We start from the raw sequence: 60948 nt of genomic DNA on the forward strand, positions 1-60948 counted from the left end.
TAAAAACCAAGAACAAGCAAACATGTGTGCTCACTCTGTGTGGACGAGGGTGGGCGAGGGTCACAGTCTGCAGGGGTGGTGACACACACCCGTGTGTTTTCTTTGCAGATCTCCAGCTGAAAGTCTCTAACTGTCACTGCTGATGCAAAGAAACAGGGAAACAGAGAAAGTCAATGAAAAAAAGAATAAAGATCATTAAAGATTTTAATGATTTTGGTGCCCTGGGTGTTTTTGTAAAGTGCGAAATGGAAAGTGAGACAATGTTTATTCACTAGACTCTGTGAATTCCAGCATGCAACCTGTGCAACACATCCATTTCCTCACTACTAAATATTCCACAGTCGACTCTAAGTGGTTATAACAAAGTGGAAATGATTTGACTAAAATTACAGAAGTTGACTGACTGTGTTGTGCAGTGTAAAGAGCATGGACAATTTCATGCTGTAAACTTTGTGGGAACAGTTTGGGGATGGCCCCTTCTTGTTTCAACATGACTGCACATAAGTGCACAAAGCAAGGTCAATAAAAACATGGATGAGCGAGTTTGGTGCGGAAAGAACTAGACTCGCTTTCAGAGTCCTGACCTCAACCTGCTAGACGCCTTTGGGATAAATGAGAGCAGAGACTGCGAGGCAGCCCTTCCTGTCTCAATATCAGTGTCTGACCTCACAAATGTGCTTTTGGAAGAATGGTTAAAAAAAATCTCATAAACATTCTTAAACTGTATGGAAAACCTTTCCAGATGCCAATATCATATTAAATCCATGAATTAAGAATCCGATCTCAATCGTGTTTATATGTGTATGTGAACGCAGACAAATGCTTTTTGCATTATAGTTTATAATTTCTCCACACCGATAGAAAGGTGAAAAAATGCCCGGCGTAATTCTGACGCACTGGTTCAATAAAATAAATTTGAAAAAAAGCTGTACTTCAATCAGAAAGTGTGTTCCCTTAAAAAAAAAGGAGAAAAAAAAGGAAAAAAACGTCAACAAGAGCTACAGTTCAAACACACACACAACTAACGGATCAATAAAAGACCTTGATCAGAAAAAAAAAAGTCCTGAAATTTTTTTCAGGAATTTAGCGAATTCAGTATGGATCCCTCACAAGCCAAACACTTCCGGTCCAGAAAACACTTTAGTAACATTAAAATGCAAAATCTGACTTTTAATCTGAAACATTTGTGGATAACTTACCATAAGAAAACACACCAATCAGGAGACTCATCACTGTCCAGGTACAGATGTGCACTTTAAGAATCCAAACATCCATCTTAACAGTAAAAATCTTTACACCATCCAAGGACATCCACACTTAATCTGTATGGTCTTTAAAAAAAGGTTCAAACCCCACAGACGTCTCTGGTGTGTGCGGGAGGAAGGAGGAAGACGCCTCTGCTCAGCTCTCAGCTCAAACAGAGCTTGCTCAGGATATTGCGACAAACTTGTAAAAGTATGTTTATGCTTCACTTGTATGTAGAGGATTATATGTCTATAAAGTTTAGTAGGATTACGGTAGCTTTCAGCGCACTCTGGTGGATAAACTGTGTACAGCTATTTGACTCATGTAGTGAGCTACCAATCATAAAAACAAAAGCGTTAGCTAAATATAGCAGATATACATTTGTACGTGTTGGTTAGCAGCCATAGGCTGTGAAATTTGTAATGTTATTTGTTCATCAAAACAGCCTGTTGAGCCAGTCTAATGAAAAACGAATTATTAAACTGTTAGAGGATAAACTGTCAGAGATATAGAAGAAAATATTGATAGTTTCAAGAATTTAAAGGAAACGGTACAAAAGAAACAAACTTGATGGACAGAATGACTACGCTGCTACTGTTAGCTAACGATATGTTATTGCTAGCTAACATTATTTTTAAATAATGGTAGCATAATGAATACATACAACAAATAAATAGGCGCTGTGTGTTTACAAAGTAGTGGCCAGAATTACTATAAAGAAGGAGAGGAAATGGGTTAAAAAAAAAAGAAGAAAAAAAAAAGGTCCAAGTGAATTTCAAACAAGTTTAAAAAATGTTATCATAAAAAGTGGTGTTGATGATGGGATTCAGAGCTGTGGGGGAACGTTAGCTGAAATCTGGTTGGGAATTATCAGCATCAGGACCCATTACTTGAGAGCCAGTAACACACCCGAACACAAAATGAAGCAATACCACACAGGAAATTAACAAGCCACAACTGTTCCTCATTTGTTTAATCGTTCCTCTTTTTTTTCCAAAGCAAAAACTTCAGCTTGTCTCTGGTTATTTTTTCTTTTTCTTATACAAATTGAAAACAAATCAAACAAAACGTCTTGTAGAAACATTTAAAAATGACTGACAGCGAAACCCCCCCGAAAAAAACAACAACAAAAAGAAATGAAACAAATAAGGAAGGAAGTTCTGTACAGATAAAAAAAAGAAGAAGAAAAGATAAAAAAAAATGGGTGGGGGGTGTTAAGTAAAAGGGATTCCTCTGTGCTGCTTACCACACTCAGAAGTGAAATGTAACACTAAACAAGCTTCCTGTGTGATCACACAGAGCAGGCAGAGGAGTGCATTAATGCTGCTGCAGACTAACAAAAGGCTAAACACACGTACTATTAAGGTAAATGAACTTCATTAATGTGTCACTGGGTTTCATGACCTTTGGGTCAAATGTCAAGTTAATGGATATCAGAAAACAATTTTCCCTCCTTAATCCTGAATTGAAAGCAGTGATTCTTGCACAGCAGCAGAGAAAAGTGAAGAGAAATCGAGAGAAATCTGAGCCTTTACCGGCTCTGGTTGTGTTTCTGAGTTCAGCTTATTTACAAACCAAGTGGGAAAAAAAAAAACACATATACAGAACATTTCACCGAGTCTGGTCTCCTGAAATGTCCACATGTTTCAAATATAAGACATAATTATCTGACAAATCCAGAACCATTTTTGGTGGAGTTCAGAAAAATAAAACCCTGCAGCTACTCTGGACATGCGAGTTAAGAGATTTTTTAACTGTGATTAGCCTCTTTCCATTTCCATCATTCTGAGCCCGCACACTGGTCACTTTTAGACTGAAGCGGGCCAGCAATGTTGCTCAGCTGGACAGAGGAAAAATTCATCACTGCAAAGTTTGAACAGATTACACATGACAGAAAACAAAACAAACAAAAAAAAAGCAGAACTTGTATGATAGCATGTGGCTTCATTATTACAGTTTTCTACATGAAAACATTCTTCTGTTGTCACAATTTGAAGATTCGAGAGAAGCTTTTTCGCTGTTGCCATCTTGGTGTTTTGAAACTGGGTGTGACGAGCAAAAACCAAACAACTGTGAAATCATAAGCGAAATTTACAAAATAATCTTGACGTTGACAAAGACCTGAAATGATTGACTGAGACCTTTAACTCACCAGCAAAGTTTTTACAGAGGTCAAGTATAAGGGCAGCTTTCCCAAAGGACTAGAACTCTTTATCGCCCTCTGGTGGCCAATATTAGACTTCAGGTTTAACGGCATACATCTTTTATACAGTCTGTGGGTTCGATTTGGAGATAATACCAAAAATACTTGTTACCACATGCGCGTCAAGACTTTTGCAACTATGACAAATTTCTTGCACATCACATCACTTTGCATTGTTTCACCGCTGTCAGTAAGTCTGTCTGACGCCACAGTTAAAGTGTAAAAGTGCCCTACGAATGACAGAGTGCCATTACTGTAACAGACTGGTAAGTCAGCCATGTTACCCATGTCTGAAAGGCCTACTGTTGGGTTAATTTAATATTGTGCCTTATGATTCATTCAGCCACCGTATAACACCGTGCAATGACTAAGACCGGCCTGAAAACAGAACCATTTTCTCAACACTCTAAAACGTGTGTTGTGTTGAGAAAACAGTTAAAAAAATAATGAAGAAATTTTGATTCCATAAGCTGATTCTTTCTCTCAACCTGTAACACTCGGCACTAACAGTTTACAAACAATGTCTAGCACCAAGAGCTTGTACCGATGTACAACTATTGCACATCTACCAGGGATTCCTGCAATGCCCTAAACCATCTGGTGCTTCGTTCATTTTTTAAGAACTTTATTTTGTCTGAATTTGTGTTTAAGATGATTTTAGTGCAGCCAGAGATTCTGAGATGTGATACTGGCTTAGCCTAATGATCAGTCATAGCGTCAGACGTTGTTTCCCAGTTGCACCCGATCCCATTCTCTGTAGGACGATGACTTTTTTAAAATCACCTTCGTCTAGATGCGCCAGCCCATCTCTGCAGAAGTGAAGGATTATCCTTTTACAAACAAAATCTATTTTAAACAGCTAAGAATGGAGCTACACTGTGGAGAGATTACAGAATGTAAAAGCTTATTCAGTGGAGGGAGGACCAAAGAATGGCGAATGCACCAATCGAAGGTGCAGACTCACAGATACCCTAGTTTAGTGCGTACATAAATTTCTGCTTAATGTTTGTGCACAAATTCTTTTTTCATTTTTCCAATTTTATTTCACAGACAACAATCCTGCATTTCAGTCATGGCCTTGCATTTTACCACCCTTTTTGCATTTTGGTATGAGAACTGCTGATTTTAAAGATAATGGTATACTCGGGAATACCAACCTGTTGATCCGTAGTCTGGATGCCCTTCATTTCCTTCACCTGGCAGATGCAGGTGAGAGACTATTTCTCACTAAATTGGCATCACTTTGGTGCAAGCATATTGCTCCTATAAATCTGTTCTAATTTACATTTCTCTTTACATTTTACCTCTGATCTCTCTCCAAGACCTCTGAGAATGATTCCATACAGCTGCTGATGCTGCACCTGACGACCGTTTCTATCACCATCTCCCTTGAGTTACCTTTTCTAGGTTCATGATTAGGAGGGCAGGAGGTGCATAGGTCAAAAAGATCACATTTAGAAGGAATAAAGACAGGAGAGGAGAATTGAAACTGAAAACCAGAAAAAAAAACTGTGTGGTGAACGACAGCACTGAAAAGTCCCAGCGCTCAAAAAGCTGAGGACCGGCTGATGTTAAAGTTCTCAGAAGACACCCAGCTCGTGCTTTTCAGGTCTGAGCCAGAGCAGCGTTTCAAGTTGAAGAAAGCAGTCGAAGTTTACCGGAGCTGAGCCGAGGCAAACCGAACTGTTTTAAGTCCGTGTGTGTTTGTGTCAGTTTCTGTCTGCGTAGCAGCGCGTGCTATTTGTTGCGCAGCAACTCCAGCTGATCCTGGTACTCAGTGAACAGTCTCTGGAATCGAAGGTTTTCACCGATGACGGGCAAGACCTCCCGCAGCAGCTCACGCTTACGTAGACCCTAAAAACACACAAGTCAAACAGTGAACATGTGAGTACGAAGCGACTCATCTTTTCCTCTTCGTGTGCAAAAAGAAGCAAAAATATGGGAGAAATCAGAGCTGTCATCTTGCAGAAGTGACATTGTTTACAGCGTGTGTGCAGTCGTTACAAAGTGTTCTTTAGTTCAGATCATTTCGGTTTATATCATCCAAGCATACTTACCAGTAACGTGTATCAGAGATTCTGGGAAATGAGTCAAAAACAAAGTAGCAATCTCAAAGACTAAAATAAAAAAAATACGAGCGGCTGCCAGTGTTACCCCTCAGCCTCCGAGCAGACACACCTATGGTATCAATTTCAAAATTCTACATTCGAAATCATTCACCAACTTGACAATGGGGTGGCGCAAGCTGCATAAACTGTCCAGGTGTAACACAGAGACACAGATAGACATCCTAAGTAGACAGCAAGACATAATATTAATGAGGCAGTCCATCAAAAAGGTTCAAAAGACACCAACAGCACAGACACAGTGAAGCAATACAGTCTAATGAGAGACAGCAGATACTGATCAGCTCCAGCTTCCACTGTCTGAACGTCTGCTGATCACCTCACTACCGTGTTTGTGCTGTAGGTCCCTTTTGTAGTATTTTCACTATTTTCAGTTTGACTCCACTAATACCAATCAAACCTCTGAAATTGTTTCTCACAATCAAAGATAAAATATTAGGCTGTCAGAAACAGATCCTGGTGCAGTTTATAAGTGCAAACTTTCAACTAATCTGAGATTAAGCCCACGTCCAATCTGCACCTCGGCTGACTTGTCTCAAACATCTAAATAAACCCTTTAAAGACAACTGAGCTGTTCTGTGCTTCACTTACTATTTGAAACAAATACTTTAGTAAAAGCTGTGTTTCATGTCACATTTTGTAGTGACTATACTAATAAAAGCTGTTAATATTCAGTGGACTTTGGATCATGTTAAAAAACAAAATCAAGAGGAGGAGACTGATTTTTGTTGTCGTACCAGTGTGGTGGGCTCCCAGGATGTAGCTGCTGATTTGTGGACGGGACCCAGGAGCTCCTTACAGAGTTCTCTGAGGCGATACTCTGAGCCTGGAAGGAAAAACAGAAAAATATATGAAATATAAGAGTTGTTTATATAAGGCTTGTGTACTACATATGACACTGTGCAAGCTAGCTTTTCTACAGTTGCCGCCTGTTCAATCAGACAATTGAGTCCAAATTTTCTGAAAGCACCTAGGCTGTTTTAGTTTCCACCATTTCTCATTTTCTATCAGAACACATCTGCAATACTCAAATCTGATGTTTTTCCCTTCAGCTGAAAGTTTGGTACCTTCATTGACGAGGAAACGGGCATAGATGAGCAGCCAGTAGCGATACTCCTGTGCTGACTGCAGAGTCAAAGCAGACGCCAGCTGATTCTCCAGGAAGGCCAGCGTCATGCTCTGCTGCAGGTGGTGAGGGGTGGAGGAGAGGCGGGAAGCCAGCCGACCGGCACTGCGGGGAGCACCGAGACTTTTTTATTGACTTTCTTTATTACGTTTTATATCACTGAAGATGAGAAGTGCAGATTAAAAATTAAAGACATACTTGAGGTTGCGTCCCTGCATGACAGCCAGAGGCCCAGAGGACACCGGTGTGTCGTGGCTAGGCAGGCAGCTCCTGAAGTCAGCACACTGAACCAGAGAGTCACTTTTATCTGCTATCAGAGTCCTGAGAGAGATGGTTTAATCACAGCTGTCAAATCCATTGCTTCCTTATTGATCTGCGAGTACATTGAGTACTTCTGCAGTGTTTCTCACCATGTCTCCAGAGAGGAGCTGAAGCAGTACGACTTCCCGTTGGACAGTCCAATGACTGGAACTCCCTGCTGAGTCAGCAGAGACTGGGACACTGTAGTGTCAGCACCTGAAGACACAAACAAAGTCGTTTTCATGGAGAAGAACACGGCTCGATTCACTTATTAATGATCACCTGAGTCATTATATACTGTAATCAAATCAAATCTGGCCTGGAGAGTGCAGTGAAGCAAGTTGGACATAACCACAAGTTCTCTCTGTTAGCCGGCGCTACAAACCCTAAAAACCACAGTGAGAGATAACAGGTAGGTCTGCCTCTGTCCCACAGCTTCATGGTGGTCATGGGGTAATACTTTCAGCTTTTGGTGAAACGCTACTGATTTTATATTCTCAGTGTAAAATGGCCTACGAATGAACTCATTTTTAATTACTTTTGTTCCACCAGCTGCAAGGCCAGCAGTGTAAAACAGAATTGGCAGCAGATTAGAATCAAGCATAATATTTGTTTTCCTCATAACCAACTGGGTGCATGCAAATTTCATCAGTAAGGCACAGCTCAACAGACTGCACATTTAAAATAAATATCAATGAAAGTATACATTTTAAACAAAACTCTGAATTAGGGCTTCCACGATTACGTCGACTATCAAAGTTGTCGACGACTGATTTATTAGTCGACGCGTCATTTGAAGCTTTGAAGATCACAAAAGACGCAGGAATAAGTAGTAGGATTTAAGAGTGTAATAACGGACTGAAACAGAAGATGGCAGCACTGCATGTACAAGGATGCCAGCTGCCGTTAAACCCCGAAGAAGAAGAAACTGTGTCCCAGAATTCATAGCGCAGCCCAGCTCAGTTTCCAACAATGGCGGCAGCTAGTTAGTTTTAATATTACTCTTATTATTCTTTCTGGGTCACAAAATAAACGTTTAACATATTTTCAGGCGAGAATGTAGCTGTGTAAACCTCAAATATCTGCTCAGTTTATCAAGACATCACATATTTTCAAAAGCGCTCCAACGTTTTCGGAGACGTCTGTTAGCCACTAACTCGATAGCTAGCCGGGGGCTAGGCTCACTAGAGCCGTGAGAACACCGGACTCCCGGCAAATCGTTTTCAAACCCACCGCCGTCTTTCGCTACTCAGGTTAAATATATATAAGTCACTTAGATAACTTCAAAATGTTATTGTTTGGCTTTTTTTAGTATTTTATTTGTTCCTGAGTAAATCGGTTTGGCTGAGATTAAAGTTATAGTTTTTACACAGCTGAATAAACCTCAAGAAGACAACTGATTATCAGAAGTGTGAGATGCTGGAGAATATACTCCGGTGTCCTGTTATATTTTAGATAGCAAGGAGTTTATTAAACTTCACCGAAACAATCTGCAAATTTCATTAAAATTTAATGAACTATCAACTTGTCTTTATTTTTAGTTAGCACATACCTTAAACACTTAAAGCTGTAAGCTAATGATAGTTATATAAGAGCAGATGCTGCTGGTGCAATAAGCTGTACTTTTATGTCCAATGGATGATGATCTGATTAGTCGACTAATCGCAAAAATGATCGGTGACTAGTCGACTATCAAAATAATGTTTGTGGCAGCCCTACTCTGAATATGATTTCTCTGGAGCAGGTTATGCATTAGCGTTAGTCAGTTTAGTGTTAGATAGGCAGCTTTAACTCTAAATATACCCATTAACACATTAGTCTCGCTACACAATGCACCTCACTACATCTCTCTGCTGTTTTATTGGTGAAGCTTGTTTTGATGTGAGCAGATATCAGCTGTAGCGATGACTCACCAGACAAAACAGTCAGCAGAGACTCGTTCTTGACCAGAACCTTCTGTTTCTGAACATCCCTGCAGAAACAAAAAATGAATTATTACAAAGAGCAAAGATTTTAGAATAAAGACAAATATTCTTTAAATACTACCAGCATAAATTAATGCACTTTCTAAATGTGTAGGCATCTCTGGAAAACTAGTTTTACCTCAGAGATCAAAGATAAAAAATGCAACAAAAGCTCCCAAGCAATTCAAATCAAACAGAGCAGCTGAACACTGACCACACGGACAAAGTCGCTCCAGCGGTCAGAACCATGACGTAGTGGGCAGAGCAGTGTAAGGCAGACGCAGGTGTGCCTAGCTGAATGGCAGGAAGGAGTCGCCGCCCACAGGAAGAGAAGACTGACAACATCCTGTCCTCACAGGCGACTGCAAGGATGTCACTGAGGGAGTGGAGGAGAATTAGGAAGACCAGATTTCGTGCTGTTAATTCATTTCTTTCACATTTTCTGTCTTCGGTAGACCTGCTGATGTTTTCATTTCAATAACCATGTGGCCTAAATTAAAATCAGTAGCACTGTGTGGGAACATCCTCCCCTTTTCAGTGATACCTCGAAGCCTTTCCCTCCTCCAACTGGGATTTTAGAGGATGACTGCACACATAAAAATATACTGCATGTAATTTAGACAATGAATCTGCATTACTTTACTTAAATGTCTATTTTATCTTTAGTCCCTGACCTTTTAAGTTCTGAAGCTACTAGTTTTTTTCCAAGTCACATCAAAAAGTGAAAGTAAATCAATTCAAGTATAAACAGAGATTCTATGTCTGTATGAAAACTCAGCAGCGCCTCCTACCTGCTGCCTGCAGCAACGACCACAGAGCTGGGCAGGAGCGTGTTCCAGTCACGTCCGTCTCTGGAGCATCGCAGCTGGCTGAGCTTCGAACCTGCAACCATGGACACCTCATTCTCCACCTCCAGGAACACTGAGGGCTCCATGCTCACCTGAATTGAATTTGAATTAAATCTTTATTTTGAACATGTTAAAAAAAGTACAACAACATAGAAATCAAAAGAGACAAAGGAAAACAAGCGACCATAAATACAAAAACAAAAAAACAACAACAACAACTTTCATGTTCAAAAACGAGCAGGAAGAAGCATGAGCTGCACAACAGACACTCTCGATAATGTATGGAGCATCGCCTTCATCAATTACAAACCCACCAAAGCTGATGTTTCAAGACAAGAGAGAAAACGACACTGCTCCAACAGAAAAGGCAGAATTTCTAACTGAAGAAACTGAAACGATAAGTGTCCAAGGAGGAAGCCAGAGAAGGCTTTCTAAAGTGCTGATGGCTGTTTATTAATAGATATAAACAAAACAAACAAACAGGCTTGAACTAAAATAATAATTTCTACCTCTGAGACGTGGGCTTAAGAAAAAAAAGCTACAAAATGAGTAGCCACACAGTGGAAAAACACTGAAAAGAAGAAAAAGACAAAAAAAAAGCAGGCAGAGAACAAGGACGACAAACTTAGCAAAGAAATAAAGAAAGACCCAAAGCCAAACCGTACAGCTTGTGAGAGATCAGACGGGGGATGCAAACAGATATAATTTGAGGTGAAAAACTGTCAATTAAGGTGGTTCTAAAAGTTCAATACATCTTCCAGCTGGATTAAACACACTAAACACTTAAAGTCCAAACCAAAGAGATGACAGACGGGGTGTTACCTGCAGACTGAAGGCCTTCTGTGTACTTGGTGTTGGTAGTTTGAGAACAGCGACAGGAGCTGGAGGAGCTACAACCCTGCTGGGCTCCCGTTCCACGGGAGGAGTTATCTGCTATGACGAGATAAGTAGAAAAGCACACTTGGTTAATCTATTTTAGCTGCACCCAAAGAGCTTAAAATAACAGATTTTCAGGCTTCAGATCCATCCACATGTCCCTCTACCTGAGTGAAAGGTTGGGCCATGGAAGCAGCCATCTTGTCTTTCCTGGGCCGGCCCTTCCTCCTCTTCTCCAACACCTCTCCTCCATCCAGCAGCAGCTCTGGTTTCCTCTTGCCAAATGTCAAGTTCTTGTTGATGGCAGCCATCTTATCCTCGCTGTCACTGCTGGTCTCTTCTTTGGTTTTTGCCTCCTTCTGGGCGGTGACGCCGTCTTTCGGCCTGCTGCTAGAACAGGACATCAGATATGTCTCTGTGTTCTGTTTTTGTGTTTGATGTTCTTCACTTGCACAGTTACTCACCTGTCTAACGGTGTGAGTCCAGCTGTGGACGAAATGGCGGCTGTCACGCCTGGTGTGGCCTTTGACCTCTCTGTAAACCTGGAGTCCAAAGCTTTCATTGGCTCGATCTTGGAGGCAGAGGTGAGCAGCAGACTGGACTTGACACTAGGAAGAAGATAATGAGAAAGACAAGTGAAGGCGGGAATGAGAAAACCAAGCGCCATGTAAGCGACTGAGAAGAGGAAGTGGGAGGTTTGGGAATTTAAAGTATAAAAAAGACAACACAGAGAGGGTAAAACGGAAAACAACAGCAAAAATTCCCTATCTGTGATCTCCATACCCATCATTGTTGTCCTCCATTGGCTTAGCAGTGTTGTTGGGAGGAGGTGAGGTAAGCATGGGGTCGTGTGTGGGCTTAAGGCCCATAGAAGAGGCCTGTCCTGGGCTGGAGTCGGAGCTGAGCTGGGGGGTGAGCTGGCTGGACATGGATGAGCCCGAGGGCAGGATGGGAACACTGTTGAACAAAGCCGGAGAGAAATCCCTGCAGAGAGAAAAGGGCCTGTGATCTTCTACTCTTCATCTGGTTAACATTATTATTACTTTTATACAACAACAACTAACTTTAACCATCACTTTTTCTACATTGCATTAGCTCTGTGGACCAGAATCATCTTCAGTTTGCACCACGTGGCTTCGATGTTGTTAAAACACGCAACAATAGCCCCCTGTTTCAACTGTTAATTCAATCTAGATCCAGTTCAGACTGAGAGGAGTCTTTGAGCTTGCGTGGATTCAAAACCAAAGATTTGACACTTCAAGCTCTTCTCTTATTGTGTTGCTGCAGCTTTGATGGCACAGAAGATACCTGTAATCGGTCCAGCCGCTATCTTTGGAGTCCAAACATGATCTACCAGCTATTTAGCTATAATTGTGAGATCAGCCATCTTGTTCACTGGAGTGCGTTTCACGCTTTCCTACCCCGTGTCCAGCTGAGCAATGCAGAGCGGTGTGATTCTTCTTCTGCCATCTGCTGTTCTCGTCTCCACCTGCTTCTTCAAAAGATTCTGCCAGATGAGAGAATAAAGCATCCAAGAAATTTAGGCTGCACAGATATAAAAAGGTTGTTTTGACAGCTTTGGAAAATTAAAAGTTTAAAACATTAATATATCTAAAATACACAAGTATTAGTATATTTTAAACTGAGTTGGACTTTGATTTCTAATGTCTATTGTCTCTACTCTAACAGTTTTCCAAAAACCCAACGGAAAATATAATTATCAGGTATCTGATATGCTTCCTGGAAGCACCTCCCAGAACTATGTAAGCATTTTTCCCTTAATTTCATTTATTATAGATGGCTGCTCCATCTACCTTCCTGATGTCCTCCAGAGACTCCCCGTTCATCACACTGTTAAGTTTGGGTGTTGAGGATTCAGGTGCAGCAGCACCTGGTCCTGAGTTGGCCTGGGCAGAGTTCTGCCGCTCCTGTTGGTATTTGAGCATCTCGGGGTTCTCGATGATGGTGGTGGAGAGCTGAGCCTCGGTGCTGGTTATAGCCAGACTCTTACCGTAGATGTTCTGATGGATACTGTTCTATTTGTCACAAGAAGGAAAAGAAAAGTTTTCTAGGAGGGAAGAAACCTTATTTAAGCAAGAACCACCAACAAAATTAAAAAGTCTGTTAAACTGCTTAGCAATAAAAACCTGGAATATAAAGATGTCGACCAATAATTATACATAAAGCAGAGTTTGGGCCTCATGTGGTTCATTTTTCATTCACTGATTACTTTTCTCTACTTCTAAGAATGAAAAACAAGATGAGAAGGGACAACTTTGTTATGTGGTTTAAATAAAACGTTGTACCTGCTAGCTGGTTTAGTTTATTATTAGCTAAATAAATAAAAGATGAGGGGAAGACTTTGACTTTAAATATATCTGCAGTACAAATTTTCAGCTCTACATTTTCATTGCTGCACTCTACTAGAGTAGATCTGTATGAGGCACAGTTCAAATAATCTTTATTTATCTTACTGGGCTCCTAAATTACCCCCCACAAGTAAAGAAAGACAGTACAGAAGGCAAGCTGCTCAGATGGTCAACACTCCTGGACACTTACTCAGGCTCCAAAATAATGTTCAAATTGGACCTAGTTTTTTCCAGCTCCATATATTTATTGTTATAGTCTACTGGAATAGCTTTGCATAGTCTGCACTTAAAATAATCCTTACAAATCTTATACAGGGCCTTGGTCTCTAACCCTCAGTTCATCTTCTGTTTGAAACAAGCCGTCTTAGCTCCTTATTCTCTAAACCTACTCTCTCCTGATTGGCTGCAACTCACAAACAAAGTTTAAACAGTAAGTGGGGCAGATTTGGGATATCCCCCATATGTCATAAAACACAGCCGAGAGCAGAAAACACCAACTGAAACCAAGCATTCAAAGCTTGAGACTTGACCTACATGATATCCTTGTACACAAGCTGACCTCATTATTTGAAACTCTAGCTATGTTTAACATGAGCATCTACCATTGTAGTAGAATATATATGACACAGGTTTAAAGTGTACACAGGACTAGTTGTAAACATACAGTCACAATTTCAGTGATGCCTTGATGCTTCTTACCTTCTCCTCTTCATTCAGCGGGTCTCCCAGTTCATCCAGGGAGAAGTCCAAATAGGCGACTGTGCCATCCATCGAACAAACCAACATCCCCAGACCCGTCAATGTCCTGATTCACACATACATATCAAACTCAGACATTTATCACCACCAGTAATGTTTAATAAGCCTACACAAAACACCTGTATGCAAACAGAGAAGGGTGCAGGTAAAAAAGCATCCACACGCTGAGAAATTAAAAATGATATCTGAAGTCAGATATCTGATGTCAGGGCGGTGGACTTAGAATAAGAGAGACTACAGAATGTGACAGCCCACAACGTCTTCACTCACCAGGAAATGTCCATAATGGATTTATCAAAAAGATCATGGATGACCACAAGAGGGCGCTTCAGTGAGGTGAGCTGGAGGAGAGAGCGAGAGAGACTTTATTTTTTATATCCTCCCAAACAGCTACTAAAACTGGGTTTGACGATTCCTGGTGAGAAACCACTGAACTGAAAAACTGCCCTCACTTGGGTGTTAATGTACATGTCATCACATCAATAAGCCATGAAAACTGCAGCTTGATTAAGGAATGAGAGTACTAACTTTTATGTTTTACTATCATTATTTTAAACTTTAAAACTGTGGGGTTTACTGACCCAGACGGAGAGCGATCGGTCTTTGCTGCCGACGGCGCAGCAGCAGTACGGACAGCTGGGCTTCGGAGAGCTGCCGTTCTTCTGCTTCTTCTTGAAAATCTTTGGGTTGAATTTCTGCAGGAACAGAAACCAGACGCATCAATAAGTAGCTTTTCTTTTGTTTAAATATAGATTTACTGGCTGAACATGTTGCTAGCACATCCTCACCACCACGGTGACAGCTTTACGGTGGCCCACAAAGTCCATATTAGTCTTCCAGCCATCTCTCTCCACAATCTGAGCGGTGGGGCCGGAGTTGTTCATTGCATGAGCCGACACAAGATACTGACCGTCTGGAGACCAGGACAGACGCAGGACGTGGGTCGTCCCACCGCACTGAGAGTGAGACAGAAAGAGAAAAATCCCTTAAACTGTGATGACAAAATAAAATCAAAACCTAAATCAATTAGTGGAAACACACAATGTATCCAATGGGTTCCAATCAAAGCGAGAGTGAGTGTTTCTGTACCTCACTGAAAGGTTTGGTGATGTTCGCCTCCATCTGCCAGTCCACTGTCCGCCACACTTTCAGGCTGTGGTCGTCAGCCTGGGACGCAATGTATTTCCCCACTGGATCCCATGTGAGGCCTTTCACCAAGCCAGTGTGTCCTCGCAGAGTAGTGACCATCTCTGAATAGATCATTAAGACAGTTGCAGAGTGTGCAGAAAGTGTTTTTTCCCTCTCAGTTAAAAACAAAAGACTTTTGTAAAGATGGGCATTTTCTATTTTCCGGAGGCTGAGCTGTGGTTAAACTTTACCTGGAAATTTGCGAGCGTTCCAGATCACAATGGTGTTATCCACACTGCAGGAGGCCAGCCACATGTCATGAGGAGACCACGCCACGTCCATCACATCTGCAAACACAGCACAATGATAACAAATGATGACAATGGTGTGACACTTTTCTTTTTTTGACATTAATATGTCAAAGGGGATTTAAAGAAAGAAATTTACCAAGTAATATACTGAATGTTGAAGGGGGAAAACATCTGGCTATTATCTGAAATATTTTACCACTTTATTTTTGTTTTTATTATTTATTCATCGTCTTGTTTCAGGAAATTCTTTTGTTTTTAAACATTTAAACACACAGCTGTTAGACCTCGAGAACACACACAATGAACAGAGGCTCTTTTACTAGCCAGGTTGGTGGATGTGTGCAGATGTTCAATATCTGTGAACATCTGCAACTTCTCTGTGCATTTTCTGAGTCTATTACCTCCAGTGTGGTTCCTCAGGATCGTGACACACCTCCACTGCTCCACATTGGCCAACTTGCTGCTTGACCCAAACACTGTGCTGGGACCGATGAACCTACAGGGAAAAGAAACACACAGACAGACATGATTAAAAAGCAGCAAATGTGAATGCTGACATAATTATCAACAATGGAGATTCACCAGAAAACATCAGTGAGAGGAAGTTAGCTTGAACTAGCAGGAAAAGGATAGCATGCATCCAGTCAGTTCATACACAGAGAAAGAACTGGGACATACTTTAAAGTAGCAAAGAAGAATAAATATAGACTTTGTTACAAAAATACTTGTGTAATAATCATCTTTTATGGCTTTTGGCAACAAGAGCACTTTGTGTAAGTAACATATACCAGCAACTGAATGAGGTATCAACCTACTGCAAGTTCTGGTTATTCTGGTTGTCCAGCTTGGAAGCAAATTTCCAGAGAAGAGCTACCAGCTGCAGTATAGGATGTCGAAGTCTGTTCAAACCCCCCCTCTGGCAGTCTTAGTTACACTCTGGTGTTATTTTTATTCATGCAGCAAAATAAATAAATAAAAGCTAAAATTAGGTCCAAAATATATTTAGATATATTTATGTGACCGTTCTGACCTCAGTGGCCCACCCAAGTAAAGTATATGTGTAGGAAACAGTGTGTCAAGATCCAAAAGCGACCAGTGGCATGCCTCTCCTGGAGCTGTGGAATACACCGATTATAGCTGTATACCATCCATCAGCAGCAGCACATCATCCAACAGTAGCTGACAGCTGTAGAATCTGCATATGGCCCATCTCCAGCAGTAGCATACCACTGGCAATCTTTGGATCATGATGCTGCAGAATTATTAAGGTTACAAAAATAGTAGATTTTTGTTTTTTGGCTTAATTAAACAGCCCTAGTTTATAACAGTGAGTCATATGATTGACCATTTAACAGCATGCTGGTGTTACTAGAACAAAAAAAATAGAATAGGATGAATAAATAATATTGATGCAAGTTTATTAAAGTGTAGATCGTTGTAATCGAATGCACTGTGGAAAGCCATAAAATTGCCGCCTATCACACACACACACAGTCTAGTGTGCGTTCACGCTGACACAAAAAGTTTCCCATTCTGCTTTCAGCTCAGTCACCATGGAAACGTCCTTGTTTGGCCGTCTTTCCAGACGTTTCTCGACAGATAGTGAATGCTGTTTATCATATTGAGCGGGTGACTGTGTGTATACATACGCGGCTCTCTTCCACACCATGACCAGCTTGTCGTCTCCTCCGGAGGCCAGACACAGCCCGTTGTTGGACCAGCGCACACAGTTCACACAGGCTGCAGAGACACACACACAAACACTTCTGCTCACTGAGGCTATAAATACAGTTTGTATGGATTTGTGCTGAGGAGGCTGTTAGGGCGGACAATAACAGCACCTGCAGATCAAGATGCTCTCATTATTAAATATGGCTGCTTGTTATTAGGTCACTGAACACAGCAGCAGTTTATGTCAGTGGCAGTTCATGGAAGGCGAAGTGATTTTAATTTCCTGCCGCTGTTATCTCCATCCATCCAAGGTCAACGTTCCCGAACGTTTTAGTCAGATGGGTTTATAGTTACAGATTTCCTTTCTTCCTTTTTTTATAGTGTAAAAGGTCTAATCATTTTTTTTAAATAGTTACTTTTCCTTAGTTCTTTTTTATTCAAATCACATTCTGAATACATCTTGAACTCTTTCAGACTTATCTTATAGTATTTAACTAACATTTTTACTCACTGACCCCCTTGTTGTGTTATATTCAGCTTTATACATCGGATTTGTTTTTGCTATAATCAACCTTTGATTTCAGCATGTTTTCAGTGATTTTCTACAGCAGTTTCTGTGTTATATTATTACAATTGTGTAAATTGTGTAACTGCATCTCAATGTATTTATTACTATTTAACAAGAAAAAAACAAACTGAAAGTAACCCTTTTTTTTTTACATTTTTACTTAATGAGCATTTTTAGTTTTTACTCTATTTCATCAATTTAAATGACCTCTTTTTAGAGATAGTTTCTCAAGGTTTTCTTGTCACTTAGCTATTTTTTGCCATATATAAAGCATTTAGACTATTCTACTTCAACTACTTTATACTTTAAATTGATGGTGTTTTTTTGTTGTTGTAGCTTTTCTATTACGATGTTTAGGCTTATTACACATTGGTGGAAAACCTTGTTTGGGGATTCTAGCAAAAGAGAAAATGTAACAGAGTTTTTTGGAAGCAGAACTTTTTTTCTATGACTTGTTCTGCAGCTGTCAAGGAAATGATAACAGCTGTGCATGTTGGTATTGCAGTACAGTCTACATGCATCAGATGTTTATTTGTGCAGCTTTCAATAACTGTTAAAAAAGTAATTCATTTAAAAAAATTACATATACACACACAGTGTGGAGTTATCTTTAGAGACCATAAGTAACCCTTAAGTTTAATTAAGGGGAAAAAAAATGACCTAGAGAACAAATACACTCATTAACCAACCATATATACAGACTTTGATTACCTAAGTGATTGTCCATCTGGCAAAGCATTTTGGGAATATTCTCGTTCTTCTCATCCTCCTCTCTGAGGACCGGCGCCATGTTCCAGATCATCACCTTCCCCGAATCCTCCCCTGGAAACAATCCAAGTATTTTAAACATGAAACACCTTCACAAGGAGCAACAGGGAGAATTATTTTAAGCTGGAAAGTAAACCTGAACCCAGCTGTAACTTTCCATCAGCTAGAATACTAAGCTGTTGTTTAAAAATGATCCTAAAGGGAGAAACTTTCATTTTAGCAGTTGTTGGTTTTACCTTGGCCACCAGTTGCAAATTTTGTTCCATCAGGGTGGATGTCAACTGAAAATATGGGTTTACCTGAGAAACACAAAAATCAACATTTAATATCAGTCATCTCAATTTTAATAGATCTAAAGAACACAAAAACTGCACACTGATATTGTACACAGGTAATAGAGGTGGGAATCACCATACAACTCACAATACGATATTATCACAATACTTAACGCACGATACGATATTATTGCAATTTTTTTTTAAATATTTTGCGATATTCAAATTCTGTACATAAAGGTAAACTTTATCAATATTCATTTTATCTAATATCAAAGTCTCACACTCAGTCTTTCTCTCATTTCAGTCAGTTTCATTGTTGACAAACTGAACGGTTTGTATTACAGTCTAGTCCAACTTGTATGTCAAGTAAATGTATGTCAAGCACCATAGATAACGTATTGGAATGTGTCACTATTGAAATCCATGTTGAAAAAGCTAACAATATAATTATAAGTTGCATCTATAGGACACCAGGTTCATGCCTTGAGACATTCAATGAAAAACTTGCTGCTATGTTTAGCAACCTAAATGATAAAAAAGTGCAAATAATTTGTGGTGATTTTAATATAGATTTGCTAAACCCAAATGGACATCAGAAAACAACAGCTTTCATAAATACAATGTATAGTAACTCCCTTTTCCCTGTAATTATAAAACCAAGTAGAATAACAATTGATACAGCTACATTGATAGATAATATATTCACAAATAAAATTGACCATGAAATAGTAGGTGGACTTCTTATAACTGATATAAGCGATCATCTTCCTGTTTTTGCAATTTTTCAAAATTATTTTGGGATTAAAACTAAACAAAAGAATCAAATATTTGATATGATACGACTTAGAACAACAAGAGCCATTGCTGCCCTCCAGGTGGACTTAAAGGAACACAATTGGAATGAGGTTTTTGCAAATGAAGATTCAAATAGTGCATATGATGCATTCTTATCAACTGTAATTTCACTATATGAAAAACATTGTCCTTTAATGAAAATCACTAGAAAGCATCACAGATCAAATAAGCCATGGATCACAAAGGGGATAGAAGATGCATGTAAAAAGAAAAATAATCTATATAAGAGATTCATAAAACAGAGGACAAAAGATGCTGAAATAAAGTACAAGTTATATAAAAATAGATTAGTAAATATTATAAGAACAAGTAAGAAAGAATATTACCACAAATTATTGGAGCAAAGTAGAAGTAACACACAAGAAACATGGAGGATATTAAATAGTATAATCAAAAAGGGCTCAAAAAATAAGAATTATCCAGATTATTTTAAAAAAGATAAAGATATTGTGCTTGATAAAACTAAAGACATTGCAAATGAATTTAATGATTTCTTTGTAAATGTTGGCTTTAATTTAGCAAAAGAAATTCCAGAGTCAAGAAATAATAACGACCTAAATAAACATATTACTCAGAATGTGCCCTCCATGTTTATTGGTGCTGTAACTCATAGAGAAATAATTAACATTGTGAAGACATTTAAAAATAAAAAGTCCACTGACTGTTTTGGTATTGACATGATATTAGTTAAAAGTATTATAGAATATATAGTGCAACCTTTCGCATACATTTGTAATCTGTCCTTTCAAACTGGTGTATTTCCCTCACAAATGAAAATAGCAAAAGTTATTCCAATCCATAAAAACGGAGAGAGAAGTCAGTTTACCAATTATAGGCCAATATCACTGCTCCCACAGTTCTCAAAAATTTTAGAAAAGTTATTTGTTAATAGACTTGATAAATATATTGAGAAGCATAATCTCCTAAGTGATAACCAATATGGCTTTAGAGTGAAAAGGTCCACTTCGATGGCAGTGATGGAACTTGTAGAAGGGATATCTAATGCTATAGATAATAAGGAATATACTGTTGATGTTTTTATAGACTTAAAAAAGGCGTTTGCTACGATTGATCATTCTATATTAATGAATAAACTAGAGAGATATGGCATAAGAGGGTTAGCATACAAGTGGATGAAAAGTTACCTGGATGACAGATATCAATATGTCGAATTCAATAATGTAAAATCTAAGCAGTTGAAGGTAACTTGTGGTGTTCCTCAGGGCTTTGTGCTGGGCCCTAAATTATTTATATTATACATAAATGACATATGTAGCATTTCCAAACTGTTAAAATGTGTATTGTTTGCTGATGATACCACTCTGTATTGCTCAGGTAAAAACCTAGAACAGCTTCTGACTACAGCGGAAAAGGAGTTAAATATATTAAAAAACTGGTTTGATGTAAATAAGTTATCATTAAATATAAAGAAAACAAAATTGATTATTTTTGGCACTAGACAAATGAAAAATGTATCTAAAATCAGGGTTAATGGAATTGAAATTGAAAGAGTGTACGAAAATAAATTTCTTGGAGTGATAATTGATGATAAGCTGAGTTGGAAGTCTCATATAAACCATGTGAAAACAAAAATGTCAAAAACCATTGCTATTCTCTATAAAACAAAGCATGTCCTGAACAAAAAATCATTATACACACTCTATTGTACTCTGTTGCTTCCATATATGACTTACTGTCTGGAGATATGGGGTAATGCATATAAAACGAACACTCTTCCTATTTTCAAGTTGCAAAAAAGAGCTATAAGAATTATAAACCAATCAAACTATATAGAACCAACTAACATTTTGTTTATTAATCTGAATACCCTGAAATTTTATGATTTAGTTGAATATAAAATGGCACAGATAATGTATAAAGCACAAAATAACTTGCTTTGCCCCAGTACTCAGAAGCTGTTCAAAGTCAGAGAGAGTCAATATGACTTAAGGGGAACAGATTTCTTTAAAAAAAACAAGATAAGGACAAATATAAAGCAGAGATGTGTTTCTGTTAGAGGAGTTAACCTGTGGAATAGTTATGACAGTGATTTAAAAAGGTGTAGTTCATTTTCCTTGTTTAAAAATATGTTTAAAAATAGAGTATTAGAAAAAAATATATATCAAGAATGAAAAGAGCAAAGAAAAACAAAAACAAAAAACAAAAAAACCTCTTGATTCTTTTGCTTTGATGTAGTTACTTACTAAGGTGGAAAGTTTTTTGTTTTTTTTCTTGTTTGTTTGTTTGTTTTGTTTTTGCTTTGTTTTATTATTTGCTTCAAGCCCTGTGTACAGGAGCTGCATGCTAAAAGATCTTTTGTTAAAAGAGTTGGCGTAATAAGCAAATGCTTCAGCCAATACCTTTTGATTAGCCTTGTCTCATGCTTTCTTGCTTTGTGGTAGATCTTTGTTCTGTCTTCACTGAGATATTTGAATGCTAATCAATAGAAAAAAGATAAGAAAAAAAAAACTTAACTGAACGCAACCATCTGGTACAATTATAGCTATTCTGAACTATGAAATTTATGAAAACTATGCAGCCCCTTCAGCAACTGAAGAATTTGAAAGTAAATTAAAACAAAATATAATTTTACATTAAATAAAAACGTTTTAAACTTAATTAAAATAAAACATGTCTTAAATTAAAATAAGTAAACTGTCATGTTTATTGCTGCCAAAAAACAAGTTAAACACATTTGGACAGTGAAGGAATGTCAGGATTCTCTGAAGTCAGAGCATGTTCCATTCCACAAAAACTTTTTTGTAACAAAATATCGATTTCTGCTGTCCCTGTATCGATACATTATTAGCAAACAAAATATCACGATACTACACGGTATCGATTTTTTTCCCCCACCCCTAACAGGTAACCTAGAGATACTGAGGAAACTAGAGGAAATAAAGGAGTAACTAAAAGGAAAGACACCAAAGTGCATCTGGAAAGTTTACAAAACCTTTTAAGTTTTCCACATTTTGTTGATTCAAACTCATAATTTTTACACCAATCCATACAGCACACACATGTCCCACAGTCACAAGCCAAAACAGGTTTTCTAGTGTGTTAAATGACAGCACTGACATTTTCCATTGACAAGCGTATTCGGAGTGTTTGCTCAGTACAGTGTTTGCTCATGTACTGAGCAAACACTCCTAATACGTTACAGTACATGGCTAAAGCACATCTGATAACAACGACTTCCTGGAAATACTTTCTTGGCGATATGCTTTGGGTTGACATCTGAAGCTTAACACTGCTACACTCTCTCCTAAATTGTCTCACTAATATGCCCACAGCATGATGCTGCACCACACCATGTTGTAGCGATGGCACTAATGAGATGACTTCTGATTACCTTTAAAAACGAATGGTGTCTATGGTTACTGGTTAATTGACACTTCACCACAGAGGCCTGATTAGTAGAGAGCTGCACCAAATTTACATCCTGCAAGCTCTACAAAGGAAATCTAGATCCTAATTGATTGTGACAGCTGGGCTCTTAAATATCTGGTCTGACAAAGGCCTTTCATCCTCAGTTACTCAGTTTGGTTGGGTAGGCAGCTCTAAGAAGACGGATGATCTGATATCGTCGTGTTGGTGTTGTCCCCAGATCATCATGAAAATGTTGTTCCAGGTTCAACATTGCAAGTGACCAATCACATTATTGTGACGTTATTCTTTTGCGCACCAACCCATCTGTGCATTTATGAAATTCCAATGTTGCAAGGACAATATCAATTCTGCTTAGCGTTTATTAAAGGGTTAGGGTTAGGGTCAGGGTTAGGGTCCGTTGATCGGCGGACAAAGGCGGTTTCTCGCAGCTTAAGTACAGTTTTTTGTTTTACGCCGGTTTTTCCCGAAGTCGCAAAAGTATGACATCACAACATTCTGATTGGTCACTTGCAATGTTGATCCTGGAACAACCTTTAGTATGATGATCTGGGAACAACACCAACACGAGGATATCAGATCGTGCCTAAGAAGACTGCTGATCACGGCAAACTTCTTATATTTTAAGTTATGGAGGGTAGGGCTGGGCCATATCATACCGTTCACGGTAATACCGGTATAATGTTCGGCAACGATAAGAAAATGAAATATCGCAATAGAATATGGGTAAAACGTGCATGCACAGTGCCTTTGTTTTCATATGCAGATGGCGGAAAAAGCATGGCGGCGACGGAGAATGAGAAGGGCGAAGGCGGATTGTTGAATGAAAAAGATGAACCAGAATTGGTTTGTAAAAATGCTGCAACTTCAGTGGTGTGGAACTGGTTTAGCTTTTGTCCGTCAGATACAAAACAAAGCACTATTTTTAGTAGAGCATGCTAGCAGGCCGTCGTTATTACCGTGTTTTTTGGAAAAATCGACAGTGCCCCTTATAATACCGTATGCCTTATGTATGAATTCTGGTTGTGTTTACTGACCTCGAAATGATTGTATGTGGTACACGGCGCTCGAAAATCTGTCAAATGTTTTAGTACGACTTTGCTAAGCTACGAAGCCGCACCACTTGATGGATTGTCGGAGCATTACAGCTATCGTAAGCAGGAACCTCGTGGAGTGATACATACTGTGCTTCAACATAATATTACCGTAGTGTGTGTGTATAACCTCTTTTTAAGTTTTGTGGATATTCTACATGGTTATGCTCAGGATATGTCGGCCAATTTCCACTGGAAATGCCTTTTGGTTAAACTGTCAGCAAGGAATTTGCATTTGCAGTTACATTTTTATATAACTTTAATGCACATAAAAAACAGCTGCTTGTTTAAGTGAAAATACATTGATGTTTTGGGTTTTTTTTTGCACTAATAAAGTTGTAAAGTGTTTTTTCTAGTGTCAATTATATCGTCAGTTATATCATTATCGCAAATTTTCAAATGTATATCGTGATAAATATTTTTGGTCATATCGCCCCGCTCTAATGGAGGCTACAGTTCCCATAAGTATGTTCAACAGTGCTCACGTTCAAAATTAAGGTGGCAGCCTATCAGAATCTTTCCTGTCTTAACAAATGATCTTCATTCTTCTATAAATTAGATAAATAAATCTTATTTTGCTTTGTTGCTGCAAAGTATTGTGCACAGATCCGCCTGAAATGCAAAAAAGCATGTAAATGAAAACTTTCCAAGCACACTGCATGTTGGACACATTTCAACATAACACAGGAACATGGCATTGACCTCAGCTGTTTTTTTTAACCAGGCTTTGTTTAGTCTGCCTTATGAAAAGTTACTCAACTGTTCTGTGATTTTCCACAGATATGTTAGAACATGCCCACACCCGAGACTGTATTTCAGTGTCTTGTCATGTTTACAATCGACATGCACTCGAGGATTTTCCTGAAAGGAAACCTTTCTGGTAAATCCTCCAAAATCTCTTTGGTAGTATAACCTAATTCCCTAACTCTTCCTTTAAGCCATGGAGATACATTACACAGTATTTCAAAAACATCATCATTAGCTGGTTTCTATGTAATTTATACTTTTTTATTGTTTTATTTTAAGCTAAAAAAAATAATATGACTTGCTGTGAAGTTATGCACACACTGTTTCTCAGTTGAATGAAATGAGCAGTTAAATACAAGAGACAAATATGGCAGTATCTTCCTATATTTCAAAGTGAAATCCAAATGACATTAAAGTAAGCAGCAGGGTCATTGCTGTTCCTCGAAGTTCGAGTCAATAGAGGCTCTTCGGGATTATTTTTCTCTTTAGAGAATTATCTCGTTAATTCAGATATGATCAAGCCAATGTATTGAGCTTCTTCAAAGAACTAATAGTGAGGCTTCAGAACAGAACCAGTGTGTGGCATATCCATCCTTCTGTGTACAGTCTATACAATACACCCTTACTTAACAGTCGGTGCCTTTTTTGGCTAAGAAACCACAATTTGAAATAAGGTTACAATTGCTAAAATATATTTGAAAAAAGCTACAACTGTACAATAAAAAACTGTGACTTATTACAAACTTCTCATTACTTCAAGTGATATTTATAAAAGATACAGTACTGTGTACTACGTGACTAAAGCTGAGGTTCATACCTAACCGTGCACTCCGTATACACCCCTGAGTACATGCTTAATTTTAGCAACAGTGCAAAAATGTATGTCTAAAAATTACAAAGAAACTCCCGTTGAGTGCTGAATTAAAAAAACAAACAAAAAAACAAAGCATTATTTCCTCAGTTTTCTTTGTAAATATATCAGCAGCTGGAATCCATCAGCTAATATAATTATACATTTAATACATTTGGTTTCATGCTATATTGATGCTGTTGTGCAATTTTGTTGGAGTCTTCAAAATGTCAATTATTTCAGGGGCAAAATGTGCTCTACTAACAACAGTCGTTAGCTGCACCCTAAATTCAGGCCATTTCCCTGGCGGTTAACTTTCCAAACTGACAGCTTAAAAATTATCCCAGCAGACACTTGTTTATTTTTTTAAGCTTTCTGTGAAGCCGTCACACAAATAAAATGTTAAAATATCCCACGGGATGTGAGTAAATCTGACCCCAAAAAGTCACTCCTAGGCAGTAACTTCGACACGGGTCATCTGCCAGGTAAGTTAGCTAACGTCAGGACACCAGAACTAGCCGGGGGGGCTAACTAGCTAGCTAGCTAGCTAAGGTTAGCAAACAAATATACTTTGAGCACAGAGACACTGACAACGGCACAAACACCAAATGCAAGTGCCCAAATGTTGACTTAGGTTTAGCATGTGAGTGACTTTCAAGTGACTAATAAGTCAAACAAGTGTGCACCAGCACCATAACCATCATCATCATCATGCGTCCTTATCAAGTCGCCCCCCTCCGACAACAAAAGCCGAACTTGATCCAACAGATTCCTGCACAAGCTTACCGTTGTGGCTCACCCAGCTCGGCTTCAGCAGCTTCATTTTCACCCCGGGTATTTTATTTTAAATCCCTTCGAAACAAAAATCCATCCAGCGCTCACTTTCGGTTCATGGGGAAACTAACGAAAAGCTCCCTCCTATTGTCTCAAACTCCGTCCGACACTTTGTTGATTGCGCGATTCAACTCCCATCTCGCAGCATCCCCGAGTCCCCGAGTCGACCAACGGACAGCAACAGACAGGCGGCCCCGGATGACAAACGGGCGAACACCAGGCAGCTCAGGAAGTGTTTCCGTAAGTTTTGACCGCGGACAGGAAGAGGGTGCAGGCAACATATCATAATACACCCACGTGGAGAGTTAAAATAGAAGACAACTACCAAAAGATAATTATTTGTGATGTTTTAGTTATTATTTTTTTCGAGTGCAAATACTCAAATGTTAAACCCGAAAATCAACTCAAATTCACACCGTTTGTGTCGATTGGATCTGACGCGGCTTTTATTTTGAAAGGCTAAATGGCAGATTAGTGCGCAAACTCGGAGTTTCTTTTCGACAATTTAGCACAATTTAAAATGTCCTTTAAATATTCTTAAAAATAAAACATTAAACATACACTAAGAACAGTTAAAATATGTTTTTATATTGAAGCTGAAAAGTTTCTGGCCAACTTCTAATTTGTTTTTTGCTTCACCCCTTAGAGCTGGAAAAATAAAATAAAATTCAGATATTGTTTTGGATAAATATTATGCTTGTGTGGTGGCAATCTAATCCTGTTTACAGTGTGTTTATACAAAACTTTGTCCTTTATTTCAAGTCACTGAAATTTGCAGAAAAATTAAGCAGAAAGGTAAAACAAACAAACAAAAAACTGCACACATCCTTATCACAGTCTTTGCTTTTGCGAAAATGTGTCTGTTGTATAGCCATGTATAACTTTTCTTTGTGTCTGCAACAGATAATTCTGCAGTGGCTTTTCCACAATTAAAAGAGGAACTTTTCTCTTCTTAAATGTAATATAATTGGCCACTTTATTAGGTTCAACCTGACTCTACAAGTTGGACTTCCTGTTACTTTCAGAAGTACCTTAATTCTTTGTGGCATAGACTCAACAAGGTACTAGAAAAATCAGTGTTATCTTGCTGGAAGCAGTCATGAAAAATATCTACACATAGTAAAATGATGCATATGGTCAACAATACACAGGTAGACTGAGTAGGCCAAGTAGACTCAGTTAGGAGGGTCCCAAATTTTGCACAAAAGTAACCACTCACATCATTATACCAGCAGCAGCTTAAATCGTTGATACAAGTATGTATGCATAGAGGATGGAGCCATGCATATATGTTATTTATGCCAAATGCTGAATCTGTAATCTGAATATTGAAGCAGAAATAAATACTCAGCCTCAGTTTATGGTTTTTACCTGACAGGAGTGACACATGGTCATCTGTACATTCAGAGATCCTCTTCTGCTTACCTTGGTCATAACAAGTGGTTATTTGAGTTACTAGTCTCAACCATTGTATTAAGGCTGATGATAGAAGGTGATTTGAACAACAATCCCAGGTGTATGTGGCTCAAATTCACCAGATACACAACAGGCATGGGGCTGATTACCAACAATGATGAGAGAGAGGCAATTGACAAATAACATAGTAGTGGATTTCTGAAGATCCAAGAGAACAGATCCACCCCCCAAATATAAATCAGTGGTCAGGATGTGGAGATTAAATTTGTCTCTGTCCACCTCTCGCTCAACAATGTGTATACTTCCTGAGGAAGGTTGGGCTACCTCAGAACCTAATTTCTGCCAGGATCCAGCTACATGCAATCAGTGGCATCTTTAAGACCTGGCACCAACAACAACACTTAAAGTGACTTAAATTTCCTGCTTGTTAATGTTACCGTTAAGTGGCTGTCAAAAACATCTTAAGAGGTCTTTATGATAAGATTGAAACATTTATCACCTGGAACTTAGATGATTCATCAAAAAATGTTACGAATGTATGTAATAATAATTCTGTGTCATACCAGAGTCATAGAGGAGAAACTAGGGAAATAACCATGACTTTATTCTGTTCAGGTGAAATTCACAATGAATTTTTAAAGAATACATAGACACATTAATAGAAACATCTTTATTGATCACAAAGTAAATAAAAAAAAACAAAAACATGATTATTATTCTTTTCCAGTAGAGTGATCAACAAAAACAACATGTTTAAGAAAAGGTGATATTTAATTAACATAAGTCACTACTTCACAATGGGACTTACGTGACTATTATCATAACCTCAAGGGTGTACAAGTCATATAATGTGTGTTTAAAACATTTTTCAAGTGTATCCCAAAAGAAAAATGATTATAAAACTTTAAAGAAAAAGAAAAAACACATTTGTACAGTTCACAGCTAAAAAAAATCCCAAAAGAACAATGCCATCACATAAATCTTCCCTGATGGTGTAAATTACACACAGGTAAATTAGTGTAAACAGCTTACTCACTTCTACCAAAATGTTATACTTTTGTTCTGTCTTTTGCTAGAGTCCTTAAAAAGAGAACAATAGAAAATATTCTTATCCAGCAACGGAAAAAAAACGTAAATGACCCGGAAGAAGTCACTGCACGTGTCTGCCTGCTCAATTTAGAAGCTCTGTTTAAACAAACAGAGGGAAAAACAGTAGCTTATATGTATTTTTGGCATTTCATTTTATAGGGAAGGCAACACTGGAATCCATTACTACAACCCTCGGTGTGTTATATGTGCCTGCGCTGTGTTCGTAAATACCAACTTCATGCTAAACTGCTGTCCTGAGGAAAACTTGCCAAAATTGTCTTTACTGATCAGAACTGCAAGAAAGAGTACACCTGGGGGCAGTATCGAGTCAGCCCCCCTTTAGCCTGAATCTGGTCCCCTCTGTAGACTCTCAGTATCACAAAACTGAAAGGACTGCACTTAATTGCCTTATCAGATTATCTTACATTAAAGGATTCTGGACAGATTTCACATGAAAACAGCTCAAATTTGGCAGAACCTTACTGATGCATTACAGTTCAATGGCGTCATGAACAACAGACGAATCAATGCCTCGTACACAAATACTGAAAATCATAACCTTCACGAAGGATTACTTCTTTCAGCCGTTTCTGTAATACCCAAAGGTGATAAAGTGTTAATAATAGCAAAGAATACGAGCAGTTTTGTCTTTTAGTCTTTACATGTGGCATCTTCAGGGACCTGACATCCCTCTGAAAGTTGCTTCGATTTGCTCCAGTGTCTTGCCCTTGGTTTCTGGGACGAAGATCATGGTGAAGATGACATTCAGGATGCACATGGAAGCAAATAGCCAGAAAGTTCCTGCACTGGTTAGAAGACTCTGCAACGCAAATAGGTATCCAGACAGGGGGTGGGGGGGGGTGGGGGTGGGGGGGTGGGGGGGGTGGGGCACAGAGAACTATGTCAAAAACACTCAAAATATCCCGAATGCAGCGCAAATTCAATTCAAATTTTCATCCTTGCATCAAAATATGTTTTCACAGCTTCACAAATTATCACTTATATGAATTTAACTGTTATTTTTCCATCCTCAGTATGTTGGAGAGGCTTCTCCAGGTAGCAGAGCTGGCCTTCAGCAATGAGACAGACAGCTACACAATCCAACATCCAAAGCCAATTTAGAATGACCAATCAATGTAACATGCAGTTTTTTGACCTCCAGGAGGAAGTTATACAAAGATATAGCTGTAGAGTAGTCTAGATGTTGGTGTAGAGTAAACTTTGTTTTTTAAATTCACAAACACAGATGGTTAAAAATAGTTAACAAAACTATAATCCTGTACAAAAAAATGAAACCCATTATCCTTTGAGCTGAGAATATCCAATCTAAAAGTGACAGCGCTTTGAGACAATACAGCGAACCTAAGCAGGCTATGGAGTGACTACTGACTACTTAAGCTGCTGTTATGGTTGGCATGTTGGTCTCTGCTCAGTCTAAATGTGACATCAGACCCATAACTATTCATAAGGGTGCTTGTGGTACACTGGACGTGGTGAAGTCTTCTCGTAAACAACATGTTTTGCAACTCAGCGGGAAAAAAAATTATACTAGAACAAGTCCAAAGAGGAAACAAAATAATTATGGTGGTTTGAAAGTTTTCCTCCACAAAATCTCATCTTTTTTTGCTCCAGCTGTTACAGCTTTTCCCCTTTGTACCCTGGTTATCTCAATGTGCCTGTACTGACCCATCACTGAAACAGCAATAGACATTAAGCTTTTCAAACACTCATTTTTCCAGCCTGACTAAGTCAGTGGTCATGCAGCATTTGTGAGAGCAACAATGGTGAGCATAAATGGCCAGTTAAGTCTGTTATGACTGATGGCAAATTAGGGCAGTTACAACAACTATGTGTATACTGGACTAAATGCTTCCCTTAATATGCTCGTTAAGTAGGAATGCACTTCTCTGCAGCTTGTCTTGTGTTGGCAGGGAAGCTTTCTGGGAATAAACTATGTTTGATGGGGGCGAGTCATCAAAATTTTGCCATAAGTCAATAATGATGTGTTTCCGATGTGTTCTGTGTTCTGCTATCTCATCACAACCATAATAACAAACAATAATGATTACTGTGTGACATCACTTTGACTTTCTGGTGAGTTACGTTATGCTAACTGTTCCAACAGGATCTTATTCCACATCCATTGAACCAATTGTGGTAAACATGCGGCCTATGTGCCAGAACCAGCCCAGCAAAGGGCTCTACTTTGTCCCCCGGATGGTGCTGCAAAGTGCAAAATTTGCAGTGAAGTCTTTTTATGGTATCTTAAGTAAACATGCTGTATGCTCATGTGTTCACTAAAAAAAGGATCCCAGATGTAAGATAAAATTTCACTTCTGTTTAATTAAATTTCACTTCTGTTTGCAATCCTGGTTGAAATGTGGTTTTATGGATCTTTAACAGATTTGGTATTCTGTTCAACACTCACCATCATATCCTGGAAGTTTTTGGTGACGACGAATGCCATGCTCCAGTTGGTGAGGACGCAGACAGCGCTGGCAAACCCCCTCACTTTCACCGGGAAGATCTCTGACATGACGAGCCACGGGATCGGACCCCAGCCGAGAGCAAAACCTGAACAGGACAGCAAGAGTTATTAAAGTGGCATGGTCTGTTGGGGGAATATACCCACAAGTTTAACAGCAGGAGTAATTTGTTTGGGTGTTTTGGAGTATTAAATGTAGGGCTGTTCGATATAACGATATAACGTCTAATGTTTCATATTACCGGTACGCTATCGCTTGTTTCCTGGTGTCGCAAAATAAACTGTTTACGGAAATAGTTTTTCATCGTTTTGATGGTCACTCTAGGATTTCTTAAAGTTCTCTCTTTCTCTTATATATAAAGTAACCACACTACGGACGGACAAGCGACTGTTTTTATTCGTTGTCGTTAGCAACAAGGACGGTAAAACCATCGTGTGGCTCCGCCTTCCGCTTGTTTATTTTTTATTTTTTTTATTTTTTTGCCTGTCCCGTTTGGTTCTTTTGCCATCAGAATTATTATCTAAAGGCGAGGAAAGATGCCCAACGGATTTACTTTACCAAATTGACCATCACAGCCTTGCCGTAATGGTCTATTTGATTCACCTTTAATTGTTTATTTTATTTTATTTTTTTTATTTTCACTTGCTAGATACAGGACAGACTTGAATGAGGAAAAGAAAAGGGAGAACGGAAGAGGGGGAAAAAAACAGCGGAGAAGAGGGACGGGGATAAAGGGCAAAAAAAACCCAAAAACCAACTAAATAAGCAGACAAAAAAAAAAAAAGAATACATATATCAATCACCTGGATCACCTGTTGAGAAAGAAAAAAGAAAACAAGCAGAAGAAAACGAGAGCAATACAATAAACAACATCATGATGATATATGGGAATATGACAGTAAATACTAAATATTAAACATTATTGTGCAGCACGTAAGATCGACAGCGCACAGTGTGCTACAGTGTGCTTTGAGGCGCTTGTTTATTTTCCACATAAACCTTTCACAAAAAAGCTGAAGATCGTATTGAGATTTTTCAAAATAAACTGAATCAGGTGAAATAGTATGTGGAGTGTTTACGGATGAGAAGCTAAAAAGAGCCATCAGGTGCTTAAAAAACATAAACCTTAGGACAGGCTTTTACCCTCAGCATGCCGTGTAATAAATACTCACAAAATTGTGAAAATTGCTGCCGTTTCAACTTATGTAACACTCGACTCCAGGTACAGCACTCCCAGCTGAAAACACTTCACGCAAGTTGCCCGAGATTCACAGAATTTACAGAAAATGTAAAACTTTTGTGATAATTATCGTCGTTTGGGACGATAAATATAGGATATAGGTTATGAGATTTTGGTCATTTCACACAGCCCTAATTAAATGTTTTGCAGATGACTGACAAATTTATCTCTGAATTTGTGATGGAATAGCCAAAACCATTAAATATCCAAAGTTATTTGTATTAAGTATAAGGTAAGGAAAAGGTGTGAGGACTAAATCGTTTTTGCATCTTGAACTGGAGCTGATTGACCCATTTTTTATATGCTGGAAAACTGACCTGTGATGAACACCGCTATGCTGGCCAGAGCCATCCAGGCCAGGTCACCATGGGGTTCTGGAAGTAAGGACATCAGGTAGAAGTAAACTCCAAATGCTGTGGTGCTGATGGCCATGGCAACACCTGTGTTATGAAATTACAATCAAGGAGGTGTCACAGAGAGATCGCAGGAATTCTGGTTAATAATTACATTTAAAGATTCTGGCTACCTGAGATAATGAGAAGGACTTTCCTTCCAGCCTTGTCCATGATGAGCGCTGCTACTGCAGTAAAGACGACCTGAATGAGACCCACGATCACTGACGCCAGGTCACTTTGCTGCAGAATAACAAGAAAGACAGATCTATAATGAATTTATGTTTTCACTGAAAACTTGTAAATTGATAATTTTGCTGTTGAATTCAATTTTCACCTCCAAGGCGAGAGCTTTCTATTAGTGTGTTCACTGAAATGTTTTGCATTTTGTTACTCTAACTTGTGACTTTTGTTTTTAGCCCTACTCCTATTTCCCAAAAAGGCCTTTTTGGAAAAAGTGCAACGCGACAAATCCATTTTTGATAAGAAGGTGACAGCACTGTCCTGTGAAGTCTTGCTCTTCTGCTCCTTCATCTGCTTTGTTTAGTGAGTGATAGAAAGAGCAGTAGCGCCTGTGAACGAGCTACCTTAAAATGTGCCTGTTCAAATATATTCTCAGCATAGAACATGATGGCGTTGATCCCGCTCATCTGCTGGAAGATCATCAGCATGATGCCAATCACCAGAGGCTTGTAGACACCAGGATCCTTCAGGTCAGACAGCTGGAATTTAGAGCCCTAGGAGGAAAACAGAATAACGTCAATCATCAAGCCAAACTGCCAACATTTTCCCCACAGTGGTTGAATTACAATTGAGGAGGGCAAAGGCACCGTGGCCAGAAAATCTTGTCTTATATCACCTGCTCATCACATGCTTCCTCAATGCGGCCGCACTCCCATTCGACAGGAGCGTCTGGTCCACGTAAGAAGCGCAGTGACTCCACAGCCTCCTTTCGCTTGCCCTGTGACAGCAGGAAGCGGGGCGTTTCAGGCATGAAGGACATAAAGACCATCAGCAGCGTCGGTGGGATGGAGCAGCAGATCGCCAACCAACGCCAGTCTATAAAGAGACCTGCAGGACAGGTTCACACACACTCAGGATGAGCCATTTCTACAGTTATTCCTCATCTTTTGTTTAAAGAGATGTGGAAAAGAAGTTTTAGAAGCCATTCATTTTAATTTTACAAGAACAGGAACAAGGATATTTATTATATTTCAAAATCGGCATCTAAAGTGTTATATGTGCTCAGAGAAGGTTGTTCATTTTGGCCAAACAGGTAATCACTAAATGAGTTAAAAAACGTCTAACAGAGACATTTCCCCCTTTACCAATAAAAAAACAAAACAAAAAAAGCCTCAATAGAAATAAGCAACATTTCTTGTACATATGAAAGACAATTTGATTCATATGGCCTTTTAACAAATCCCATGATGTGATCCATCACATCAAACCATGCAGCTGTTTTGAAACAACTTTGTCTTAACAGTGAAACCATTTGAACTGACTCTTAGTTTTTACTGAAGCCTCAAGGTTAGCATTTATGCTGCCCCCATATCTAAGCGTTTAACACCAAACATTACAAGTGAGGGGTGGATTTAAGTGAGAGAGGCAATGCATGCTCACTGGGCAGCAACGTGTCAATATTAAAGTGAGCCTGTCCTAATGTGTACTCTTATGATCCTTCTGTATGCTAATGAGACAATAATTTATACAATGAACATCATGTTAGGTTGAGGAAGACTTGAGGAGGCTAGTGACTGATACAATAAACTAATTAGGAACCTGTTTACTGAGGTTATAAATCAAATGAGCGATAACCTATCTTTGCAACTGAGTAGTGAGCCCCTGCTGGCCATTAAAAGCATTACAGGTTCAGCTTTATTTTTCAAACCTGGAGACTATAAACCAGGGGTGGGCAACTCCAGGCCTCGAGGGCCGGTGTCCTGCAGGTTTTAGATGTGTGCTTGATCCAACACAGCTGATTCAAATGGCTAAATGACCTCCTCAACATGTCTTATAATTCTCCAGAGGCCTGGTAATGAACTAATCATTTGATTCAGGCGTGTTGACCCAGGGTGAGATCTAAAGCCTGCAGGACACCGGCCCTCGAGGCCTGGAGTTGCCCACCCCTGCTATAGACCAATGTAAAATGTCGCAATTCCAACATGTGCCTTTTACTTCAGGTTTTTCCTGCATTCTTATACAATTGTCTTATTCCTTAGCATTTTCCTGTTTCTCAAACTTTATCCATAAGTTCTATTTGTCAAATGTTACCCAAGTTACCAGATTGTCTATGAAATACAGTTAATACTGTGTTTGTGTGTGTGTGTGTGTGTGTGTGTGTGTGTGTGTGTGTGTGTGTGTGTGTGTGTATACACACATTTAGACGTCTTTGTGAGGACAGAAAATTGGGATGCTACTATACCTGTGGGGACCAACAGTCACTTATGGGGACAAAATGACCGTCCCCACCAGTCTGAAGGCATTTTTGAGGCTCATAATGTGGTTTTAGGGTCAGGGTTACAGTTAGGTTGTGGTTAGGTTTAGACTGAGGGTTAGGTATTCATTTTTCATGGTTAGGGTTATGGTAAGCAGCTAGGAAAAGCATTATGTCAATGAGATGTCTCAATGTCTTCACACTTGAAAACAAGTGTGTGTGTGTGTGCCTCTCTTTCGATGTTTTCAGTCTGCCAAGAATGAGAACCGAGCACCTTTTGCACAGGAACCATTCGTTCAGAGCGTTGAATAAGAAGATGTTTGGCCTTGTCTTTTATTGATTAGGTATAAAACTCAAGCGCACACTCTAAACTGATACGCAGAAAACTGAGTTTCAGGGGTTTTTTTTAACTTATTTGAGTAATTTTAGCTTTGGGGGCACACAGAGGGAGTGCAGTTATATTATGGTCACGTCAAAATTCAGTCACAAGGCTCAGACAGAGAAACAGGTTCTAAACCAGTTTACTGATCAGCTAAATAGTTGTTCATCATTTCCTGTTCAGCTGATTCATAAATAAATTGTTCTATTTTTAACCTCATGATGTTTTTCCGCAAGTTATCACTGCAAACTCTGACAGACCTTTGATACAATTCAAATCCACATCTACCCACAACCAAACTGCTGTTCGACTGCAGTGTGACACAGTTGCTGTGCACAGCAACCCACCTCCAGAGCACCACGAGACAAATCCACCTCTCAAAACATACCAGCTTTTATTAAGAAATCATGCACAGCACGCAGCTAACAAGATTAGCCAGAAGCAGCCATTTTCACACAGGTCAAGCAGTGAGGCTGTTGTCTAAGAGGCAGCAGAGGAATCGGATCATATATGACGATGATCATGTGAATGCCACATTTGTTACATCATCTTTCAATGATTTGTAGGTTGTAAAACGTTGTTGTTATCTGACACTTTTTCTTGTATCTGACACTGCAGTTCTTGTAGCCATGTAGACTTTGCAAAGGAAGTTTTAAAGATGCCATAAAAACTTTAAACATCAGTTTCATACCTCCAAGATAAGCTCCCATGATGCCTATCACCACCATGAGCTGCACACAGGAGCCTAAAGTCCCACGGACCTTTTCATGTGCCATCTCAGAAATATACACCTGTTTGAGGGGAGACAAGGGAGAACATCAAAAATTCAAACCTTTAGTATACAGAACTGTTCTCTTAATGGTTTATAAAGCAAACACATATAATTTTGTTTATATAAAGTTAAGAGCACATTTACGATTCACATTTGAGAAGCCAAAGCCAACAAATGTTTGGCGTTTGAATGGACTGATCCACATTAACGATCATTTATGTTATTAAAGCAAAGGTGGTCTTATTCTTTATTTCTAGCTCCATATTTTTATTCTACAATGGCTTTGCATGATTCACTGTTCAAAACAATCCTTATTTATCTCACTGAGTGTAGGTGCCGCCCATCAGGCCATTCGGTGTCTGGCTGTCACACCATTTAAGGCAATGTGTCAGATTATACTCTCTAATTGTTAATCAGTGTTCAAGTGATACTGTGCAGCTACTTCTTAATCCCACAAAATGAAAAGCATACCTTGTTTTTTCTGCCTGACATTTCAATTTACTGTCTAACAACCAAGTTTTTTGGAGATGGATTTTTTTCTTCCGGAATCAAACTGTCTAATCTTCACATCAACAGATGCCGGGTCAAGTATTAAAGAGGCATTTAATCTGCTTTTAAATGACATACCGGGACAACCAGTGAGGTGATGCCGCTGGCGAGGCCTGTCAGCATTCTGCCAACGTAAAACATCCACACATTCTGTGCCGCGATGATGATGGTGAAGCCGGAGACAAATGGCAGCGCGCATAACATCAGACTGACCTTCCTGCCAATCTTCTCCACCATCCAGCCACCAAGCAGCCCGCCCAACGCTGCCCCCACCGTCACTATGGACTGAAAGCAATAAACGTTAATGAATTATTTGAACTTTATGTTGCATTTGATCAATTTTATTATTTTAAAAGAATAATTAAACAGAGTTCAACTATTTCTGTTGAGTTAACATCTGGACTATATTTTCTATTTTGCATTAGTGCCTATTTTGAAAGAGGCCAAAGCTCCAGCACTTGCAGTATATAGACCAACTTTACACCAGTATGCCATGTAACACATGACCACATGTTTGAGTGAAATACTTTCAACTAGGGCTGGGCGATATGACCCAAAATTCATATCTCGATATTTTTTACCTGGACGGCGATATAAGATATATATCTCGATTTTTTTTTTTTAAGCCATAAAATAAGAACAAAAAGAGAGTTCTTAGTCAAAGCTGTGTCCCAGATGTCACACAGGCACTTTTATTAACATAGAGCATAGATGTACATAAAATTTACTCAAAAATAAATTATGAGCATTTATTAAATAATAATGCTCCATAAATAAAAGAAAACAATGTTGTTTTTGTGCATAACAAAAAGCTCACAATTGTGCAGTCAAAATGTAAACTAACAGACGCAGAGCATAGTAACAAAGACAGATTTCACAGCTGCTCTGTTCCCAACTTCTACTGTGTGACTCACAGCATTGAGTTTGAAATCCTCTTCGTAACCACGTCTCTTAACAGGTGCCATTTATGGTCCTTATACACAGTAGGGTAATATTACGTTGAAGCACAGTACGTATCACTCCGCGAGGCTCCTCGGTAGCCGTAATGCTCTGACAATCTATCAACCGGTGCAGCACCGTAGCTTACCAAAGTCGTACTAAAACATTTTTGACAGATTGCTGAACGCTGTGTTCCACATAAAATCTGTTCGCGGCCATCAAGCACAACCAGAATTCATACATTAGGCGCGCTGTCAACTTTTGAGAAAATGAAAGGATTTTAGGCTGTGCAGCGCCTCTGGGCTGCATGGCGTTAGCGTGGTTAGCTCGTTAGCGTGGTTAGCTAGCTAACACGTTGACGGCGTCCAGCCCCACGCACGGGGCGATGCGCAGTAACGGAGATTTGCCGTGTCCATCTTGTCGCTTCCTGCAGGTGAAGCGATGGGGGAGGAGGGGGATTTGTGTTCAGTGAAGGAGGGGCGAGGCCGAGTAATGTTGCGTAAAGACAAAAGTGGACGAAAGAGAGGCAAACTTGCGGCTCCACAAGTAACATAGACTATATCGATATAAAGGATATTGCCACATCTTATATCTCGTATAAAAATATATCGATATTTTTTAAAAACTCGATATATCGCCCAGCTCTACTTTCAACCTATTTTAAAACAGACAGCTTGGCTTTAAAGGGTGCATATACTCTTTATATCCAACATTAAAAGGGCAAAAATTACACAGATCCTCTCATTACAGTGGACGGGACTTGAAATGAGTGCATCAGAGGGAAACCTCAGGTTAAGTGTTTTGGAGACAAAGTTCGAGAGGCAACGCTACGATAATTTGGGCATTTGCAGAAGTGGGATAGTAGCCTAATAAACTGGGCAAATGATGTTGAGGATTAGGCTCCCAGGCAGGAGAAAAATAGGAAGATTCATGAACATAGTAAAGGAGAACATGCAGACGGTTGATGTGATAGGGTGAGATGCAGATGATCTACTGTGGCAACCCATAAAGGGAGCAGTGAAAAGAAGAAGAAGATTACAGTATACTGGAGGCAAACCTTAGGTACTGCCATTCATGAAGATGTTACCTTTAACACGTATACACACAAAGCTGACTGCAGGTTGGGGAAACCTGCAGTCAGCTGAGACTGAAGGAGTGATGAAAAGATTCTCCCATTGAAATTGCTTCGTCCAGATGAAAAGAATCAACCTTTTGGGGTCTCTATGGCTAGTTTCATTTATCAACTGTTATACAGGAGGTGACTTCTTTTATAGCCACTCAACGGTGTGATTGTCTTAAGGCTTAGCGTTAGTGTTGTGACTGTTATGGATGCCAGCTTCTATTATTTTAAACAATTACACTAAACAATCCAGCCTCTCGTCCAAGTGTGGTCACTTCTGGCTCAAAAAAAACACAAACATGGAGGCGGCCGAAATGTTACCACTGGGTTACCAAGAAGGGAACCTACAAACCACTAGGCACATGGCTTCAGTGTTGTGGCTGATCAGTATATTAAGTTGTTCCTTCAGTGACTCTTCCACCGTTTTATGTCATAAACTGTTGTGACCATGATTATTGAAGCCTGGCTTAAAATGTGCTAAAATGATTAATTTTAAACATACAGTCAACACATTTTAATTTCATCCGGCTCTTTCTTTCGTGTCTTTTTTACAGGATGTGTTGGATGAAATGAGATGTCACACAAATCTGCTGTTAAAATTGCCTGGCTGTCATCATACCCCAAACCAGGAAGCCTGGTTATCGTCCAGTCTCAGCCGAGAGTCCTCAATCTTGGTGAGTTCGGGGATGGCGGGAGAGCTGTATCCCAGCACGAACCCGAAGCTCATGGGACCCAGAACAGAGGCAAGTGTCGCAAGGTACAACTTTCGATTCTTTACTTTGCTGTGGAGAGAAAGAGGAACACAGATGAGTGTAGGAGGTAAAGGTCAGGTCTCACATATGATAGATGGGGTGGCTCAGGCTCAGGCGGTAAAGCAGGTCATCTACTGATCGGAAGGTTGGTGGTTCGATTCCTGGCTTCCCCTAGTCTGCATGCCAAATATCCTTGGGCAAGATATTAACCCCAAATTGCTCTCCGATGCGTCCATCGGAGTATGAATGTGTGTGAATGTTACTTAGAAAGCACTTAGAACAATGTGCTGGTGTGAATGGGTGAATGCCCAAGTTGTATAAAGCGCTTTGAGTGCTCATAAGAGTAGAAAAGCGCTATATAAGAACCAGTCCATTTACCGTAGAAAGATTAATTATGCATTAATATGCTTCAGAGAGAATAATTTCTGCTTCTTCTTTTAAGCCTATAATATCATGGCATGGGTGACATGCATCATTTCTGAACAGCTGTTCAGTCAGGAACACTGTAATCAAGAGAATACTGATTTGTATTTAAACTGGGAGAGCACCAGCAACAATAAGAATCCAGTACAGAATAGAGCAAGTATTACAAAAACTAGCAGATATGACTGTGATTAACTCGGACTAAGAATGAAAAAGCAGAGCTGGGATCACAGTGCTGCACAGTACTTTGCAGCTTTAGACTGAATGCGGGAAGAATACAGCAGCTTTAATAGGACTTGAGATTGTCTGTAAGCTCCAGTGAGTTTAAAGGGGGCATGGGGTGTACTAAATGATAATTGTTTCAGGGTTTGTAACATTATTTTGCAGATTTACATTAATATATAAAAATGTAATTACATTAATGTTATTAAAACGTAAGAATATAAAAATAAAAGCTTTTTTTGCCCCCACCCCCCACTTTACAGCTACAACACCAGTATGTGGTGTACCACATGACCATATGTTCAAGTCACCCTTGGACTGCTGGATACGAAAGCCGGCTTTGCAATCGTCACTATAATTCAAACCAACGGTGTTGAGGTCAGGCCAGTCAAGTTCTTCCACACCAAACTTGTTCATCCATGTCTTCATGGACCTTTCCTTGAGCCATGGTGGGCAGTACTGTTGGGACAGGAAGGGACCCTGCTACAACTGTTACTGCAGTGTAGATCAGTATAAGCTTTCTTAAGCAGGAAACTCTGCATCAAATCACATGCTAGAATCTAGTTCTCAGAATGCTGATGTACTCGATTTACTTCATTGTAGTGACGTTTTTCCAAAAGATATTAAGTCACTCTCTCTGCTGATGATGTATGTGAGTCTAAAATCCCTATATTTGTTGATAGCAACATGGTTTACATCATTTTCATCCTCATCAAACTTCTCCGTGCAGGACAGAAATGTTTCACTGTAGGATAAAGGTAAAATAATATCCGTAATTAAACTGGTTTCCCTAAAACAGCAAGGGGAGAGTAAAAACTACAAGTCGGAAACATCATCTGCATGGTCTAGATAACTCTGTATATTTAGATGATACGTAAACCCTCTGAAATGATCTGCTGTGGTAGAGCTACACTGACCTCAGATAAGCATCTTGCTCGGACATGAGTCCTGTTGGATCTCCACCCTCGGCATCCAACAGCCTGCTCCTCTCATCTTGGATGTCCATACCGACAGCAGTAGTAGCAATCTTTCCTGGTTTTTACCTCTGTTCACCTTTGACAATGATCACATGTCAGAAAGTAATTTAAAAATCCCCGAACAAAAGCTAGAAAATCAGTCGAAGAAAGCGATAAACCACCAGGACGGAATCAGAAAAAAGAAGAAGTTAGACCATCTGAGATATCCGTGAAGAAAATATCGGACAATTCAGCTGGAAAAAACAATGTGACCATTACCGAGAACATTTGCTTCTCACCGGCGGTTAACTTGCTTTGTCAACATTGAAGTCAGCTGATCGTCCTGTGTTCCTCTTATTTCCTGTTTCCCTGCGTGTAAGTAGTTTCACAGTAAAACTCCTAGTATGAGGTCTATCGCCCAAAACAGACTGCAGTCTCCTATCTTTATTAAAGCAAAGATAGAGTAACAGACACATTTACTCTAAAAATCAAACTCTAAAAATTAAACTTTAATTTTTAACGTTTTATGAAGACGGGCAGATATTCTGGTTAACCCTTCAGAATTAGTTAAAGCTCATTCCTTTAAGCTAGCAGATACGTAGCGTTACACAGTTCATTAATTTTTGCATGTGTTTTAATTTTACTTTATAGCTACAGCTTATTAAAAGACGTTAATGTTATTTATTTTGCATTTTAACATGGCGAAAAAACGGGAAGGAAGCGATCTCTCGCTTACGATTTGTTTCCAAAATAAGAGCTTCTAGGAGTGTTGAAGTTGGTTTCCATGGCGACCGTCGGATTTTCAACATTAGGCAACAACTTTATACAAGCAAAGCAAAAACTAAAGGTCGTAAAAGTGACTGCGTAAGTGTAAAACAGCTCGAAACAGCAATTTCAGTGACGCAATGGACACATCTGAGGAGACAGATGACCAAACGGTAAAAAGTGACCGAAAAGCAACAGTGACAATGTAGACAGGCCCAGCCTGTTGGTTGTGTATAAAATATGTTATGATGCCTGAGCTAGTTAACTAGCACAAACTCAGGTTAAATAACGTTACTGCTACTGAGTGAACATTGAAAGTGACGCAAAGTGTTTTTAGGTTTTAATAAGACTTGTAATTTAAAAATTTAAATGCATAACAGCACACAATAAATGTTTTCCACTAACTTAATAATAGCCTCACTAATAAACTGTTGTGTGATGTTGTCGAGATAAAACAGTGTGCCACCTCAGGAAAAGTGAACTGAAATTTTTTTTTTTGTCCACCTCCAGGATGCAGAGCAGAGTTTTTTCCCCACTGCTGTATCAGAAGAAGAGCTGGTTGAAGCCAAAAGAAAAAACAGCCTAAAACGGCTGTTTGGCTCCAGTAAAATATTTCTTCACACAGAAAAACCCTGTCAAAGACCAGACCTGCTGGGCAGCCTCATCATTCAGAACAAGGCCGCTGAGCAGTGAGAATCAACAGTGACTGATATCTATTAAAATGGTGTTATACTTCTTATTATAGTCATTATTTATGTTATATTGGGCCTTTGTGCTTCATCTAAGTTCATCCTCTGTGTGGAATAAGTTTTTTTAGCTCCCTTCCACTTCCTTTAAAACCAAATTGTGTCTGATTACCTTCCACTTATATACAGACAGTTTATTGAATTTTAAGTATTTTTATTGTTAAGTAATACTTTTGTTTTTGTTTTTGTTATTGCAGTTATACAAATGGAGAAGAGGCAATGGGGAAATCCCAGTATGAGAGGGCTGTCATCTGCTTCTCCAAAGCCATCACTCTGCAGCCACAACAGGTCACCTTCCACAGTGGTCACACAAGATGTTGCTGATTTTCATGTAAAATAGATCAGATGAGGCTTTTTTTTAACATAACCTTTAGCTTTGCTTTCTGTATATTATGTATGCGTCTCTTTTCTGGCCTGTGTTTTATACTCTCTATATTGCTATACCCTGTGATATTACATGTTCTAGGTTCAGCTATATGTGAGCCAGGCAGAGGCCTACCTACAGCTGTGTGACTTCCAGTCAGCAGCAGCCTGTTACAAACAGGCCTGGCTCTTGGAGCCTGGAGCCTTCGAGGATCGTTTGGCCTTCATTTACTATCTGCAGGTAGAAGTATTCGCGGGGTCCAATGATGAAGACCTGCCATGTCGTTTCTTATTTTCTGTCATGAATATACTGCTACAATGCTGGATACACACAGAAGGTCTGAACACTCAGTTTCAGAAAGTTTTTTTTCTATTTGAGGATTTTTATTCGGGTCATTTCAGGACACGACTCTAGCTGTGAGCACCTCTTAAGTAAAAAATAATTGAAAAGAAAAAAGAACTTAGTTCTACTGGCTGAGTCAAACTCAGCCACAGGCCTGGCAGATCAGCTGATCTTAGTGCCAAACTACACACCCAAGTCGCAAATCTCATATAGCATGCACTGATTTACCTACTGCTGCCAATGTATGCCTCCTTGCCACCCACCTACCATCCAGGTTCTCTGTTTCCTTCTGTTTATGAAATAATCCAGGTTATATTTGTTGTCATTAATGCCTGTTCTTTTCTATGAGAAGGGTTTTTGTAGCGGTTTCCTTGCCTTTAGCCTCCATGGAAAGGCGGGGATGCATACTGCTGCAGAGCAGAGCAACCAAACATTAATTACTACAGTTGAAATAAGAATCCTATTTTGATTTAAGTGGGCATTAGAGAACTATCCTAACATAGATCCCTCTGCCTCTTGTTGTCCCAGGGTCAGTGTTTGTTCGACCAAGGTTTTTTTGTAGATGCACTGGAGGCTTTCAGCAAAGCTGCTGAGGTGAAACCGGGTTGCAGAGCTCACAAGGTCAGAAGGTCAGGAGCCTGAGCCATAATATCTAAAGTGAAGTACAATATATGTTTAGTGTCTAAGTTACCTTATAGTTCCCTTATAATTGATTTGAGCATTTGTTATTCGTGTAGAAGGTAAAAGATTAATAACAAGTCCCCAAGAGTTCAAATGTGAAATTAACAAACATACATATACTTTGCATCCCAGCTTGGCCTGTCTGACAGCTTTAGGTCGCCACACTGACTGTCTGAAGCTGGTAAATGACTGGATGGAATCAGAAGGTCCCACCTCCGACCTATACATCCTCAGAGCCCGACTGCACAAAGAGCTTAACAAGGTCGCATCTCTTACACCTCTCTGTATAACCTATGTAAAAATCTCAACGTTTTGCATTTTGCATTCATGTTCACGATATTTTAATACCAAGATTCTTTGATTGATGTCTGTGTAATGGGCCAATGTACTAACTATAGCTACAGAGCAGGACAGAACATGCAGCATTACAACACATAGGCTGTAAAAAACTGTTGAAATTGGGAACTGAGGCTTCCACAAACTGATTTTGGCAAGAATAAATCAGCAATAAGAGAACAAAGTGCTGAGGTTGTGGATCCATGGATGCGTCTCATGTAAGATCTCGTCTGTCATCACATTGTAACCACAAAGATATCACGTGGTCTCAGTTAGTGTTCAGCCAAGTGGAAAAAAGTCCTATGAAATGTTTGTGTAAATGCTCAGTGATGTTGTAGATAAAGTGTCTACAAACATTATACACTAATGTTGCTATCATAATGACTGCTGCAATAAAACAGCCAGATTTGGCCAGATTTGCAGTTGCTGCTATTTCCTATTTCCTCAGTCTTTAAGTGTTTAAGTTTTATATCAGATATAACCTGCAAACTTTCTCGAGATGAAATGTGCTTTAATTCTCAACAATTTCATTTAGTCTGGTTTTTTTTTTTTGTACTTGTAGATCTCGTCAGTTCAAGTCAATACAGTGTTCTAAGTATACTTTGTCTACTGTTTAACATTTATGATTAAACCAGCAGAAACTTTCTTCTTCTATCCAGACATCAGTTTGTTATCATGACGTGCATTTGGCGTTGGCGTTGAACCCGACCTGTCCGGTGGCTGGAGCTCTGCAACTCCAGCTGCGGGAAGCGAGTGAACGGGCGAGACAAAGGGCTGTGGACAAAGCTTTGTGTGGAGAGTTGCCTGAAGCCCTTTGCATGATTAATATCGCTCTAGCCAACAGCCCAGAGGACGGACGCCTCTACCTGTTCAGGTGTGTCCAGCCAATGTGTAGACCTTAACAAAATCTGTTCTGGGACTGTTACACAGCTGAATGTTGACTTGCTGACATGTATTTAATTCAGCTGAATGCTATTCCCTTGCATTTGCAGAGGGACTCTGTATAGACGGATGAAGAACTTCATACACGCCATTGAGGATATAATCCAGGCTGTGGAGCTGAGTGGAGAAGAGGAGAAGAAGGGACAGCAGGAAATCAGGAGTCAGAAGGTGGAGGTCAGAGATGATAAGGCTGAGAGTTGCTCTGTGCAGGGGGAGGCGCAGTTTCAGTTGGCTCTCATCTACAATGATTTTGCCGTTCAGTGCTTTTGCAAAGGTCTCTACGCAGAGGCGACTCTGCTTCTCAACAAAGCCATTGAGGAAGAGAAGGGCCAGGCAGGCCTGTACGTGAACCGAGGAGGTGAGGCTGTGACACCTGACCTGTCTGTGTGTGAGTCCTCTGCTCTTTTCACCCATGCAATGAAACCCCAAATGTTCTTAGATCAAGCACCCCCCAAAATACTGAACATCTTCTTTGACTCACCTCAACCTTTAATCAGATCTCTGATGGAAATGTAAAACTTAGATAAATTATTTCCTGCTTTTTGTTTTCTTTTCTCTTGATTTCCTTGTTCCTTGTTGTTGATGATTCTCGTCAACAACTTTTCTTTGACACCAGTTTTTTAACATATACACATAACTGCAATCTCATAGCATGATGCTATGCTAAATGCTCATGTTTATGCTCTTTTTTTTAAATGCATTATATATTTATTATATACATCCCATGTACAGTTCTTATGAAAGGGGAAACTCTGTTATTTCTGCTGTGACACTGTCCATTTTACATAGGAGTTTATAGCAGTTGACTCACTTTTGGAGTCAGCCTCAAGTGGCCATTGGAGGAACTGCAGCTTTTGGCCCTTCAGCATTGGCTTTGGCACTCAGCCCCAGAGATCGCTGCTTTGCTCTAAACATTATTGATTTGAGTTGAATGTAAGAAAACTAATGTCGAATGTTGTGTGCAAAGTATGTTTGATGTCCCCTTCCGAGTGATTGCCTGGACAACAACTTTGCATGATCTCAAAACCTGTTATGACATTTTTGAGAATTAATGTGTGAAAATTTCTCCTTTCTGTGCAAGCGCACATTCATATTCAGCACTTTGGAAGTTTGAGTAATGCAACAGCCAGAACGTGAGACTTTAAAGCCAAAAGTACACCTTAAACTTGACGAGCTTTTGTCATGGATCATCAGCACTGTGAATCAGGGTATTTAGTCAAAGAGGATCTTACACTGAGTGTCCTTCTAAGTGTTTGAGTTGAATCATGTGACTTCCTGCACGTTAAAAGAGGCAAAACATCAAATGTGACAGGGGAAACTTGACAAACCAGATTTTTAGGCAGCAAGACTGAAGAGCTGCTCCAACTGAAGATCATGCACCGTTTTTAGAGTTTCACCACGCTACACTCTCCATCAGGAATGGATGGGGATAAAACACAATTTAATAGCCATGTATTTGGATTGCCCCTGTATCTCACATCTTACCATGTAACACCAGGGTGATTGAAAATGGATGGTTCAGCAACAGTAGTGCGTTGAGAGTCTGTTGGCAGTACATATGCAGCTTCAGACTGCAGAGAGCATCTGCTGTCAGATGCAGGCTGTATAAAAAATATGTTGTACAACCGGTCTGTGGGCCAGTTATGCTTACGCTGTTGTTGGTCCATTAACCAGTGTCAGAGAAAAACTGACATATAACATGCCACGGGTGATGTGAAATGCTAAAAACAGTTATGTTTTTTCTTTTTTTTGTTGTATCATACTTTTCCCATTCCTGGTGATCTCCACTGAGACTCCTCTCCCTATTCTGGCCCACTTTCAGCTAATCAGCGTTTGACTGATGCACACTGTCATTCATGTCGAGCAACATGCAGTTGGGATTTTGGAGGACTGCATGGGAGCACGTTTGCAGTTGTTCAAAACCCCTCTCCGTTTCTCTGTAGGCTTTCTAAAGGGAAATCCCTCCATAAGCTAACACAACCACGGGAGCATAAGTTAAGCATGAATCCTTCTTGGATTTCAGTTCAGTCCCACATCATCCCACTCTGTCAGGGGTTGTGTGTGGAGGCGTGGAAGAGATGACCCAAACGCAGGACTCACGGTGCAGAAATGATGAGGTTTTATTGGAGCGGGTGAATGACCAAAGCAGGAACGGTAGAACTGACTAGCTGACTGAAAGACTGAGTGGCTGAATAACTGAGCACTAACGGGAACGACAACATAACATCAATGACACGACAAAGAACTGGTGAAACCGAGGAACTTAATTACACAGGTTGAATGATGACAATGATTGGAAACAGGTGAGTACAGGGCTGAACATAATCTGACTAATGACACAAGCTGACATGGGGAAAAAACAGGAAGTGAAGACATTGATGTGGCAACATAACCTAAATGTGACAAAACTGAAAACACTGGGTCACCGACCCAGGAACCCTGACACACTCCCACTACCCTGTCTTTCATTTTCCCTCTCATTGTTACATCCAGGGGCATTTGCAGGATTTTTGTTAAATGGGGTGGCACAGAGAGGGGGAGGAATGAGGTTAAGGCGAGCAGCACTGGAAAATGAAGCCAGTTCAATAATGCCAGGCGCTGGACTTGGGGATTTTGTTGATATGTTTTGGCCACACGTGTTCCCTCAGAGAGAATCATCACTGAAAAACAACACAAAAATAGTTTCTTGTCATCATATGATGAAACATTTTGATCCTGCTGGGCTAGACTGAATGGTTTGAAGATGATGTGAATCATTTGCTTGGCCTCTGCAATTACCCAGCTGAGTGCCTGTGGGGAGATTGTGGACCAACATGTGAGACCCAACTCTCTCAGCATCAATCAAACACTAAATATGGGAATATCTGTAGGAAGAGTGGCGTTCATCGTGTTAGGGTTTAGTTTTTCACCCGTCTTTACATCATCAAAGCAGCTATTATTAAAATTAAAACCAGAGTTAATGTGTGTAAAGTTAATGAAATATTGACACTAAATGCTTAACTGAGGAACCATTTTGATGCTTATATGTGTGTGTCAGACTGTTTCTTTAAGCAGAGTTCTTGGTACTATGCTCTGGCTGACTACCGGCAGGCTGAGGAGATGATGCAGCCAAATGACCCTGCTGTCCGCCTCCGCCTCGCTGTCATTTACAACACGCTGGGATCTTTGTGTTTCCAGGATGGGTCAGAACCACACGGAGAACATCCCATTAACACCCACACAGAGAAACTTATAAAGTCAAGTTATCAAATGTCACTTAGCTGATATACTGTTGAATGTGTGTGTCTGGATCTGCAGGCGTTTCCAGGAGGCAGTCGATATGTTTTCTCTGGCCATCCAGCACAACCCCGCCTCTAGCCATTACTACGAAAGCAGATCGAAGGCTTTTCGAAAGCTGCCGAACCTGTACGGGGCCAGGCAGGACTTCATCTGCATGCTGATTCTGGACCCCACCCACGAGGAGGTCTCAAATTCTTTAATCTTTTGTGGTTTTCAGTAAAACCACATTTCATTTCAAAAGATTTCATTCAATAAGATTAACGCAATGTCTGACAGAGCCCTTAGATAAGGAGAAGACATGACGCTTAAATAACCCTGAATGGAAGTTGTTTTAATGCGAACAGTCATCCCAGCCCAACACTAATGGAGCCAATTAACAGCTAAAATAAGGAAGTTAATGGCCGGTCATCTGTTAACTTCTAATCAATTAACAAGAAACTTTAAATCCTCTTGTGGGATAAACATTTACTGAAAACAATTTCAAACGTTTTATCAGTAAAACTTTAATCTTGAATTGTGTGTGTCTGTTTGTGTAGGTGGCTCCTATGCTTATGTGTCTGTTCCCAGGCTGCAGGGTCTCTGATGTATTGTCCAGCCCAAAAGGACAAGCGATCAGAGCTCAGCTGATGGAAACCATGCAGGCCTGTAGCTCCTCCTCTGATCCACAAAGGTCAGAAACATGGAGGCTAATTTGAAGGCTGGATGATACCTGACATTGAGGTAGCTGACAAAGTCAGATATTCATTGTCTTGTGTTGAATTTTGTTCTTAGACTGAGTGAGAAGCTCTGCAACATGACTCTGACCAATGAGAGCACAGCGAGCCAATCAAAAGAGCCAAGTAAAGAAGGCAAGGAGCTGGAGCTGTGTGTGAACAAAGAGGACATGCAGATAACTGTGAGGAGCCTCCTGCAGGTACAGAGCAGGACTTTATTTATTTTAGAAGTTCAGTTCTTTAAAAAATTCTACTCAGATAATTTAAGTAATTTTCAGCTACAAATCAGTTTTGATCTTTTTTGCAGTGACTTCACAGCTGTTCTGTGTTATTGTGCAGCAGGTCAGCCGTTCATTCCTGACACTGCATCGCTAAACCACACTGGGACCTACCATCCATCAGTGCGTCTGTAAACACGAGAGGATGCAGTGCTGCAGAGTTGGCCTGTTTGGGTTCCACATCTGAGAAATGACAGCAGGAATACAGAGAGTGGAACAACCATCATCAGCTGTAACTCTGTGTTTTCCTGTTATTTAGAATTACACAGGAGTTTGATGATCGAGAGAATCATTTTTAACAGTGCCCGATGAAAACGTGCTTCCAAATACATCGGCTGTAGATTGATATCAGAGTTTAAAATCCCAGTTTCACTGATAGCTAGTGCATATTTTTGTATTTGTACTTTTTCTTTTAGTTGTTCCTTCTGCTTTAGCAAAATCTATGAGACACAGCAAAGGTAACTGTCATGTCAGTCAACAAGGCTGATATCAAACAACGTATCAGTTCATCCCAGCACAAAATTGTGTGTAACTGTGTTCCTTATAATCAAGAAAAGTAGAACGGTTCATGCGCCTTAAGGAAAAAGTATTTCTGTTCATCTAGATGTGGCGTTTATTAGTAGGAGAAACATTTCATCACTCATTGAAATGACTTCTTTGGTCTCAGAGACGACATTCGTTTTGTTGGCCAGCAGGGGTCAGTGTTTATCTCACTGCAAACACTGCATTCAGATGAACAGGATCACTTTTCTAGGATTTTTCTTTACCTGGATACATCACAACAAACTCTTCATATGAAGATGCTGAATAAAAATGAGAAAACTGCAGTTTCATGTCTGTTGAGAAGAACATAAAGGATACTAGGCGTGGTTATTTTATGTGAATAAAACCTTTACATGAACCTAAAGTTTAATACATATAGCTGCTGCTACAAATACAGCTATGATTTCTAAATTATAGATGCTGTTTCTACACAGGTCTTCTATACAGTATTTACGGTTTAGAGATGGGCTCTAAAGATTAATGTTGCCCAGCTTAGTATCTGACCAGAAATGTAATGTGGTTTCCCCCTTTGTTCCTAAATTATGTAATTAATTAATTTTACATGGACTGGTACTTATAAAACATTGTTATACTCTAATTGTGCACTCAGTGTGGTTCATACAGCATGTTGTTGTATGCCTTTATGGAGTTTGTATCTATTAAGCCCACAGTTACACTCTAATGTAGGGGTCCCCAATCCCAGTCCACGAGGGCCGGTGTCCCTGCAGGTTTTAGATGTGTCCTTGATCCATCACAGCTGATTTAAATGGATAAATTACCCCCTCAACATGTCTTGAAGTTCTCCAGAGGCCTAGTAATGAACTAATCATGTGATTCAGGTGTGCTGACCCAAGGTGAGATCTAAAACCTGCAGGGACACTGGCCCTCGTGGACTGGGATTGGGGACCCTTGCTCTAATGGATGCATTTAGGTCTAAATTAGGTTTCATTATCTTGCTCAAGGGCACTAAGACAAATTTACTGGAGAAGCCAGTGATCTTTCTAAAATAATTAGTAGATGACCTGTTCTACTTCCATGTGAGTGGCAAAAATGATTTTGCAAAACATGATGTTACTGTAAAATTGGTCCCAGACCTTTTGATAATTAAATGTCACAATCAAGTTATTAATGTTCAACAAACAGTTGTAAAATTGAAAATTTCTCATATTTAGTGCAAAAGTTATTGGGTTATGACCAAAAATGGGGTTAGTTTTGGGAGGCCACAAAGTCAAACTGCAAGATCAGCTGAACTGAATTCTAGCCCAGAGTGAGTGATTGGTCTGCTTATAGCTGAAAGTACAGCTGTCATATAGTCAGATATGGGTGTGCTGTTTAAACTTAGTCTGCCTACAGCTGTGCTGTTTCTCTCTTAATGAATGTCACTTTTGTTGTCTCTGGTATGTGCTCTGTTCTGTGCTTAACTGGAGTGCATACAGGCAAAAATAAATTATTACAGATAAAAAGGAGGACCTGACTGAAATGTGTTTGTTTAGGTCAAAGTGGCCTCCAACTTTAATTTTTGACCAGTAAAATCTAATCAGTTCATTCGTAAGTCCAGGAAGATTTTTGTGAGAAAGACAAGAATGTTTAAAGTCCTTCTTCAATATTATGTTCACGAGACAGACAATGGGAAACATATTGCTAATGATTTATAGTCTTAAATTGCATCATACAACAACAGTTACTTAAACTCTAAATCAAAGGTAACAACATGTATCTAAAGCACAGTGGTATTGTCCTTTAATGATCATGTACTGTAGCAGGTAGGTGCAATAGGTGGCAGCAGAGGCATAATATCCTAGTATGGCATTTTCACATGATGTTGGACTGGTAATATCTTCTTTTATATTTGGCATTACACAAAATTTAGGCTTCTGTTTCTCTAAATTCAGCAACAGTTCTGCATCTATAAATGTAATTTGTTTAACTAATTCAGGTGTGATTTACGATGACATTGGTTGCCTGACATACAGTGTGATCGCTTAATGCGACAACAAACAGGTGCTTTGGTGAAAGGGTAGTGCTGGTGAGCGTCTCCTCGACTGATGAGTGAACCCACGCTGAACAGGGTGAAAAACTGTGCCACTGTTCACAGTCAGGAGTTTAGTTCCACGTGTCACTGCCAAACCACAGATTTGCACAGAATCATGTGACTTAACATGAATAGTAAACTAGTTTCAGTTCCTCTTATTTCTCATTCTGATTGAGCATTAATAACTTGATTTATTGCCCATATACAGTAAAACCACCCGCTCTTTGAAGCCATGCTGTCTGAAACCTGAATCTTTCTAATCCAAAGACCAAAAATGTGCCACAGCACATCTAATATGGTATTATTTCCTCACAAAAATCCCTTTGGGAGCCATATGTGTTGACTGACAGCTGTCTGAGGACATGGAGTGGTCTGTGCTGGTTCAAAAAGCAGAACAATAATACTGATGTCTTAGATAATGGGGGTGACGTTGCTAATTTTTTGTCTTACATGACATGTGATTATGCACATGACTAGTTGTGACATGACGAGGCTGTCCAGTAATTTGAAAGTAGTTGTGGGAATTATGTACCTGCACCTTTCTGCTTCCTTGGTGAAGGGAGCCCCTTCTCAGGTGATAGAACATGTGGATGAGCTTTCATATCTTGAGTCTGAATGTGAGGGCACAAATCAAAATTTGCCTCCACAGCACACATATGCCTACCAGTTCTCTTTTCCTATACCTCTGAGGTCTCTTAGGTGGAACATCAGTGTCCATGTATTCAAGAAGCAACACTGTGGCATTCACTGGCTCTCACTTATATGTAATTAATTAATCAATTAGAAATTTATGAGAATGCATCAGTTTGTTAGAAGTCATAGTTACACACTAGTCAAATACTTTTTTTTTTTTTACAGTACTATTTGTTACATCTCGATGGTTAATTTTCCATTTAGCCTAACCACGCCATACTTCAACAGAAGGATTAAATCCGATTGTATCACAGGTGATGGGCAGTGGAGATCTGTTGTGGCTGCAGCTCTGTTGTTGTCTCTACGAGGCAGCTGACCTCGCGGCATTAACAGCAGCTGTGGCAACAGCTGACGCAGAGAAAGGACCTGTGGCACAAAGGCTGCTGTCTCACCACAGAAAGTACAGCATAGCTAAAATCACAAACATACCACACATACCAGAGTCTGTCACAGTCGCTTCACGCCGTCCACTCTGGTGTTTAATTGGATCTAATAAAAACTAATAATGCTTATTATTTTCGTCAGCATTTTTAATTCTGGGAAAAGTTGCTAATTTCCATTTGTTCAGATGTTTTTTTTTTCATTACATTTCAACTGACATTAAAATTCCACTCTGCTGTGGAGTGTGGTCACGCTAATGTCAATCAAGGCTTACAGTGATGATTGTGATCATGATTGTGAGCTGGCGGACTGAGGTTCAGACGATGTGAGTGTGTATGATCCACATCACCTGAGAGTCTGTAAAAAGCTCAGATTTACTTGTATTTTGTAAATGTGAGGCCTTGTAAAGATTAAAATTCAGGTGGTAACTTAATGTATAAAGTTTGTTAGCTGGATCAGGGATTGTGAACAGTATAAAGCCTTCACAAGTGTAGTCACACAGTCTTGAATGTGTGTGGGCTCTCTGCAGAGCAGTGTGGCACAGACAGTGGTTGTAAAGGAGCCGAGAAGTGCTTCACGCTTGTGCAATAAAAGGCTCAAGTTACTCTCCGCTCAGGGCCGGGACGTGCAGCCAGCCAGGAGGTGCCGGTGGCCCAGCCAGCCAGGTTTCTGAGTCCAGACAAAAACACCTTTCTCTGGGCACAGGAGCTGGCGGCTTGGCCCCAGCTCAAAACATTCCCTGGTGGAGGGGAGGTACATTCTCTGTTTTGTCTAAGATACGCTGAGCACGTTTGTAGTCTTTGGGTAGTGTTTGGGGCAGGTGACGTGCTTGGACGCATGGCTCCTTGTACTCCTGAAGTGAAAGCAGAATGGGATATGTGGGACTGGAATTAGATTAGTGCTGCTAGACTGAAGAGATCCTTGAAGTATGTGCCATTCAGGGCTTTTGTCAATGATTTGCTTCTGTAAAGTACGTATCACTGCATTATGAGAAAGAGACTTAAAGTTCCACCAGGTTCATAAAGACAAGTTACAGAGTCCTGACTTTTTATTTTCACTTAGAAACATTATAAAACAAAAACACTTCATACAAAGTATTGAACCTTTCATATTATAATAAATAACAGTATATTACACATGTTCAAATATCGTCAAAGCCGTCCAGTCAGAGTCCATCTGCACCTCCAGAAACACATTACACTTCAGACTGATGTCTGGGCCTCTGCTTTGCGTCACTGATGCTCCACATGACATATTTGGCACCTCAAAGATGCATAAAATGCTAAAAGGTGCTTTACAATCTTATAATTCTCACAGGCCACGTGGTTCCTTTCCTTGAGAGAGACTGGAAAGAGAAAAAAGGAGGGGAACAGGGCAGACAGAGGCGAGCAGACGAAGGGTCTCCCCCGAGGAACATTTCTAAAGACAATTTATATATTTTGGAGAGATAAACCATCTGCCTGTTTGTTCTTCTCATAAATTTTCCAGTCAGTTTTACTGGCTTGTCTCAGCCACCGTCTCCCTGTTCGTGCTGCGTGTGTTCTTTAGTAGCGTGCTGCCTGTCCTCAGCTTCAGACAGCTGGGTTTTTTATCGGGTCTCTGAGGGCACCAGAGACCTAATTCTGTACTTTTTTTTTCTTTATCTGCTGGTGGATTCCTAAAGTCGCTGCTGACCTTAAATAATCTACCAGCCAAAAATGATTTCTTGGAGTAGAAGGGAACATCCACATGATTGTTGGTTTCCTGCTGAAGTAGATTAACTTACCAGCCATATACGAGTCTATCAGCATTCTGTCAGTTATTTGGTGATTTTCCAGTTGACCTCTATCCACGCCTGATCTTCTGCATGAAGTTACGCACACTGACATGTAGGTATGTTTTTGGGGTTCACTTCCAGCCGTTCATCTCTTTGAGCTTGCTGATACTGGTCCCTTTGACAGGTGTGGATGGAGGGGGGTTATAAAGAGGCAGGGTGGGGGTGCTACAGCCTCGTGCCCACGGCTTTTCTGTGGGGACCGTCCACACAGTCCGAGATGACTTCTTTTTCGGTTTGTCTTTCTTGTCTTTCTTCTCTTTAGAAGAACCGGGGGACATGGTCTGCAGTAAGAATAATTAGGTAACAAGATTAGAGCAAAATTAAGGACATGAGCTTAAAAAAAGCTGAAATGATCACCTCCAAGGCTGTCAAACACATCCAGCTTTCTTGTTGGTGTTTAATAAAGGCCTTTGGGGGTGGCATTTATTTCGAAGGTAGTGGCACATCGGTCCCCTTGTCAAAAAACAATAACATACTCTGATACACTTGTCTGTGTACATTCTCATTCATTGAGGTCGTTTTGAGAGCCTTAAAATAAAAGGCAAATTGACTTCTGTGGGTGTTTGAAGAGGTTGCAAAGCAAAGGAAGTCCAGTTTCCCTCTTTTTTCATACTCTCATGACTATAGGCTTTTGGATTATCCCAGAAAATAAGCTCATTGGAAAGAAAAGTATATACTTACAGGCAGTGTTGGGAAGGTTACTTTTAAAATGTATTTCATTACAGAATACAGAATACATGCCCCAAAATGTATTCTGTAACGTATTCCGTTACGTTACTCAATGAGAGTAACGTATTCTGAATACTTTGGATTACTTAATATATTATCATGCTGTTTACAACTACATGAATGTACTATTGCTGTGATTTATTACTGTTACTGAAGGTCCGCGGCTCCGAACCGTAGTAAAGGGACCTCTGGCTAATACGGTGGGTTCTGTGTCGGACTCGTAGCTGAAAACTAGCTTTACTTTGTTGTCTGGGTCAACTTTGCTAGCGAGAGACAGAGCGAGGCGTTGAAAGGCTGCTCCAACGGAACTTATTGTTTTTGGAGGAAAACACGAACACGGTGTACAGTCGAGTCTTAATAGCTTACTTACAACTGGGCTCGTCAGGCTCTCTTCTTGGCTGCAGTGGTTATTATTATATTTACATGCTTCCAGCTCCCGTTTTTGCTCGATGACAGCTCGTACTTTTCCTTTTTCTCCCTCCCTCGCTCACAGACACATAACGGGTATGGCAGTCCATTCTCCCTGCAGCACGGACTACACTGCCCATGATGCTACATTCTTTAGAGCTATACCTGTAGCATTCTGCCTATTAGCTTAGCACAACAACAACAAAAAGGCCTCTCTCACCCAGGAAACACGCAGAGAGAGAGCGTCACCCTGTAACCATGGCAACCGTAACGCTGCCGCCTGGAACAACAGAACATAGCTGTCAAACAAAACCCAAACAGTCCTGACCCGCCACAATATGAAACAGGGAAGTACCGCCGTGTAATCCATTTATTTCAACAAAGTAACTGTATTCTAAATACCACCTTTTTAAACGGTAACTGTAACGGAATACAGTTACTCATATTTTGTATTTTAAATACGTAACGGCGGTACATGTATTCCGTTACTCCCCAACACTGCTTACAGGTTTTGCTCGTCAGTATATCCTCCCCATTCTGTCACTACTTTCTGATACATGATTTTTTTGAAGCGTAAAAACCGTCCCAAGAGGTAAAATTCTAATCACGGGTGATAAACGGACTCCATTTAGCTGCTCAGCAAACACCTTCTTGGGGACATATAAAAGCAGTGGCGTATTTATGGCCGTATTTCTATTTTGTACAACAACATAGAATAAAAATGTCGTGTTAACCACAGACCTTATTTACGGGAATGAACATAAAGTCATTGAAAGAATCAGCCTACTCTCGCTCTCGTAAGCTGCTCGCTTACACTGAAGTTGTATTTTGGCATCTGTGGCCTGGTGCTCTGTTTATAGCATTATTCAGACAGGTCTGTCAAAGTCAACCAGAAACCTAAAAACCCGTCAGTGGCACCATCGCCAAAATAAATGGTAAATGGACTGTTCTTATATAGCTTTCTGCTCTGCTTGAGCACTCAAAGAGCGTTATACTACAAGACTCATTCAAACAGGCAGTGTAGGAGCTTTCTGTCACACACATTCACACTCCAGTAAACACATTAGGAGCAACTTGAGGTTCAGTGTTTTGCACAAAGATACTGTGGCATGCAGACAGGAGCATCCAGGAATCAAACCACCAACCGTCCGATTGCTGGATGACCTGCTGTACCTCCTGAGCCACACCCACCTTCTCTACCATTGTAGAGAAACACATCTCATAAAACGTCTTTGTATTGCACCACAGTATAAGATAGACTGGAACAAGCTCATTTTACTTTAAGATGAAATAACTGAAAGTCTCATTACTACAGGATTTCTATAGTGTATATAAATGGAACGTACACAGCAGCAGAGAGTGAAGCAGCTGAGCTTAGCAGCGTTCTCTCCCGTCCCTGCATAGCGGTTCTTCTTTGGCAGCAGCAGCACGAAGGAAACAGCCAGAGACAGATGGTAGAAGCTGTGGACATAGGCGTAGTCCCACTCCTGTGGAGTGAAAACATCACACTCTTTCAGTATGTAACCGGATATCGATGAACAACACAAAATGTTGTGACAGAAGATAAAACCTCAGACTCTTTAAGTAGATGTTCTAGTATTCTGTATGTTTTTATTAAATGTCTGTTTGTGATTTGGCGGCAGTCACCTCAAAGTAGAAGCGCAGCATTAGAGCGAGAGCACCGAAGCAGCAGCCTGGACCGACCTGCTGCGTGTACACCGTCTTCTCCGGATAAACCGCCCTCAGCTGCCTCATCTTCTGCAGCTGCAACAGCAGGAGTTCATCACACATCAGACTTCACACAAAAGAAAAAAGAGAAAGTGCAAAAGGCAAAGAAGAAAGGTGCAAGGGATAGCAAAGAAAGGAAAGAGTACAAGGAATGGATGGATTAGTCGAAAAGAAGAAGAAATACACAAGAGCACATTAGGATAACAGCAAGGGTGAAGTTATTCAAGGTGGAGATCATGAATAAAGAGGCAGAGGAGGAGATAGAGGAGAAGAAACACTGAAAAATATTTGAAATACACGTTGCCATTTTTTTGCCACTAACCCATTTGACAGTAATGATGAAGACAGCTGATCCGATTGGCCCGGAGTAGATCCCGTAGCCCCAGCGGTCCTGGTAGATCCTCACAGCGATGGTTAACACTCCAAACATAGTCATAGTGGAGCGCTGGGGTTCATCAAAGTCACCCAGAGCTGAGACAAGCAGATGAAGGATTTCAAACTCTTTCCCTCATGGATAAAATCATTACACTGCAGAGGTGCTGCACTGTTTGCCAAGTAGGGATTACAGATGAAGTTTATTCTCTTGTTGGGCTAAAGTTGATCAATTCAGGACCAAAATTTCACTAATACATAGATAGGAACTGCAAAATTTCATAAAACCACTGATGTGAGGTGTGAACAATATGTTCAGATTAAAGGGTATAAGGAAAGAAGATTAAAAAGGCTGAACTGAACATTTCCTGCAATGTTTTTACCACCAACTGTCTACAAAAGACTGAGTTTGGTTTACAAAGTCCTGTTGTGAAGCATGCTACATTTTATCATACTTTTTTACTCTGATAGAGACCGCAATTTACAAATTTTGTCTTAAAATTAGCTATAAGGCCCATAAACTCTTCAGGAACATGTTCACAACTAAACATTGTAAAGACTGCGTTTGAATTTAACAACAGATCTAAGAAAAACAAAGAAAAAAAGGTTTTATGGGAGCTGACGTCTTAAAAAACTCTGAAATTAGTAGAAGAAATCATCAGCAAATGCAGTTAAGTACACAATTTTAAAATAACTAAGGAAAGCTACAGCACAGTTTGTCGGCACTATTAAACATTAAAGGTTTTATATAAATAATTTCAAGATTGAAAACAGTCTGAATGCGTCCTATCATGGTTCAAGACCATCTTGCAAAAGAAGTTTTTAATTTTAAGAATTTCCCTTCCTGATTAAATGAAGGTGACAAAATGAAAATGGATCAATATTTTACTGGCAGCCTTCCCACAGACACAGGAGGACCCCATCAGTTAAATCAGCTGTCAGGGCATTTGGCTCTTAGCAGCATGTGATTTAAAGCCCTTGTTGCAAAACCTCTGGGGGATCAGGTGGGAGTTAGAAGCAAATGTATTTATGTCTGTGTGTGCAAGTCTTCATGAGCACTTGTGTGCAAAGCCTGAACATGTGTTATCACCAACTGCTGCAAACCGAGCGTGTTTTTCATCGCTTGCTTGTGTCCTTTAAAAATCTGGTACCGAAATAGACTCTAGTGAAAACGATCAATCCAGAAAAACATTTTTTGTATAGAGATACATGTAGAAATGTTGAATACTGCTATTAACTAGTCAAGCCAGAACACATTCTGTGTAGCAGGACTCACCTATAAGTGTGACCCACATTGAGAGTGCAGTGCCGTAAACACTGAAGTACTCCAGGATGTCGTATCTCATGAAACACAAGATGGAGAGACCTGGTCCATCACATGCATGGTAGATCTGCAGGAATACAGCATTCAGGAGGGATGTTAACCACTCTCACATCATCCCAGTTCAACACAGCTGACTGCTTGTCAGGTCATTGAGATTAAAGAACAGCAACAGTTTCTCACCGCAGTGAAGAACATGGTGAAAAAGTAGACCATGGCCTCCATGTGGAAGCCCCTCTTGGCGGCCACGCTGGCTGTAGGCAGGAACACCAGGCTGCTGACTGTAGGGAGCAGCATCTTGGCAATAAATGCACCCATGGCTCCTGAAGGGATGGTCGACTCAAAGCTTGTAGGTGATAGTTTATCCAAAGGTTCTTGAGTCTTTGGCAGGTAAAATTAAAGTTATCCAAAGTTCAATAAAGTGTGAGATCAGATGGTACAGTCCTTGAGTGTCTTATGTCTTTCGGTGTGTGAGTGAATGAGGATGCTTATACAGCGCACACTCCCACGCAGCATGAACACACCCAGCTGTCCACTTTGGCCCTTTAAAGTTTAAATGTCCTCGTGGATGGCAGGTCCACCGAGGCCTGTATGTGCAGTGTCATCGCTGGTCAGCTGTTTGCATACCAGTGCAACATAGGAGGGGCTGTGGGCAGGGTGAGAGCCATCATAACATAATGTAGCATATCTATGGACTATTTGAAACCAGGACTGGACACTAAGTGGTTGTGAGTCAACTTGAAGTTTAGGCTGGAATGAGCAGACGTCCAGCTGAAAGACCAATCCCAAAATCTTTATTGTGGTTAACTTGTTCCAAAGATCTGGGTCGAATCCACATTTGTGCAACTTTATCTAATGATATCATCCCAACACAACTCTCGCACAATGTGACCACCTCCCCTCACAAGGCCTTCACATAACTATGGGTGGAAAGAATGGCATCTAAATCCCGCTTTTCCTGGGAAATAAAAAATCCATGTAAACATCTTCTTTTGCTAAC

The 60948-nt window shown here is 39.9% G+C and overlaps 5 protein-coding genes across 14 annotated transcripts in view; 1 reads left to right on the forward strand and 4 right to left on the reverse strand.

The window, feature by feature from the left end:
- LOC102789126 (interleukin-6 receptor subunit beta) overlaps window positions 1-1440 on the reverse strand; it is a 12680-nt gene extending 11240 nt beyond the window's left edge. The window contains exons 1-2 of the mRNA XM_087849430.1: window positions 1200-1440; window positions 35-139 (exon numbers count right to left, since the gene is read on the reverse strand). Of these exons, the coding sequence (XP_087705556.1) occupies window positions 35-139; window positions 1200-1311 (217 nt within the window). The 5' untranslated portion in view covers window positions 1312-1440. The remainder of the gene's footprint in view (window positions 1-34; window positions 140-1199) is intronic.
- Window positions 1441-4607: 3167 nt separating this feature from the next.
- On the reverse strand, window positions 4608-26511 carry hira (histone cell cycle regulator a). 5 transcript variants are annotated; one of them, XM_087849429.1, is made up of 25 exons: window positions 26273-26511; window positions 18499-18561; window positions 18206-18316; window positions 16905-16995; window positions 15657-15751; window positions 15196-15291; window positions 14906-15066; window positions 14605-14772; window positions 14398-14511; window positions 14087-14157; window positions 13757-13862; window positions 12503-12724; window positions 12110-12195; window positions 11472-11672; window positions 11153-11296; window positions 10856-11078; window positions 10635-10745; window positions 9756-9904; window positions 9179-9340; window positions 8914-8972; window positions 7111-7216; window positions 6899-7021; window positions 6642-6805; window positions 6312-6400; window positions 4608-5302 (listed from the first exon to the last, which is right to left on the reverse strand). In XM_087849429.1, exons 3-25 carry the CDS (start codon window positions 18294-18296, stop codon window positions 5186-5188), a joined length of 2949 nt encoding a protein of 982 aa, XP_087705555.1. In that variant the 5' UTR covers window positions 18297-18316; window positions 18499-18561; window positions 26273-26511; the 3' UTR covers window positions 4608-5185. The 5 variants fall into 5 exon arrangements, with proteins under 5 accessions (XP_087705555.1, XP_087705554.1, XP_087705553.1 ...); XM_087849428.1 differs by having other exon boundaries at window positions 10635-10742; window positions 10856-11075; window positions 26260-26511; XM_087849427.1 differs by having other exon boundaries at window positions 10856-11075; window positions 26260-26511.
- Window positions 26512-28306: 1795 nt separating this feature from the next.
- On the reverse strand, window positions 28307-41862 carry slc2a8 (solute carrier family 2 member 8). Of its 2 annotated transcripts, none has more exons than XM_087849433.1 (11): window positions 41779-41862; window positions 41441-41576; window positions 39746-39908; window positions 37146-37352; window positions 36438-36537; window positions 33790-34001; window positions 33518-33667; window positions 33065-33173; window positions 32856-32978; window positions 31241-31386; window positions 28307-29632 (listed from the first exon to the last, which is right to left on the reverse strand). In XM_087849433.1, exons 2-11 carry the CDS (start codon window positions 41527-41529, stop codon window positions 29486-29488), a joined length of 1446 nt encoding a protein of 481 aa, XP_087705559.1. In that variant the 5' UTR covers window positions 41530-41576; window positions 41779-41862; the 3' UTR covers window positions 28307-29485. The 2 variants fall into 2 exon arrangements, with proteins under 2 accessions (XP_087705559.1, XP_087705558.1); XM_087849432.1 differs by having other exon boundaries at window positions 41759-41822.
- A 400-nt stretch (window positions 41863-42262) lies between these two features.
- On the forward strand, window positions 42263-51060 carry ttc16 (tetratricopeptide repeat domain 16). Of its 5 annotated transcripts, XM_087849439.1 has the most exons (14): window positions 42263-42417; window positions 42755-42933; window positions 43188-43278; window positions 43457-43594; window positions 44225-44325; window positions 44510-44639; window positions 45373-45587; window positions 45706-45829; window positions 45917-46043; window positions 48693-48837; window positions 48953-49118; window positions 49471-49604; window positions 49706-49847; window positions 49987-51060. In XM_087849439.1, exons 1-14 carry the CDS (start codon window positions 42385-42387, stop codon window positions 50020-50022), a joined length of 1761 nt encoding a protein of 586 aa, XP_087705565.1. In that variant the 5' UTR covers window positions 42263-42384; the 3' UTR covers window positions 50023-51060. The 5 variants fall into 5 exon arrangements, with proteins under 5 accessions (XP_087705565.1, XP_087705564.1, XP_087705560.1 ...); XM_087849438.1 differs by having other exon boundaries at window positions 45706-46043; window positions 49955-51060; XM_087849434.1 differs by having other exon boundaries at window positions 45706-46043.
- Window positions 51061-54620: 3560 nt separating this feature from the next.
- mymk (myomaker, myoblast fusion factor) lies at window positions 54621-60524 on the reverse strand. The gene is made up of 6 exons (XM_087848784.1): window positions 60132-60524; window positions 59904-60018; window positions 58578-58726; window positions 58175-58291; window positions 57874-58014; window positions 54621-55671 (listed from the first exon to the last, which is right to left on the reverse strand). The coding sequence occupies exons 1-6, from the start codon at window positions 60264-60266 to the stop codon at window positions 55462-55464; spliced, it is 867 nt and encodes a 288-aa protein (XP_087704910.1). The 5' UTR covers window positions 60267-60524; the 3' UTR covers window positions 54621-55461.
- Between the last annotated feature and the right edge of the window lie 424 nt (window positions 60525-60948).

This window comes from Neolamprologus brichardi, chromosome 12 (genome assembly GCF_056152115.1).
Source record: "Neolamprologus brichardi isolate AB-2024 chromosome 12, ASM5615211v1, whole genome shotgun sequence".
Classification (NCBI taxonomy): domain Eukaryota; kingdom Metazoa; phylum Chordata; class Actinopteri; order Cichliformes; family Cichlidae; genus Neolamprologus; species Neolamprologus brichardi.

What these genes read in the sequence shown, in the direction of transcription:
- slc2a8 (XM_087849433.1), bottom strand. Translation starts at nt 41,529, where the DNA reads ATGGACATCCAAGATGAGAGGAGCAGGCTGTTGGATGCCGAGGGTGGA. An exon ending in CATAGCGGTGTTCATCACAG is followed by an intron (nt 31,387 to 32,855) that starts GTCAGTTTTCCA and finishes TGTCCTGTTCAG; the next exon opens with GTTTTGCTCTCGGCTGGGGT. An exon ending in AAAACTTCCAGGATATGATG is followed by an intron (nt 29,633 to 31,240) that starts GTGAGTGTTGAA and finishes TTTGCGTTGCAG; the next exon opens with AGTCTTCTAACCAGTGCAGG.
- hira (XM_087849424.1), bottom strand. Translation starts at nt 26,296, where the DNA reads ATGAAGCTGCTGAAGCCGAGCTGGGTGAGCCACAACG. An exon ending in ACCGATCGCTCTCCGTCTGG is followed by an intron (nt 14,158 to 14,397) that starts GTCAGTAAACCC and finishes TCTCTCCTCCAG; the next exon opens with CTCACCTCACTGAAGCGCCC. An exon ending in CCTGGGAGCCCACCACACTG is followed by an intron (nt 5,303 to 6,311) that starts GTACGACAACAA and finishes GTGTGTTTTTAG; the next exon opens with GGTCTACGTAAGCGTGAGCT.
- mymk (XM_087848784.1), bottom strand. Translation starts at nt 60,266, where the DNA reads ATGGGTGCATTTATTGCCAAGATGCTGCTCCCTACAGTCAGCAGCCTG. An exon ending in TCACCATGTTCTTCACTGCG is followed by an intron (nt 60,019 to 60,131) that starts GTGAGAAACTGT and finishes GTATTCCTGCAG; the next exon opens with ATCTACCATGCATGTGATGG. An exon ending in TCATCATTACTGTCAAATGG is followed by an intron (nt 58,292 to 58,577) that starts GTTAGTGGCAAA and finishes CTGCTGTTGCAG; the next exon opens with CTGCAGAAGATGAGGCAGCT.
- ttc16 (XM_087849434.1), top strand. Translation starts at nt 42,385, where the DNA reads ATGGACACATCTGAGGAGACAGATGACCAAACG. An exon ending in TGCACAAAGAGCTTAACAAG is followed by an intron (nt 44,640 to 45,372) that starts GTCGCATCTCTT and finishes TCTTCTATCCAG; the next exon opens with ACATCAGTTTGTTATCATGA. An exon ending in TCTTTGTGTTTCCAGGATGG is followed by an intron (nt 48,838 to 48,952) that starts GTCAGAACCACA and finishes CTGGATCTGCAG; the next exon opens with GCGTTTCCAGGAGGCAGTCG.